Source organism: Malus domestica, chromosome 11 (genome assembly GCF_042453785.1).
Source record: "Malus domestica chromosome 11, GDT2T_hap1".
Lineage (NCBI taxonomy): Eukaryota > Viridiplantae > Streptophyta > Magnoliopsida > Rosales > Rosaceae > Malus > Malus domestica.
In genome coordinates, this window is record NC_091671.1 from 12906295 (window position 1) to 12962435 (window position 56141).

Below are 56141 nucleotides of genomic sequence, written 5' to 3' on the forward strand. Positions count from 1 at the left end.
CCCCGCTTTTCTCGCCTTAAGCACCTTCTTTTCCACTTTTGTTGCTCCATCCAGATAATCCTATATGTTATCATCCTTTATCACTGGGACATCTTGGAGCTCTTCCTCTGCTAGGATTGCTTTTTCCACCACAGACCATTGTTCCCTGAGAGGCATTCCAATAAAACGGCTCATTTTACCAGCCTTATTGGCCTTCGAGCTGCTTCCAGCTTTTATCTTTTTCCCTAGCTATTGTGACCCTAGGTGTCCCACTCTGCCATCATAATTTCTTTTTAGACCTAGACCTTCAAAGAAATTCCCAGGTTGAGTAGAATTGTTGCTCATAATAGAGGGATTATTATCCATGTTAGTTGTTCAAAAAATGTACCATTTTAAGAGTTATTTTCTTACGAATCTATAGATTATTATTTTTAAATGCAAAGAACCTTTTCGGGGTCTTGGTTGTTCATACGAATCTATAAAGGCTTTTTTCTTCTTCTTCTTCTTCTTCTTCTTCTTCTTCTTCTTTAAAAGACCCTAAACAACTGCTCCAAGACCTCGATTTTCACCTTCCTTTACCACACCGGGCACAATTTTCGCACGTAGTACACAACTGCTACTAAATCCTAAACAAAAATAAGTGAAATCAAATTAAAAAACAGTGATATATCAATTCATATATATTATTTAGAGGATCCAATACTTTAAGATCATCATTCATCCATTAAAGAATGGCTTCTTTTTCTCTATGATAGCATCTTAGGCTTTGGTTACTATAGGAGGAGGTAGATGGATTGAGGGTTTTAGCATAATACAATGTAGGAGAAAGAGGTTGCGGGATGGTAAGAGTTTAATTATTGAAAATTTTGATTTTGGTGTTAATTTCATTCAATACTTGATGGTAATTATACATTAGATCAAAACAATCAATTCACATTTAAAGTTTAGATTGGGTGTAGAATGAAATTATACAAGTTCAAAAAAAAATTTCTCATTTCTTTATACAAATAAGCTAGTCTTAAAATATATGTTCCTAGCCACTTAGTACTACGGTCTAGTGATATTCCTCTTCATTTGTAAGTAAGTGATCTTAGATTTGATTCTCGCCAAAGGTGAATTTGAACCACATTATTGTAAGTCCATTGTGAGACTTAGCTCACTCCCCCACCCCCCTTAGTGTAGATAATATTGTTTCTTAATATATATATATATATATATATATATATATTTATTTATCCGATCCTAAGACAAATTTAATCATACTTATCACAAAAAGAAAAAACTTTGCACTATATTGAGAACTACTCTAAATTAGGAATGCATGGGTTTATGAAATTATAGAACAAGTCTTTGGATCGTCGAAACCATGGAGATTGGAGACTATCTTAATTAATGCAAGTGGAATAATAATCAAGATATTTTGGATACTTCTACAGTTCTACTCAATATATAGATCATACAATACAATATGTAAATATTCTACGCATATCATCACAAAAATGAAGTTTTTGTATCTTTAAAAACATTTGTTTCTCTAATCTCTCACATAAAATAACGTGTACATATCATTACAAACATTTGCTGCTTCATAATTTTCAATAATATCAGTGTTAGAGATAGCTAGGGTGAACTCCATGGATAACATTGCGGTTGTTAATTAGTAACGATCGATCATCTTCAATCTATCAAGTTATAAACGAAACAAGTTAGCTGCAGGTAGTGTCATACTCTTCGGACTCCATTAAATATGGGGTCCCGAGTTTGCAGTTTGGGATATCCCTATTTGATTACGGTAATCGAGTGATAGAGATAGGTGAAGAGATGTGGGGATGATCTGACCCATGAGGGAGAGGTAGAGGATGGGTGTCACATGGGAAGCACACTGCTTGCAAGTGATAAAGCACAAGGAAATTGTGCGGAAGGGCCACCGGCAGACACGGCAGTGTGCTGGTACTCAACACAAAAGTCTTGGGGTACCTAACTAGGGTTTGGTCCTATAAGCACTTGCGTGACTTTTGGAACTTAAAGCTTGGTCGATGGACAGGGGCCACTAAGAAGAAAATGGTGTGGTGGCAGTGTGCCTCTTAAGTTTTGGTTTATTTAACTTTTTAGGCATATACGTATATTACTATACTAATTAGGCGACAGTGGTGTGAACCATTGGATTTTCAAAGCCATAAAGTTCCAAATGTATGTGACACTCAAACAATAAACCCCAAAATCAACAAGCATCTCACCTCCCCCACATGATATGCATGATATGATACTTCTAATTGATGGTCTTCTTGACTTTAATCCATTGCTATTTTGTTGTAGGTTTGCACCTTTGTTTTGATTGGAGTTAACTTGTATTTTTAGCATGAAATGACAAGTACGATATAAATTTTAAATATAGAATTGGTTTGAACCCAAAAGTGTTGGTGTATTTTAGCAAACAACTTTATTTTCAAATTAAATCAATTGACCAACCGTAAACAAAAACAAATTTTCCATATTTGATATGATGAGTTAGATTATATTTTCTGGCACCATTTTCATCCCAATTTTACAGTCTTATGTTTATTAGGTGTGTCAATTAATAAATTTTGCATTTTTGAAAAACAACATTGATTATTTATTTTTTAAACTGGTTTCCAATTTTTTATTTATTTTCCTTTTCATTTAACTAATAACAATTTCTTTGTTGTAATGTATTCTACTAAGGAGGTAATATTCGTATTATTCTCATCACATTTTGTTTTAAAAAGTTCTCTCGTAGTGACATACAAAATATTAGACCACCTAAGCTTCAAATAAGAGAGACATTTTTAACTATCTATTATCCATATAACAAATACAACACTACGTACGCATCAGGACAAATAAAATAGAAATTAGAGTACCGCACTACCAACCATTCAAAATTTGCCACTTGATAAGTCTTGAGTATAATTTCTTATCACATAATTATATTTAAAGTTCTCATAATTAATTTATTCCTGATTAGTGTACTACACCTAGATTCATCTCACAACCATTTTTTTTCTCTTTCCTCCTACTCTATTTCTTTTCAAATTTTCCTCTTGGTTTATGCTTTAGTTCTATTGTAACAATCCGTCCCTAATTTTACGTTTTTATTATTTTAAAATAGTGAATTGACGAAAATGCCCCTAGAGATGAGATTGTTGGCTTTCATTGACCATCATTTTGTGACGCGTAGGAGCTATTATTTTACCGTATTCTCAAAGTTCTCAACGGTATGAATCCGTAGGCGCAAGCGGAATCAAAATCGAAGTTATGATTTAGGTTTTACAGAACTATGAATCCGAAAAAAGTTTTATAAAAATTACTATTTTATATTTTATACATTTTTCATGATTATTATATTATTGTTTTAATGTTTTCTAGTAGGATATTTTAGAGTTTTAATAATTTTCTGGCCCATGGGGCCCATATCGATACAAGCTCTCATCTCCTCTCTTGCCACGTGTCACTCATCCTCAACTCTCTAGGACCACTCGATCTCCCATCTCTCTCAGCTCTCTTTCAAAGACTTTCTCTATGTACTTTATCTCGCCCCATCTCTCCACCGTGTGCACCAACACCATCATGTTGTCGGTGCTCCAGCGAACCTTACCACCACCACGCCTTGCATTTCCCCTTTTTCCTTCTAATCCTAAACTCCTAGTTTTCTTTCTCCCTCTGTGCTAGCTGCACATGAACGCCAACGAGAATCCGGTGAGTTCACAGCTTCTTCGACGTTGGTAAGTTCGGAAACCACCCAAAATCTTTGTGGATCGCGATGTGGTGTGAGTTTCTAGTAGTTTTAAGGATTTTTTGTGATGTTTGAACATAGAAACACAACGAGAATTTTTCCCTGATTTTTCCAATGGACTCGAGAGTATCGTAGGCTTTTTCCGGCCATAACAGGACCAAATGCTGGTATAATTTCATTCATTTCCTCTTAAGCTTCAATTTGGTAGGTAAAATGTGAAAAATAGTTGAAAAATCAAGCTAATCGGACCTCGTTTTGTTCTCCGGTCAAATTTTCCAAAAACCAGCTATCGGACCCGTGCCTGGGATCGGGTCGACCCTACCGAAAAAAGAGGATCTAACTCAAATTCGACCCGACCAATTTTATTTGGAATTTGTTATATTCCAGGAATTTTCTTGGAATATTCATGTGTTGACTTTTACGAAATTTTCTCAAAAACCCTTATAAGCTAATTTCGAGGTCCCAAGTCCATTTTTGGCATCCATTTAGTGAAATTCCAAAGTTTTAACATAGTTGACCATCGAGGCGGTTTGGTTGACTTTTTAGGATTGACCGTTGACTTTTTACGAAAAATGCCTGGGACATTTCTTAGTGTATTTCGACATCCCGATTCCAAATCCCCAATCTTTTTTTTTCTTTCCAAATTTTATCGTTTTAGCTAAGTTTTACTAATGGGTCCCAATATTATGCTTAGGTGCAATTACTATCAGAGACTTCGGCTTCCCCAGCTCGAACGGATTTGATTTCACAAGTATCTGTGAATGGGTCTTTACTTTTAAATATTATATATTTATTTAAACCCATGTAACCTCTTTTTACACCCAACTTAAATTTTAAATGTTAATTGTCTATTTTACCCTATTGCATAATTACTATTAAGTACAAAATGAAATTAATAATAAGACTCAAATTTATCAATAAACCCAAATAGCTCTCATAGCTCTCATAGAGAATGTAGCCACTAATGATATTGTGGATCTTGAAGATGATTAAAATATCGAAGCATTTCTCGACACCCATGGACCTCAATTTGTGTATCAATGCACGAAACTTACCACTTAAAACCCCTCGAGAATGATTCTCGAGTGGAAGACAAAAATAAGCTCCAAGTCTTTAATATGTACATTCTTAAAATTTCATGTACTAAATTAGTATTTACGATTTAAAAGGTTGAGGGGTTGTGTAAATTTGTAGCTAAATTAAAAGGTTGAATTGGACATGTAGGTGGGGCTATAGCTCATTTAATCACCTGATGTAGTATTTTTTTAGGAAGAAATATAAAAACAAAACAAGCCTTGTTTTTCCATAACGTTTTCTCTCATCAGTGTGGGTATTCTGATTCTTCTGTGAATATATAGTCTTCTCCCTTCTTGCTCAAGCTCTTCAGGCCATGGTCACAGATGTAAGTAAACATTTTGCCCGAAGGACTTATAATTCTTCTGAATTTTGAAATGTGTATTTGTTTGTTAATTGCGTTTATGAGTGTAAAAATAAATCCACATATTGAATTGGGTTTATGGGGGTATATTAGGTAGTAAATTAGGGTTTAAAGAGATATTAATAGTTTAGTAAAAAATCAAATGGGTGCAAAGAGTTGAAAACAATATGTAGCTACATGACCATTTTTGTTGCAGATTTGACTAGTAGGAATCTCATTTGGATGATCAGATTTATCTCAAAGGATAAATTCGTAAGTACGAATAAATAATAACTCATTCAACCTTAAAATAACAAATTGAATAAACATTTATTATAATTTGAGTTTTTCCTAAAATACAGTGAGTTTTTTTTTTCTTTTAACAAACAATATTATCTACAATAATGGGGTGGATTAAGTCTCACAATGAGCTAGCAATAATATGGTTCAAATTTGAATGTGGTTCAAATTTGCTTTTGGTGAGAATCGAACCTAATGCCTTTCGCTTACAAGTGAAGAAGAATATCATTATACCATAGTATTAAGTGGCTAAAATATAGTGAGTTAACTAATTGTAAATCAAAATGTACTAATATTAAAAATCAACAAGAAGTTACATCCCCGATTTGCCAAAAAAAAAAATGAATTGAATTTGTTCGAACCACACAACCAAATTGTTCATATATTGCAAGTCACCTACATGACTGCTTGTATCAACCAAACTTTTCATGGACTCGTCGTCTAATCACTAATCAAATTGATTAATATATTTTTTTGTAGCAATTAGAAACGGTTGTTTATTGCTATATCAATATGAAGCTTAAGCTACGAGATGAAGTTGTCGAAGATGGGTTGCAAAAAATGATTCCACAGACTTTCTTGAAATTATAGGCTAACCTAATGAGGACAATGGCAATGATCCAATTCATGCATGGATTATGCCAACTCACCTGGACAATGAAGCCGCAAACTTTGATTCACAATCGTAGTCCATATTCTTGATACTAAAGGATTTAATGTTGAGAAAGTCATTTATGAAGATGTTGTGAGTGGTGATACTTCTTCTTTTGCCAAGGAAATGTGTGACACTCAAGGTGGAAGACGTGGCTTGATAGATGATGCTTTTGGTGTAAGAATTTATAGAGACAATTGGTGAAAAGGAAGGTGAAGAACATGATGACGAAAAAGATGAACAAGAATCTAATGGAGCTACATGTTTGAGCCCATTCGGTGGTGATGATACCATTACTCGTGCCACCTAATTAAGATGAAGGGGTGTAGAGAAGCTGGTATAGGTATTGGTGCGATTGATAGGTACGCTGGAAGAACTAACCAAAACAAAGGATATGGAAATCCTTCTGATGAAGATTTATTATCGGTTTTGACTCCATGAGCATATGCATTCTTCTTGGTATTACTGTAATTCAATAAGACTTGTGCTTTCAGGGTGAAAGTGTCAATGAAGTTATAATTTAGTGAACTTTAACGAAAAGCTCCCGGTACTGTTCACTTTAACGAAAAACCACATTTTTATACTAAAAAGTCAATCCTGGTACTATTCACTTTCCCTTTATTTTGTCCTTATCGTTAAAACTCAAAGTTTTCAAGCCCTTTTCATTAGTTTTCCTTATAATTTATCCTTTCTAGTTTTCATGCTCACATATCACATACTTATCTATTACATAGTATTTAATCACTAATGTTTGTCTGATACATGTGTTTGTGGACTTCCTCAATTTCCATTTTATTTTGTGGATTTTCTTTTTCAAATCTGATTGGTACATATTCCTCTTAGAGATTTTTCACTAAAGAGAACATCTCTACAAATGACAAATTTCTTTTTTCTTCAAATTGTAAGAGTCTATACCCTTTTTTTGTGAGCCATAGCCTAAAAAAATGCATCTTCACTTGACTCATCAAGTTTTTGTCTTATCTCCTAGGAGCATAAGCAAAGTAGATTAAACCAAACACTCTCAAATGGTTCTTCAATGTTTTCTGCCACTTCATGACTCAAATAGTGTCTTACCTTCCACCACCGTTGTTGAATGTCTATTTATTAAGTAGACTACAATATTTAACTCCTCAAATGGTGCAAACTTAGATGATGTATACTCCCCCTTCCGCGTCTGTCTCTTCTAAGACCAAATTGACTTTATCGTAGTTTGAAACCTCTTGAATATTGAGAAAACTTCTTATTTCTGTCTTAGAAAGTAAACCTAGGTCATTTTGGAATAATCATCCACAAACATCAATGTTGGAACCAAATTCATACGTCGTCGCGAGGATGGAGATACACAAACTCAACTACTTGTAAACTAGCAAACAATCGTAAGCAACCTTAACACTGGTAGGGTGCCGGCCAAAGGCTCTCTGATGGTAAAGTTAGTAAAAAATATTTGGAACTCAAGTAGTATGCAAAAGAATATAGTATGTGATGTTGAGCCTTGGCCCGTTCGTTAGTGCGGAAACGGGATTCAGATTACAACCTCACCAAATCACACTCAGTTGAATAGAATAAAATACAAGAAATAAAGACACCAAGAAATTTACAAGGTTCGAAAAAAACCTGCCTACGTCCCCGAAGAGATATTGCTCTTCATTATGAGAATAACAGTACAAGTACACATGAGTTAAATCGACATAACTCAATCCCAAATCCCTTGTACACTCACTCATTGAATTTTCCAAGAGCCTCACTCTACCCCAAGAGTTCTTTCACTAGAATACTTTTCACTCTATAGCTCTCTTAATTTTCTCTCAACCCATGTTCAACCTTTCCCATGGGAGAGCCGAATGCTCTCTCCACCTTGAATGCTTTTTAATGCAAGCCTTCTCCCTCGGCAAGCATACCTAATGCAAGTATTTCCTTGCATTAAATAAAGGCCAAGCCATCATCACATTTCTTGCATAATGCTCCCAAAGTCAAAAGCAAACCCACTTTTGCTTTTACTTTGCAGCACTTGTCTGCAACTTTCAATGCAGCCCATACCATGTGATATTTCCACCGAAAGCAAACACAGATCACTTCATTGTTGCCAGCTCAAAATATGAGCCAACCACAACATGTGATAATTGCTTTACTAACTATAAATGGTGTATTTATACCCATCGAGATAGAGTCCTTTTTAGGATATACAATTCGTATTAAACCGTGAGAATCACGGAGGATATCTGGGAGTAGATATTGTATCCTCTTAGGAGTGCAATTACTTGTGGTGTACGTGAAATCCCTAGATTGTAGGAATCTTCAAGAATATAGGAAACTTGGTTGATTCCATACCGAATCAGGTTTCCGTATCTTGCGGAACAGGCATGGTCAACGAAGTCGACGAACTTCACCCACTGCCCGGAACAGAATGATGTTAGCATTGCTAATTCATCTGTGCAACTCTAAGATGGGAAATGTTAAGCCCATGACTAGACCTTTGAGGTATTCTTATTTCGATCCGCCTTACTTGGTCCTAAAAAATCAATAGTCCCACAATTGTCCATAACCAAGGAAGAAAATATCGGTAATATCGGTAGTCCGAAAACACGGAAATATCGATGGAAATATCGGGATAATATCGATATCGATAAAAATTACATGGAAACCACGGAAATTGTAAGAAAAACTTGGAAATTTTTATTGAAACTTTACAGGATGTTTATTTAGTCAATTATCTATTAATTTATCATAAAAAATTGGAAGGAAATGCATTGCATGATGAATTTAACTGATTTAAGTTGATTATATAGCGAGCTGGCAAACATTGTGAGTGTAGAAAATATATAATAATTAATGAAAGAAGTTTAAACACACTATAATCGTTTATATATAATGAATTAGTACAATATTTTACACTTTATACATTGCATGGTAAGATACATGAGTGACTAAGTACCACATAGAGTTCCTATGAGGTTCAAAATTTTCACTATCTTCATCATCACTATGTGTAGAGTAAGTGTATTGTGAAGAGTAGTCAGCAACCATAGCAATGACTTTCAAGAACCGAAACCCAAAAGTCAATAGGAAACCGAATACTTCGGTATTTTTCGGGATTTCAGGATTACCAAACAAATGGGATTTGGAAACCAATCCCATATCGAAAATTTCGGTATTTTTCGGGATGGTTTTGGTTTGGGACTTTTTCGGTTTGGTTTGGGATTTTCGGGAATTTTTTCCAACCATACATGTAAGTGACCAAATAAAAAATAGAAAAATTAAAAACCACATGCCATTGACTAAGTAATTAATTGACACAATTTAAAATATAATACCACAAAAAATTTGGAATATGTGCAAATTTGTTTCTTGCAAAAAGAATTCAAAACAAAACCATATATATAAATAGTTTAGCATGTTTTCATAAAAACGTAAGTGGTATGGTGGTCAAGTCGCTGAAGGAGTTAGATGGGAGGGGTTCGAACCCCTTTATGTGCATGTTTGAGACTTTTCAGAATTTTTCAAATATTTTTAGGTTCATCTCACGATATTATATATAATATCGCGATAATATCGATATTATATATAATATCGCGATAATATCGATATTATATATAATATCGCGATAATATCGATAATATCGATATTATCGCGATATATTAACGAAAATTAAGTGAATACTCACGAAATATCGTGATATGAAAAAAACGATTATCGATTTTTAAATCTATGTCCATAACCATGTATCTTAAAGGGTTGTTCCCCTTGAGGATGGATAACTATCAAAAGACCACGCTTTTGAGTAAATCAGAATACATACCGTTTTGAATTCTTCTTGACATGTGGTAATTCAGCCTCATAATCCTTACAAAATAGTTGAGACGTTCTGGATTCAGACATGCAATCTTGAAAGTTGTGCCATAAATGTCACAATGATGTAAATATCATAGTTGTATGTGCACGGAGAACGAGGAACTGTCTTTATCTTCCTAATTAATTTTGGTCGTCAGATTTGTTGATATCGAGGTAAGATGATCTGGATTCAAGGTAAGATGATTCCAAAATATATTGCACAAATATCTTTGATTTTTTTTTGTCCTTTTCACTAGTATCCAAGCCCTAACCTTTAGCTAAGAAATTTCTCCATTGCTCTTGCCTTCTTCGTATGAAACTTCACACCTCAATTTCTTTTTCTTTTTTTAGAAAACCCACTTTGAATCGAGAAGATGTTGCTTCTTTGAGTGTTCTTCATGCCCCTGCTACTAACTATGATTCACTCTAAGACCCTCAAATGGTTAGGAAGTGACAAGTTGATACCGAGGTAAGATGATCTGGATTCAAGGTAAGATGATTCCAAAATATATTGCACAAATATCTTCAATTTTTTTTTTTGTCCTTTTCACTTTTCAAAGTATCCAAGCCCTAACCTTTAGCTAAGAAATTTCTCCATTGCTATTGCCTTCTTCGTATGAAACTTCACACCTCAATTTCTTTTTCTTTTTTTTAAGAAAACCCACTTTGAATCGAGAAGATGTTGCTTCTTTAAGTGTTCTTCATGCCCCTGCTGCTAACTATGATTCACTCTAAGACCCTCAAATGGTTAGGAAGTGGCAAAAAAGAATGAGATATTGTCGATTCCCATGGGTTGGAATCTTCTAAATGGATGCAAAGTCTGGTCAGAGGCCGACTATAATACTCTGCCAACTTTGCCTGAATCTTCATATCCTAAGCGTCCTTGTACATCCACCCCTAGTATTTGGACTTAGGTCTGAAGTTTTCTTTATTTGCTCTTATGAAGGGAATCATGACAACATTGGTCTCTGTAATCTGACTCCTGCGTCTAATCGGATCATCACTTGCCTTGAGCTACTGAATGAATGGTATGGAGTAGACTTGGGGCTTCAAAAATTTTGCATGCTCAATTCCAAGCGAAAAAGTTCAGATGGCCATTAATTCTTCCAATCAAGCTTAGCCTTATGTGGCCAACTTATATTACTGATTTTCCTCAATACGATAAGAGCTGGTACAAGGATTAGACCTGACATTCATGTCATGTTGTGTCGTGTAACACCCATTAAAGTAAACCGGTAATATGACCCGACTCGAAATCGACTTGTTAAAATTATCAAGTAATATGACCTGACCTATTACGCATTAAGGAAAATATATTTTATATCAATAAATAATGAAAATGAAAAACATAATTTGACCAAAAAACAAAAAATTGAAAAACATAATACTAAACTAGTATATTCGTACCACGTTGTCACATAAATATTACTTCAAAACATTAAAAACAAAAACAATTTGTCTTTTATATTTTTCAAACTTGTACATTAATAATTATGAATAAAATTCATTTTGAACTCCCTTAAAATACTATTTCTCAGGGTTTGTATGGTTTTAAAAATTCCAACTACAATATAGTCATCCTCAAAGCTTAGATGATGCAATCATGAGTGTTTACATATTTTATTTTACATTTTTCGCAATTGTAAATTAATTATTATAAATTTTTTAATGTGTTTGGTATTTTTAATTACTTGATATTTTTTATTTTAAATGTGTTTTATAATTTGTTTTAGTACATAAATGTGTTTTATAATTTTTTTAGTCTCACTCTTTGCCTATAGTATACTATAAAAATAAGAAAACAAATAAAACTTAATTTTAAAAAAAAAATTTATATAGAATAATATTACAATAATACATACAATATACACATATATAAGTTTTTCTTAGTAGTTTAAAAAATCAAAATCATCAAAGTAACTTTTTTCTTAACATGTCGAAACGGTAACCTGCGTATCACCCTTGTGTAAACCTGATAAGGACCCGTTATTAATGGGTCGTTGTCAGGTGACCCGATAACAACCCGATTAGTTATAGTGTTGACCTGAAACTCGTTATTTTCGTGTCGTTTATATGTCGTGTAAAAAATTGCCAAGTCTAACAAGGATGTCTTTGTCGTCTATGGAAACTAGAAGTGCGACATTACTACCATTCGTGTTAGGAACACTTATTCGATTAATCTTCAGCTAAGCAATGACATGAAGAATATTGGACTCTGGCAACCGGAGTCAATCGATCGAGCTTTCAAGGTCATCCATGCGGAGCACCGCAATTGTAGGTGGTTGATTGCTCATGATTAACTTAGAGAGCATTGCCATAATGCCATTGTAGACACTACTCCAAATTTTCAATCATTCAGCCTAGGCCTGGCATTTTGGACCCAACCCGTCAACCCGATCCGACCAAACCCGTTAATATTTGTATTTGGATGGATGTTTAATGGGTCGGGTCGCTAACGGGTGAACCCGTTAACAATCCGTTAAATAACGGGTCACTTTGGGTCAACCCGTTAGACTTGTTAACACCCGTTAGTTGAGGATATTTTAGTAATTTTAGTAAAGTCTTAATAATAAAAAATAAACTTTATGCAAAAAAAAATAATAATAATTGTTAACGGGTGACTCATTAGCTTAACGGGTCGAGTGACCCGTTAACTTAACGGATTGAGTTCGGATAACCCGTTAACTTAACGGGTCGGGTTCAACCCGACCCGTTTACAGGTCTAATTCAGCCATTATGGATAAGCCCTAATAACGTCAAGAAGAGAAAGAGGTCTGACGTTGCCGTGAAAAAGTTTGAAGTGGAGGCACTCTAAAAGAGAAAGTCTACTAAAGGAAGAGATTCTGGAATTTTGTAGAGAAAGGAAAATATCAAGAAGGTAGATTGAACTTCTATGAGCGGATGTGTGGGGGTTTATTGACCCCTATGTGAACCTGGTTTGCAAAGCTGCAGAACAGCAGAAACATCAATAAAAAGATCATCTATCTCGACAATCACCAATACAGCTACAAGAACAGTTACTACAACAACAACATGAGTCGCCTCAACATCAGCAATAACAACAACAATTTATTACATCTTCAATTCCAAATGAAATTCTTATTCCTAGACCTCATCCTGCTCTAATTCCTCTACATCGCCTGATAAGAAGCTTGGCTAGGTCATCCTCTACTTTTGTTGGAGTGAGGGGTTCTTCTTCTACAGCTGTGCTCGTTGTTGAACGATCAATCCAGCCTCCTATATTCATTAAGCCCGCTTAGGAGGATTGCATTGCACTTCTTGCTAATGCTAGTAGACTTCACAACACAAAACATGCTCAAGTGTTGCTCCGAGCAGTCGTTGTTCCGACAGACTTCAGAGAAGTTCGCTCGTCCTTCAAGGACTTTATCATGAATTACATGAGAGCCAATATGTGGTTATCCATTTCTTCATTTCTTTTTTTGTGAAACTTAGTTTTCTACATGCTTGCGTAATTCTCTTACACTTGTAACAAATAGGCTTATGTATGGACAAAATCAGATTTCCTAAGCCAACGGAGAAAATTCGCTAGCTCAAAGTGGCCTATAACTATAAGGAAGGCAAGGCCCAATTCGAGAGACAACTGCAAGAGAGGTCTGCAGAGCTGGTAAAGGTGTTTGCGAACCAGTAAACTGTAACAGAAGCCCACAAGGTGGAAATGAACAAGTTGATTGATCAGGCTACCTTTGAGGAGATTAAGGTGAATGACCTTAAGGCTACGTTGTCTATAATCATCGAGGAATTATAGCTATAGCAAGAGTTGAGGAGGAATAGGTATTGGAGAGAGACATGGCCGAGGCGGAGCGGGTGTTGTTAGTAGCAGAACAAAGTTCCTTGGATGCGGATTGCACCATTCTCCAATTAGAATTAGAGATATTACGCCGCTAGCCGGAGTTGAAGGAGAATGCGCATGCCTAAGCACTCTAGCAAACAAAGGACGAGAATGAGACGGAGCTAGTGAAGATTCATTCAACTGTCCAGGAAGAATCGAATTAAGATACTCTGAGTGCTACGATCGAGGGTATGTTACCGACTATGCATGGCAGGAGCATAAGGATGGTTGAGTTACTCGCCCTATAATGGCCGAAGTGTAGAAGGCCACATTTCCTTTCCCTACTCACCTGGAGGATGAAATCTCAGAATTGGAATTCCGATGATACTGGGTCCAGCTTCGATCTTAGGGAAGATCTAAAAGTCATGCCATCTGTTAATATCAATGCCCCAGAAGACCTAGTTGCCGCGATGAAAGGAAAAGTTGTTGTTGTGGAGATTGACTCGGATGGAGGAACGTTGTCGTAGGTTTTACTTTCAGTGTTTTTTAGACAATTTTCTACCAAGTAGGGCGCTTGTCTCTTCCTAAAAATGAACACTTTGCCCGAGTCACGAGACTTAGGTTGCTTTTGAATTTATATTTAATCTCACTAGATTCCCTACATATTATTTCTTTTGTTAAGTAGTTATACTCATATCTTTAAGCATGTTAAGGTATATTACTTAGGACTTTCCAATTTTTTACTTTCACGTTGTGGAATATAGTTCAATTAGACAATCTTTTTGAAGTAGAATAACTACGGAGTAGTAACTAACAGAGAGAAACACTAGTAAGCTTGTAGGCCGGAACAAAGCTCTAAGATGCCCTTGTTTGAAAAAAAATTTCTTCCCAAACTTTATGTTTATAAAGATTTTGATTGCAATAATCAGAGTACCACCTTACTCCGAACTTGCTTTAATGCATTGATTGAATTAAGGATAAGAAAATGCTAGGATGTACCTGGAATGGTCTTCGATTCTTAGTGTAGTTATGAACTTCTTTTCATCATGGCTTTATGCCCATTTGTTTGTTCACCTTGACCTATTTTGGGTTTATGGATTTTAATAGTTGCAATGTGCTACCAAGAAAGGGATTCCTTCTTAGTTCGAACTGTGTGTTCGTCCCTAGTGAATCTTAAACAAAAGTTCATTAGGAACTTGGCCGCTTACATGTGGGTTGGAAACACCCTTGGAATCCTTTTGTCATACCCTATGCATCGTACCTAGGCGATTTTGATCGGACTACACAAAGCTAGCTTAGTTAAGGCACTTCCAAGCTCCATTGGAATAAAATTCCTCTTGAGAATTTTCTAGTCTGGATGCCTCATTCAAAACTACATTAGACACAGGGTGCTGCATAATGCACTTGACTTAGTACGCTGGTCCGGGATAGAAGTAATTGTACTCGAGATTGAAGTTTAGAGACATCACTCGGATAATTTTCGAATCGCTCATTCAATTATTCCCTTGAATGGTATATAGCCCAAGTTTGAAAAATTCACAACCCTTACGTTGTATAATTTTTTAGAAGTCGAATGGTGTGTTGAAACTTCCGGATCATAGGGCCATGTTTCAGTGTCCATAACATGCTTGTCGTGACCGTGCTTAATACAGCTTGAGCCTCCTAAGCTGCTAATCGGAACACCACGTAATGGGCTATAGGAGACTCCTTAGACACTAACACTTTGAATTTTTGGATTTGCAATTATGAAAAGTTTCAAAGCTGTGTTATTTAGAATATAGGGATATTTCTTATATTGCAAAATAGAAAAAGGAACGAAGAAATGAACAAAAGTTGCGAAATAATCAAACTTAAATTCTTATTAATAATCAATAATTTAATTGTCAACAATCACGTTATATGGATTGTAAAATATGATTTAAATATATAGTTTTTTTAGCATTATCTTTCTTCTAAATTTTGGGGTGAAGTCCGAGGGTGCATTTTGCTCACCACCTCAATTGGTGGTAATTAAAGTTTGACATTTGTATCTATTTACTACACAAATTTTAAAATTTAAACTTTAATAATAATAAATAAGATAGTGAGAATAGCCATCGTAAGAAGTTTTGTAGTGTAATTTCTCTTTTCGTATTAAAAATAGGAGAGAAAAAACCAAGAAAAGCATGTTTCTGTTTTGTTTTGAAATTTTTGTTTTTCCTAGCGGAACCTCCTGGAAGAAAGTCCCTCGAGCTGGATTTCCTGCAGCCATTTCCTCCAACCAACAGCCCCCGCCCCGCTTTTCAAACTTTTCCACTATAAAGTTTCAATCTTTTCTCTGTTCGCCTGGTAAAGATTTTCTTGGATGCTTTCTAGTTTGCTTTTACCTCGAAATCCCATTGTGGGTCTTCTTTTATGCGACTGAATTGAACTTATTCCCAAACTGGGTTTGCTCTGCTTTAATGTTTTTTCATTTACTTTGAGGATTTAACCATGAAATTTGCAGCCTTTAGATTATTGGGTAGTTCGGTTTTGGTAAAATATCTGATGGGTTGCCTTTGATTCTGTCTGGGTTTGCCTGATTTTTTCAGATTAAGTGTTGGGCCTGCAAAAATACTTATTGTGGATTGATTGTTCTGCATATTGGTTTCAAGAGGAAAGTGGCACTGAGAAGCTATAGATTGGTGATTAAAGGTTGGAGCTTTAGTCCAATCAGGTAAGTCTCTTATTGGAAATGTAATTTTAGCATATTGATATTTGGTGTGGTCGATTAATCTTATGGATTTTCCCCCTTTGATAGTATTGAGATATAAACCCAGCAGGAGGGTTCCTCTTTCGTTTTTGCAATTCATATATAAGAAATAATGTATGACGTAGATGTTAAAATAGTTAAAACAAGAGGAAGAATAAGATTCATCTTTCAATTTGTAACAATAGATGCCGATGAATGCTAGTATGGCGGAACTAGAAAAGGAAATGCCATTATTCGATTTCGCATGCATACCCTTGAAAACGCCACGTCAAAATGGTTTCCATCCTTAGAGAAAAGCATCTATTCCTGAGGATGTTTAGGTTAGCTTTAGTTCAAGGAATTCTATTTTTGGCGGTTGTGTGTGAGTTTGTGTGTTTGTTCTGCATTCATTTCGGCTCAAAGATGTCTTTTCAATTGTAAATTGTGTTAGATGTTTGGCCTTGAAGTTTTAGGACTTTCAAAATTTTTGTATTTAGTGTGCACCAAGAATTCTAGATTGTAGTGAATACCTTGTTGTTTATGAGCTTACTGTCTGTGTGTTTTGTCATATATTTACGCTATAAAGATGATTTAAGTGGAGGGTTTGGGGTAATAGTTTAGAATAATTGCTCCATAAGTTTTGTTTTGCTTTCTTAATGTTGAGTCTTTCATCATTGGTAACTTGGTAATGAAGAGTATAATAAAATATGAAAGGGAAAATGGCAGGATATACAATGTGATGCAGTCAGCTAGAAGATTTCATATGGAAATCTGTGTAGATTTTTGTGTAGTGTATTGCTTATCAATATTATTTGGTTAAGTGTACCTGTGTGTTTGTTTGAGTATTGTGTGCGCTCTCTTTGTCAAGGTCCCTGTATAACTCTATGAACTTTCCATCATTTTTTCTGCATCCTTCATTCCTTCTATTGCGATCTACTTGTGTTAGCTTAATGCAACCACTGAATGTCTAGTCTAGTTTCTTCTGTATCTATTTTATAAAGAACTGCTTTATTGTATCTCAAAAGAAGTAGAAAAAGTAAATGCTTTTCCCTTTCTTAACTGCTTAAGAGTTTTCTAATTGAACTAAAGCTTTCTCAATGCTGAAACTAGGCCTTATATACTTATTTTTAAATGAATATGTGTTGCTAAAGTGCACGTTTGAGGCAATGCCTACTGCGCATCAATGAATTTTGTCTAAAACAACACAGAAATGCTTTGTACCTGGGCGATATAAGAAGCTAGTGAGAGATTTGTTTAAGACTTTTTATCTGACTAAGGGAAGAATGTTTTTATGATCAACTCTTACAGTTATTTGTTTATTGAAATTTTGTATGTAACATTTATAGTTGGGCTAAGCTCTTGAAAGTTGGCATCTATGCACCTTCTGTCTTTTATTGAGAATGAGACGTTTTATTGCAAACAAACGGAACAAAATTACAAAACAGAAGCAATGTTTAAGGAGACCACTACAAAAAAATAAAAAATAAAAATGATGAAAACCAACTATGAGGCTCTCCCACAACAAAACTAAGAGATAGCAGTTGCCAGTCAAGCCAAACAGCTGAAAGAGACATGCACCTTCAGTCTTTGCAGACAAAATTATGAAGTTGAATCAGCTCAGAAATAGTGGGGCCACAGCAGACTCTTCATGACTGGAATCTGATTCCAGTTCATTTCATTTTTTATCTGTATGATTTTCTGAGTTTTCATACACTGTCTTTTCAAAATTTGCGCATTCTGGAGAAGGCCTATGTGTGGTGATTTCTTTTGTAGAATATTCTATGTAGCAAGATTAAAGTTTTTCCCTTCCTCACTATTTCAGAAGCAGTGCCAGTGATGAGCGAAGTCCATCGCTGCATCCTTTGAAGACTTTTAGAGGGTGAGAAATGGATAGATTCAAGTGTTGATTTGGGTTAAGTCTGATGATGAGAAACCTTACTGAAAAGGGGATTTTACTGTTCTTTTCTTTCTTTTAACACAAAGAAACTTTTAATATGCAGTTGTTTCACTTTTCTTTTTATCTGGTATTTGCTTGGATGGGATGTCCTAGTGATCTTGGGGTTCTTTCTTCAGTTCGGATTTGTTTCCAAATTTGGTCTTTCATAAATTAGGATTTATGGCTATAGAAATTTCCACAAGTTCGAAATTGTAACTACCATTGCAAATGTGGGTGTGATTGTGTACCAATGCCAGCGGTCTGTTTTGTTTCAAAGTTTCAGAGTTCAACAAAGAAAATTCCTTCATAAGAGGTAAAGCTCCTCTGGGGGGCATAATTCCCCTCTTTCCCTGGTTTCTTGAGCCAAGTAAACCATGGGTGTGATCACCAAAGTTTTATTTATATGTCCTCTAATTTTGTTTTCATCCTTCTTTTACTAATCGGACAAGATACCTTGAGGCATTGGGTTATTCCTTTAAATCCTTTATCCTGTTCCTCAAAACTTAATTTCTAAACCCTATCTATCCATAAATCTTATATGTATTCATAATTCATGCTATTCAAATGATGGACACATGTGCCTTGCTTTATTTGTTTAATTTAGGCATTCTCCACTTCTGGATGGAAGAAATGATGCACATATTATTGTGGTTTATTATTATAGAAAAGTCTTTATTATTGTACTTTATAACTTACCTTATATTTATGTAAAGAAGTTGACAGCAGAGTTGTAGCTATGGTTCCTGATTTATACCTTCAGTTGCATTTTCGTCCTTGAACTCGAATAGTAGTTTACTCTGATCCTTCAACTTGATTCCAGTTGATGTTGGTCCGTTCCATTAGTTCTGTTAGCTTTTATGTCCTAAACTATATTTTTGAAGGGCACATTCTTTTTTATCTATGATTAAATAAAACTAAAACTTAATAAAAAAACACCAACCTAACGCTTCTCTTTTCCAGCAACGTCCCCACCCCTCAACACTCCATATCCTAGGACTGCCCCCGCCCCTCAACACTCCGTATCCTAGGACCGCCCCCACCCCCAACCCACACCTCCCCTTATCACTCTATCTCTGACTTGTTTAATCCTCATTAAGTAACTGAGGCTTCCTGGTTACATCTCTATAATTTTAGTGATTGTTTTTCTCCGAGATTTGGTTTCCAGCTTCCTATTCTTTTGCCTTGTGATAAGTTGGAATCGGAAAAGAAGTTGTATGGTAAATGACGCAGAGCAAGTCTTATTATCTTGTTATAATTTACAAAATTATCCATTAGTTTCATTTTGTTGTGGCTCCATTTAAAGTAAAATAAATTATATGGTTCAGAGATTAACACCATGTTGTATATAAAGCTGAAAGGATTTTGACTATGCAAATTGGGATTTCTAATTTTCTTTATAGCTATATCAGATTGAATTTCCTTGGTATCAGAAAGTGAAAATTGGGTAATATACATGGGTTCCATAGCCATTGTGTTGTTTGTCCTGGATTTTAACATTTTGCAGTAAACGGTAGAATTTCCTGGCTTTCTTCTTGGTGTGCAATTATACTCCTATTTGTTCATAACCTTCCTCTGTGTATCTATGATTCTCATGGAAGTAAACTACTTTCTTTCAGGTTATTAGTCTATAAACTTCCTCTGTTGATGATCTTGTGTCTGCTAGTTCCCGTTTCAAAATGAACAACTCATTTGGTGATGATTATGTAAGCCTTCGGAACCTTAATGTTTTTATTTTCTACTCAAATAAAATAGGGCAACCTTAAAACTTTATGTGCAGGATGAAGCAACTGTTGCAGGATTCGAAGTTTTAAGATCACCCGATGCAAGTTACAACAACGTGTACCCTGGGAATGAAGACGAGGCACGGGATCCACCTCTTGTCCCTCCACATCTGCAACAGACATTACTTAGCTACCCAGCAAGTGCAGACACTGCCGGAACCCTTCCAGCACCGCAAAATGTGACACTCAACCATCTTTACATTGAGAACCGGGAGACCCCGCGCTCTGTGGTCGCACTTGGGTTCACTCATCGCTTTCGTTCAAAATTTGTTTCAGTTGTGCTTTACAAACCAGTTCAAAGAAGTGGGACTACCAGCAGTTAGAAATTGAACACTAGAATACACCTACATTAGCGGTGAAAGATACTTATTTCCTCACAGAAGCGTATGAAATTAGGTTTGATTTCTTCCGATTTCTTTGTAGACTTGATGTATTCTTCAGCGTAGACTCGCTATACTGTGGAGTTTGCTGGTTAGGTTATGATCTCATGCGAGAATTGTTTATTTGAAGTGATGAGGATCATTTGATTGCATTTGTGAATACAAAATGCCTGCTTTATACAGATAAGGAAGCCTTCTCCTTGTATTTGCATATCATATGGTTGAATGATATATGCAACTCTTGCAGGAACATGCATTCAATTGTTGGTAATATATATGTATTTGACCTAAAACTAGAAGCCTTATCTCCCAAGCATATAATTCATTTGTTTTATTCTGTGCTCCAATTGTTTTGGTAATATCAGTAGTCAACTCCTACTGTCTATACTTATCCTTGCAAAATGGGGGAAGTACGAGGTTTATTGTAGCACATTCATTATGGATGGGGGAAGTAAGAGATTTGTAGCAATACCGATTAGGAGTGATTACGATTAAGGGAGCTTAGACATAATGATTCGAATTTCGAAATAAATGAACATCGATAAAGATTCGAATTTGATGAATATCGTATGTGAATCAGAAGTTAGATCTGATAATCTAAATACCGTTTGGATCCAATAGTTAAATTGTAAATGAATCCAAATATGACAAGTGCTAATCCGTTTAAGTCTATAATGCCTTGTTAATTAAATTATAAACCATCATCCACCATTATTCTCCCCTTTTTAATTATTCTACTCAATCACAAGCCCTTATTTATCTTGGATAACCTGCATCCGCTTTTCATTTCATATGTTTGAAGACATATCTATGTGTGTGTGTGTGTGTGTATATATAATGATATAAAAAAATATAAGTGGAATTATATGTTTCATTGTTTTCTTATTCAAGAAATACATATCAATTCAGATGACGTGGAATTATTGGATTTATCGATGGAAGACCAACTAACAAAGATATCGGGCAACATTCATTATCTTTCACTTGTAGGATCTGACAAATCCATGCATGGACTTATCATGCAGTTCTTATCAAAATACAAAAAAGCTCTTATAATATGCCATGGCCGCCAAAACACAACTGTTTTTTCGTATCTCTTAAACAAACAATAAAGGCCACATTTACAGATCCCTCCGACGCATGGCCAACAAATTCCAATAAAACAATACCAAATCGCGTTGTCCAAAGCCCCTTTAGGAAAATAAAAAAATAAAAAAAACAACCTCAGAGAACCCTATGAGCAATTGAAAGGTTAAGTGTTGCATAATAAATTATATTTTGTGTGTATCCATCAAACATTTCGAGCAACCGACCCGTAAATGTTTAAAAAAATCGTATAGTTTGCGATCAGAAGCGATGAAAGCTTTGACCTGTCATCTGGGAATTATAAGTAGGAGTTTTGTGGGCCATAATTGTCCAATAATTCACATTTTGATAATTGTTAGTATACATAACGAGTAAGGCAACTTAATATAAATATTACTTATGTGATGAATTGTAATGGATGTCAAAGGTCATCCATCTCATTAGCCCTTGATTGACTTGCAAATTGCAGAACATGTATGTTTTTGCTTAAAATATCTGCATTTTGGCCATCTTAAACTTGCAAGTTGCAATAGATTATTGGTACATGTCAAAATATAAGGCTCACACGGTCACACATATGTTAAACTATATACTAATCAATAAGTCATCATTGAAACAAAGAACAATTGATATTCATTTACATTAGTGAAGCAAAATGAGATGAAGCATTATCAGTGCCTAATAACTAGCATGCACGATTATATGTACCCTTCAGTGGATTAACAGTTTAGCAATATGTTATGTCAAAATGTTTGATATGAATATATTTCCCCTATATAAGTAATTTTTTCTATTATTTGACAAGTTCTGATGTCAAATTGAGAAAATTAAAATGTTTGACTTGAATATATTTCCCCTATATAAGTAATTTTTTCTATTATTTGACAAGTTCTAATGTCAAATTGAGAAAATTAAAATGTATGACATGAATATATTTCCCCTATATAAGTAATTTTTTCTATATATCTTATTAACAAATATATCACTTAAAAAAAATTAACAATTATTGACAGTGAACAATGCAACATCCAGAGTGCCATCAATCTGGATTTGAATCCTCTCTGAGCTTAAGAGGTTGAGCCTCATGCGCAAAGCATACGAGCCGTTGGATTTTGATTCAACAGCTATAAATAGAAATGTTCTCTAAAAATTATAATAATTATAATCGTTGAATCAAAATCCAATGATCCGTATGCTTTTCTCAGGAGGCTCAACCTTCTAAGCTCAAGAGAGAATCCAAATCCCTAGCAAAAAGGAGATTAATAAGATGTGATGCATCTGTCAACAATGGGCACAAAAATCGACAGGTTGGCAAAAACATTTCCAAGTGTCATCTAAGAAGAATAAACTTTGATGTATCTATCAGAGATTAATTAGCCTAACACCATGGATGAGGAAAGCACTACCTAACAAAACGGCTAAAAGAATTTAGTTGCCATATAGATCAAAAGTAAACACATTCAAAATTAACATGGATGATAATTACAAATATAAAAAAGGTAGCATTATCTACACACCTATTTTAGTTTCTCACATATTCATCTCAATTTTCGATCAATAGATCAAATGAATTGAAGAACAATGGTAAAAAATTAATAACAATGTGAGAAAAATAAAAAAGAATGTGTGTATACATTGTCACATCCTGACTCGGGCTCAACTCCATTCCACCGTAGCACGATATTGACTCACACGAGAACTTCCCAGTAGATCACCCATCATGGGATTGATTCTCGCGCGAACTCGCTTAACTTCGAAGTTAAGATGGAATCCGAAGTCAGTGAGCTCCCAAAAGGTCTCATGCTAGGTAGAGATAAGAATATACATATAAGGCTTAAAGATCCACTCCCCTGAACAATGTGAGATGTTACATACATTAAATATTACTATCCTATAAAAAAAATAGGGGTAGGCGGTGATGGATGGAAACTTACTTGGCGAGGGCTTAGTTTAATCTTTAAGAATATTTAAGGCTCGAAATTGATGAGTTAAGAATACTAGATAGACAGTACTTCTTATAGGTTCTAAAGTGTCAAAGAATGCCCTTGTTGAATTTGATTGCGTATTATGTAAGTATATGACTCTTTGTATTGATATGTATAAAGTATTACAATATATATATATATAGTGTGAGATGATTCTGCAAGGTTTTATATTTACATGATCTTTCTATGTTCTTTTAGTAAATAGGGTTACAATTAAGCTCTTCATCCAAAATTACTCTCGAGCAAACTCATAGTGTTTGCACTACAAGTTGCTGAACAGTTATATTAACAATCTCAGTGATCTTTGAAGGAGCCTTTGGAAGTAATTTGGTGCTTTTCTAGAAAGCCATAGAAAGTTGGGTAAATTACACTTGACTATCTCAGGTTTGGGGTTTATTACAATCGCATACAATATCTTCAAAACATTTCACTTTCATACCTCACTTACTATTTTATTTCAATATAGTACATCCGTTACATTTTTCATCCATTGATCCGTTAAGAGCTGACGTGGTTGCCACAGTTGTGCCACGTGGCTGCCAAATTTATGTCACGTGGTAAAAAATTTATTTTAATTCATTTAAAAATAATTAATTAAAGAAAAGTTATTAAAAAAATTACAAACCCAAAACCCATCTTCTTCCCCGACCCCTCCTCCCTGCAACCTAAACCCCCCATCCCACCCCACCCCCACCTCCCCCGCAACCCCCCCCTCCCCTGACTGCAGCAGCAACCTCCTTCGTCCAAGGTTGCACCGCTCTTCTCTCGGATTCTCCACCGTGAGCCCACCGCAGTTCTCTCTCTTTGCTCCTCTCCAATGGCAACCATAGCTCGCGTCTCCAGGAGAGCCTTAACCTCTGTCTACTGGAACGAGCCAGAACCTAAGCCCATTGAACCTGCAGCCACTGCTTTCCCACTGCCAGCACCTGTCGTGCCCTCCATTGCTGAAGCACCGGTGTTCCGCCTTGCAACGCCCTTCAAGCCCACCAAGGAACCCAGCAGTGCCAATCTACCATGCCCATCATAAAAAACGTCGGGAAGAAGATGGGTTTTGGGTGGGGTGGGTGGGGGGGGGGGGGTTGCGGGGGAGGTGGGGTGGGGTGAGATGGGGGATTTAGGTTGTAGGGAAGGGGGGTAGGGGAAGAAGATGGGTTCTGGGGCTTTTTTTTTTTTTTAACTTTTCTTTAATTAATTATTTTTATATGAATAAAAAAATTATATTTTTGCCACGTGGCACAAATTTGGCTACCACGTCAACTCTTAACGAATCAATGGATGGAAAATGTAACGGAGGTACTAAATTGAAATAAAATAGTAGGTGAGGTATGAAAGTAAAATGTTTTGAAAATATTGTATGCAATTGTAATAGACCCCGAACCTGAGATGGTAAAGTGTTATTTACCCTAGAAAGTTTTATAATTAATGCGCACTATTAATTTTGGGAATTGTTATTAGCATTCCAAAAATCTCATTTTGCACTCCAAATTTTCTATAATTAAAAAGCGATAGGAAGTTTTATAATTAATGAGCATTATTAATTTTAGAAATTGTTTTTAGCATCCCAAAAATCTCACTTTGCACTCCAAATTTTCTATAATTAGAAAGAAAAATACACTTGTTAGGAATGTAGAATGAAAATTTTAAAGTGCTAATAACAATTCTCTTAATTTTATACAAAATAGTGTTGTGTCTTTCGTTATATCTATGAAAACAGAGCCAAATGAGCCCTAATTAGATTATTAAAGCATGCGGATGATTGCTTGTACAGTTGTAGCCCATGCTACGCAGCATTTCTCAAACTGAATCTTCCCTCTTCGTTAAACATAAATGTACAGTAGCACAGGGAACGTGTTATCTGTACACGTCCTCAGAAATATTGTGTACGAGTCCCGAGCAGAGTTAATTAGGATTCATTGACTTAATTTTTTATTTTATTTTTAGGGATGTGATATCTACACATCTCATTTTACTTCTCACACATTTTTTTAATTTTCGGCCGTCGGATCGGATGAATTGAAGAAGATCAACAGACAGAAATTATCAAGGGGTATGTGAGAAGTAAAATAGGATGTGTGGATATCACATCTCTATTTTTAAAATCGATATTATTTACATTAGAGAATGAATGAGTGAGTAAAGCTTCAAAATAGACTAACGAAAATGTGGTTAAAATTAGTATGGAATTTTTCTAGTTATGTGCACCTACTTTATAATAACCAGCTAATTGCAAGGTTATGTATCCCTTGGGATATACGATGAGCCTTTGCCGTACATATCCGATGCGGCAAATGGATCAGAAAGTATTCAGAATCTAACTCTTGCCTCTTCACAACCCTTCACACGGTCAACTCAAAACCCTCTATAAATCCACACTCCCCCTTTCCTACACAACACCACAACTCCATTTAGTACTCTAAGCAGTTTCTGAGTTCCAAAACTCGAAACTATTCAAAATCCGAAGCCCAAACCTCGAATTCCGAAATCCGAAAAAATGGCAGATTCAGAAGGTGAACCCGGAAGCTCCATGCATGGAGTGACAGGCAGAGAGCAAACCTTTGCATTTTCAGTAGCATCACCAATTGTCCCAACAGACACGACAGCCAAATTCGACTTGCCAGTCGATTCAGAGCACAAGGCCAAAGTTTTCAAACTATTCTCTCTGGCCAACCCTCACATGAGGACGTTCCACTTGTCTTGGATCTCCTTCTTCACTTGCTTTATCTCAACATTTGCAGCTGCTCCTCTCGTCCCTATCATCCGAGACAACATAAACCTCACGAAGCAAGACATCGGAAATGCCGGAGTTGCCTCCGTCTCAGGCAGCATATTCTCAAGGCTTGTGATGGGTGCGGTGTGTGATTTGATAGGGCCACGCTACGGCTGTGCGTTCCTAATTATGCTCAGCGCACCCACTGTGTTTTGCATGTCGTTTGTGGCTGACGCTGGGGGTTACATAGCAGTTAGGTTTATGATTGGTTTTTCCCTTGCAACATTTGTGTCGTGCCAATATTGGATGAGCACAATGTTTAATGGTAAGATTATTGGACTGGTTAATGGGACTGCAGCCGGGTGGGGAAACATGGGCGGTGGGGCAACCCAACTCTTGATGCCATTGATGTTCGACATCATCGGTAGATGTGGAGCAACTCCTTTTACTGCCTGGAGAATTGCATTCTTCATTCCAGGGTGGTTTCATATCATTACTGGAATCATGGTGTTGACCCTTGGCCAAGACTTGCCCGATGGGAATCTTGGTGCCTTGCAGAAGAAGGGTGAAGTTGCCAAAGATCAATTCTCCAAGGTCAGTTTCTTTTTAATATTTTTTTATTCACTCACTTTCAAAGACAGAATTTTATATAAGTTGATAACTAATTATATTGATGTCTAATTGATCAATTTCATTACTATTGTTCAGGTATTGTGGTATGCTGTCACAAACTATAGAACGTGGATCTTTGTCCTTCTCTATGGCTACTCCATGGGTGTTGAGTTGTCCATTGATAATGTCATTGCTGAATACTTCTATGACCGGTTAGTTTTTCTTCTTTACTTATTTGTTTTTCATTTTTGGGTAACTATTTTTACCGTATTTAACGTTCTCTTGTCATATATATAATATGTTATGTTACCGTACTATTTCAAATAAATTTAATCAGATTGAGAGTTTGACAAGATAAACGCATCATATTGTTTGGATAAAAAATCAAGTATCATTTCTCGTTTAATATTTTATTTATCTTTTACTGAGGTAAACTGCTTACTAACTCAGTGATATCATGATCATTTTAACAAATATAAGCAGTGTTGATTTCCCACCCGTCAGTTGCATTAATTTCTCTCTTGTACTGTACCAATTACGTTTAATTTGTGTTAATCGAATCCACAGATTTGATCTAAAACTTCACTTAGCCGGCATCATTGCTGCATCATTCGGCATGGCCAACTTTGCGGCTCGTCCCTTTGGTGGGTGGGCATCTGATGTAGCAGGCAGGTACTTTGGAATGAGAGGCAGGTTGTGGACTCTCTGGATTCTCCAAACCCTAGGAGGAGTCTTCTGTATATGTCTCGGCCGAGCCAATTCACTCCCCCTTGCAGTCCTTGCCATGATCCTCTTCTCTATAGGAGCCCAGGCTGCATGTGGAGCTACCTTTGGCGTCATCCCCTTCATCTCCCGACGTTCCCTCGGCATCATATCTGGCCTCACCGGAGCAGGTGGGAACTTTGGGTCTGGGTTGACCCAACTAGTGTTCTTCTCGACCTCAGCGTTCTCAACTGCCTCAGGGTTGTCTTGGATGGGGGTAATGATTGTGTGCTGTACTCTTCCTGTGACTTTGGTGCACTTCCCACAATGGGGAGGCATGTTCCTTCCAGCGTCCAAAGATGTCGAGAAGTCGACGGAAGAGTTTTACTATGCAGCTGAGTGGAGTGAGGCGGAGAAGCAGAAGGGGCTGCACCAAGGGAGTTTAAAGTTCGCAGAGAATAGTAGGTCTGAGCGTGGTAGGCGGGTTGCCTCTGTTCCAACTCCACCAAACACCACACCTTCCCATGTTTAGTCAACAAAGAGAAATATCGACATGCAAGTGTGAAACACACAATAGCAATGAATACTTTTATTTGGACCATCATAATTAATCATATTTGTAACTCATACAAGTGAGTTTTAAAAATATGAATTTCAAGTCTATTATAAGGTCGTACAATACATAATGAGTTAAATTAGGGCATATATATATAGTTTCTTTGTACTGAAAATGGAGGCGGTGTAATAAGCTAATAGCGTGTGCTTTTATTCTATATGATGCAGACAAATGCTTTTACTTCTCATAATAAGTTTGTTAAGATCTTATAACACATCGAAATATCCTTTTTTAATGTTTTAGATGGACACAAATCAGAAGATTTTAAGGTCTGTTACTTTATTATTTCAATTTTCAATTTTAACGTCCCGTTTTATAACATTTTTGGTTTTTAGTCTTTTAGTTTCAGCAAATGTAAAATGAAAACCAAAATCTTGAACTCTAAAAAAGTAGCTTTCAATTTTCGATTTTCAAATTTTTTATTTTATTTTATTTTAAAATAAACAATCACCAAACTGTTATGACCCATTGTAGAGAATATAGGGAGAGGGGACACGGCAAAAGCGAAGGAGGGATGAAGAATAGGTTTGAGGAATTTTGCGTGCTATTCCCTAGTCCTTGTGCCTTTATTTATGGTAAACCAATGAGAATTCCTTGCCTTGCAAGTAATACAATCTTAAAGGAAAATGATCTTTTAGTATCTCAAGAGCAACTCCACCGTTGGAGTTTGCTCAGGGGACATGCAAGCATTATTAATTGCTAATGAGATAGATACGCTTTTGACAAAACTTCCAAATGAGAACTACAAACTCAGGGGGAGTACCTAAAAGTATACTCTTTTGATCCTAATGTACTATTTCCCCTACAATTGGCAGCATTTTTCCCACTAGATTTTTGTTATTTGACTAGATTTTGACGAGGCACCCATCTTGGGCTAGTCATACGCTTGTGACCTTTTCTACTTGCGTCTAGAAGACATTTAGTTTTGACTTAATGCGACTTCCCACTTTTCTTCTTACTATGGGTTTTTATCCCACCTTGGGTTTTACCATAGCAAGGTTTTGTAAGTTTTACCACCTATGCATTTTTTTTGTTTGTTTTGAAACTCGCATCTACTACTTGTGCCTACTAGACAAGACGGCTTCATCAACTTGAAGATATGATGCGCCAACTACTTGAGGATTTACACACTCAAGGGAAAGTGTAAGGAATATAATTCGAGCACATGTGTGATTGTGTAAATCATTAGTAGATTGTATTTAGAGCAACTCCACCGTTGGAGCCCTTCCCCCAGGCAATACACTATGCTATCCACCCAGTGAACAGTAACTGCCCTAATGAACAGTAATCCCACAGGCAATACACTTATGCATCTCCACCGTTGTATTTCAATAGCCCTGGCAATAGACAATAAAATATTAGTTTTTTTTCTTCTAAATAATACAAAATAATTTTATTTGTAATTTCGGATAAGATTTTTAATCGGTCTCGTTGTACCATTTTCTATTAAAAAATTATTTTTATTATTTCTTTTCATATGGTGCATCACACCATTCCAAAACCTTTTTTTTATTATTATTTTTCTTCTTTTCACATGGTGCCAACGCACCATTTTTTCTTCAAGCTCAGCAACACATCCCCCCCCCCCCACACCCAGTTTTCAACCAGTCTCCTCCCAAAACCCCTCAGCTTCTTCAGCTCCATTCTTAGCCTTTTCGTCACTGACACCATCGATTATTTCGATTATGCCCTCCTTGGCACTTCAACAAAAACCCATCTCACCTTTTTCTCTCAAGCTCCAACCTTTCAATCGTCCCTCGACAAACTTGCGCCTCGTCTTCAATCGCCTCCTTCGTCTTCAACTCCTCCTCCATTTGGAAGCAAACCCGTCTTCCTTTTCTCTCAGAGAACCTTCGAGCTTCTGAATTTCGCCGCGAGAGACACCCATCTCTGCCATTTGTCTGTGGGTGTTCATCACCTCGACGACGAACTCCGGCGACAGCCGTTGAGTTCGAAGCTGGGTTTTACAATTTTTTTTTTTTTTTAATTTTACTTTTTTTATTAATATTTTATATTTTTATTAATTTTATATTATGATTGACGTCGCCCTGACGTCAGCCCTGCGTCAGATCCACTCGGGCTCTCGAGCTGGCAATTCCTCATAGGCACTCAAGCCTCCACAGTCCCTCGGGCTCCCCCACACTGGAGTCCACAGCCCGGTCTCTAGGGCCCTTTTTCCTTGCATGTCCCCTGAGCAAACTCCAACGGTGGAGTTGCTCTTGAGATACTAAAAGATCATTTTCCTTTAAGATTGTATTACTTGCAAGGCAAGGAATTCTCATTGGTTTACCATAAATAAAGGCACAAGGACTAGGGAATAGCACGCAAAATTCCTCAAACCTATTCTTCATCCCTCCTTCGCTTTTGCCGTGTCCCCTCTCCCTATATTCTCTACAATGGGTCATAACAGTTTGGTGATTGTTTATTTTAAAATAAAATAAAATAAAAAATTTGAAAATCGAAAATTGAAAGCTACTTTTTTAGAGTTCAAGATTTTGGTTTTCATTTTACATTTGCTGAAACTAAAAGACTAAAAACCAAAAATGTTATAAAACGGGACGTTAAAATTGAAAATTGAAATAATAAAGTAACAGACCTTAAAATCTTCTGATTTGTGTCCATCTAAAACATTAAAAAAGGATATTTCGATGTGTTATAAGATCTTAACAAACTTATTATGAGAAGTAAAAGCATTTGTCTGCATCATATAGAATAAAAGCACACGCTATTAGCTTATTACACCGCCTCCATTTTCAGTACAAAGAAACTATATATATTTGCCCTAATTTAACTCATTATGTATTGTACGACCTTATAATAGACTTGAAATTCATATTTTTAAAACTCACTTGTATGAGTTACAAATATGATTAATTATGATGGTCCAAATAAAAGTATTCATTGCTATTGTGTGTTTCACACTTGCATGTCGATATTTCTCTTTGTTGACTAAACATGGGAAGGTGTGGTGTTTGGTGGAGTTGGAACAGAGGCAACCCGCCTACCACGCTCAGACCTACTATTCTCTGCGAACTTTAAACTCCCTTGGTGCAGCCCCTTCTGCTTCTCCGCCTCACTCCACTCAGCTGCATAGTAAAACTCTTCCGTCGACTTCTCGACATCTTTGGACGCTGGAAGGAACATGCCTCCCCATTGTGGGAAGTGCACCAAAGTCACAGGAAGAGTACAGCACACAATCATTACCCCCATCCAAGACAACCCTGAGGCAGTTGAGAACGCTGAGGTCGAGAAGAACACTAGTTGGGTCAACCCAGACCCAAAGTTCCCACCTGCTCCGGTGAGGCCAGATATGATGCCGAGGGAACGTCGGGAGATGAAGGGGATGACGCCAAAGGTAGCTCCACATGCAGCCTGGGCTCCTATAGAGAAGAGGATCATGGCAAGGACTGCAAGGGGGAGTGAATTGGCTCGGCCGAGACATATACAGAAGACTCCTCCTAGGGTTTGGAGAATCCAGAGAGTCCACAACCTGCCTCTCATTCCAAAGTACCTGCCTGCTACATCAGATGCCCACCCACCAAAGGGACGAGCCGCAAAGTTGGCCATGCCGAATGATGCAGCAATGATGCCGGCTAAGTGAAGTTTTAGATCAAATCTGTGGATTCGATTAACACAAATTAAACGTAATTGGTACAGTACAAGAGAGAAATTAATGCAACTGACGGGTGGGAAATCAACACTGCTTATATTTGTTAAAATGATCATGATATCACTGAGTTAGTAAGCAGTTTACCTCAGTAAAAGATAAATAAAATATTAAACGAGAAATGATACTTGATTTTTTATCCAAACAATATGATGCGTTTATCTTGTCAAACTCTCAATCTGATTAAATTTATTTGAAATAGTACGGTAACATAACATATTATATATATGACAAGAGAACGTTAAATACGGTAAAAATAGTTACCCAAAAATGAAAAACAAATAAGTAAAGAAGAAAAACTAACCGGTCATAGAAGTATTCAGCAATGACATTATCAATGGACAACTCAACACCCATGGAGTAGCCATAGAGAAGGACAAAGATCCACGTTCTATAGTTTGTGACAGCATACCACAATACCTGAACAATAGTAATGAAATTGATCAATTAGACATCAATATAATTAGTTATCAACTTATATAAAATTCTGTCTTTGAAAGTGAGTGAATAAAAAAATATTAAAAAGAAACTGACCTTGGAGAATTGATCTTTGGCAACTTCACCCTTCTTCTGCAAGGCACCAAGATTCCCATCGGGCAAGTCTTGGCCAAGGGTCAACACCATGATTCCAGTAATGATATGAAACCACCCTGGAATGAAGAATGCAATTCTCCAGGCAGTAAAAGGAGTTGCTCCACATCTACCGATGATGTCGAACATCAATGGCATCAAGAGTTGGGTTGCCCCACCGCCCATGTTTCCCCACCCGGCTGCAGTCCCATTAACCAGTCCAATAATCTTACCATTAAACATTGTGCTCATCCAATATTGGCACGACACAAATGTTGCAAGGGAAAAACCAATCATAAACCTAACTGCTATGTAACCCCCAGCGTCAGCCACAAACGACATGCAAAACACAGTGGGTGCGCTGAGCATAATTAGGAACGCACAGCCGTAGCGTGGCCCTATCAAATCACACACCGCACCCATCACAAGCCTTGAGAATATGCTGCCTGAGACGGAGGCAACTCCGGCATTTCCGATGTCTTGCTTCGTGAGGTTTATGTTGTCTCGGATGATAGGGACGAGAGGAGCAGCTGCAAATGTTGAGATAAAGCAAGTGAAGAAGGAGATCCAAGACAAGTGGAACGTCCTCATGTGAGGGTTGGCCAGAGAGAATAGTTTGAAAACTTTGGCCTTGTGCTCTGAATCGACTGGCAAGTCGAATTTGGCTGTCGTGTCTGTTGGGACAATTGGTGATGCTACTGAAAATGCAAAGGTTTGCTCTCTGCCTGTCACTCCATGCATGGAGCTTCCGGGTTCACCTTCTGAATCTGCCATTTTTGGGGCTTCGGAATTCGGGGTTTGGGGTTTGGATTTTGATGCTGATTAGAGTACTAAACGGAATTGTAGTGTTGTGTGAGGAAGGTACAAAGGGAGTGTGGGATTTATATAGGGCTTGGAGTTGACGTTGTGGAGGGTTGTGAAGGGGCAACGGGCAAGAGTAAGATTCTCCACATTTGTGTGATCCAGTTCGCCGCATACGATGATATGAATAGTAAAAGTCTCATCGAATATCCCAAGGGATCACAGTAACCCTTCAAAATTGCAATCAGCTGGTTAATTAACAACTGTCTTGCATCTTAGGGACAACCAAGTATTAACTAAGTCAATGAACTCCTAATAATTAAGTCGGCCCGGAATTTGCACACGTCAAAGGAAATTATATTTGAATATTGTTTGTTTGGAGTAATGCTTGGCTTCATAAACCTAAATTATATATATACAACTAGTAAATGATCCACTTTGATTGGTTAATAATGCAATCTGTAACATTGTACTTTGCCCACTTGTAATCGAAGAATTTGCATGAGTCTTGAAATTGCTCGTCCGAAGCGCATATTGAGGCTATGTTAGATGATATCCTAAGTCACAAAGAATTGAGTTAAAGTTAGTAAGAAATGGGCCATAAAATATAAGATTAGAAGAGATTAGTAATGACCTCTATGAGCATTAGAAATGCATGTGAGATGTATTTGAAAATGACACCTTCCAAGCAGAGATTTGCAAATCTCTCCCATATATATCTTTGTAATGCTTATGGATGGCATAACTAATCACTTTAATCTACAATTTTATGATCCATTTCTTACCAACTTGGATTTAATCCCTTCAAATTTAGAAGTTCCTGATCCAAATATAGTCTGAGTGAATTCTACAGAGGAGCTCCAAAAAGTGACTCTAGTGAATTCTCTCTAATATCGATCGGATTTATTCAAATGGACTAAACCCTTACTTACTTTTCAAAAAAAAAATAATAATAATAAATAAATAAATCTTTGGAAGTTTGGGATCTACAAAATAAATTCAAACTATGCATATCAACTGTATCACTGTATCACTGTTCAGCTGGAATCGCACTCACAAATACCTCTTCTTCCTGCTTCATTTTCTTCCAACATCAAAATATGGCTTAAATTCTCTTCCCTTTTCCCTTCAGCGAGAAATCTGACACTCATCACCCAAAAATTACATCGCCCCTCTCCTTGCCTTGCCGTTTTCCTCATCTCTCGGTGGTTCGTTCTCTCCATTGGATTCCATTTGGGTGAGGTCTTTGTTGATGCTTGCCCTTTTGATTTCCTGATTTGGTTTTTTTGGGTGTCTTTAGTCGTCGTTTTGATGAAGTTTTTCTGCGTTTTTGCTTTACGTTTGTGGTTTTTTATTTTTTTGGGGGGTTTGATGAATGAATCTGTGTGGGAGTTTTTGATGTTTTGTTAATTATGTTTTGCCAATCATCTCCCTTTAATCGCAGGAACAAGAAACACCTGTTGCATGTCCCGATTCATTACCGTTTTGACGAGGATTTTCGAAATTTACCTCAATTGTATTCTCTCTCTTTCTGCACTTTGGAAAGGTAGTATTAGGCATCCTTATGTTCGTCGTCATACCAAAAGTAGTAATTGGAATGGCATGGTTATGATTTCATATTTATGAAATTAATTTACTCACATCTTTATCAAATCGATTTACTTTTTTTTTTTTAGAATTCATCGTTTAAATTTCCAGTTAGGACAATTTTTCTTTTAAAGTTATGGGTTCTTTTGATATGATTTTATTTTATCTGAATATTATTTATTTATTTTTTAAGATCTTATTGTAGACATCGAAATTTCGGTAAATAAATGTTGACCGATAAATCAAAGTGTCAACGCTCATGTATTACATAAATTTTACATGTAGCGTGTGACTTAACGAAAATTGAAATGAGTTGGAAAAGTCATCAAATAGGACACGTGTCAACACCTGGCAGAAACGACTTATTTCATCTGGGATATTATATTCAAAATTAGGCTTTGGAAAATTCTATAAATACAAGCCTATTTCATTCATTTAATCAACCAATTCATATTACACCTTGAAGCTCTGAAGCTCTGAAACTCCGAAGCTCTCAAGCATCCAGGTTCCCGAAAAATCAAGAAAGCTCTCTTCGTTCTTCGTTCATCCTAAGATCAAGCCCCAACGGCCCTTTGGATCAACAATCATCCACCAATTCAAGATCAAGCCCCGACGGCCCTTGAAGAAAGTGTTCTTAGTTCTTCGTTCATCGCTCTTTCAAGATCAAGCCCCGACGGCCCTTTGGATCAACAACGTCGACAAATCCACACACATCCAACCGTTCTTCAAGATTAAGCCCAAAAGCCCTTGAAGATCTGTTCATCACTGTTTCTTCAAGATCAAGCCCAAAAACCCTTGAAGATCCGCTCATCACCGTTATTCAAGATCAAGCCTCAAACGGCCCTTGGAGAAACATTCATCCTCAAGATCAAGCCCCAACGGCTCCTTGAAGATCCGCTCAAATCCACCTTCAAAGATCAAGCCCACGACCCTTTGAAGAAACTTCCAACAGTTCATCCAAGATCAAGCCCCGACGGCCCTTGGATCAACGAAACATCCACAAATACACACCTTACGGGGATCGAATCAGAGGACCAAATTTGAGAGAGATTGTAACCCAAAATCATCAAAAATACAAATATTTGTTTGTGCACGTTGTTCTTGTCTCTTTCGTTTCAGGAATTTTCCGTGTTCACACTTATATCAAATCTCTAGATTGACTCATACTCTTTAGGCTTGAAATAGATTCTGTAAATCAGTGTTGCTGGAGGAGTTGTTCCGCAGCCTCAGGAAGAACATAGCAATGTGTTTGAAATAAGGTCTGACCAAAACTTTTCTATAAAATTTCGCAATTTTTGAGTTTTAAGCCATTCAAATTGGTTTGTTAAATAGGAATAAAATACTAATTAATTAAAGATTAGTAATTTGCCCAGGAACTAATTACTAACCAACTTTTGGTAGGGTTCAAACTCTTAGAAGTTTCATTCTCTTAGTTTTTTGCAGTTGCATTATGACACTATACAACTTGAGTAGACGAAGAGTATAGCTCATCGTGAACAGCTGAATGCGAACTTTCTATGCAAGCATAATTGTAAAGGTTACTTTAAGTGATGACTGTTGATATGGTATATGGGTAATGCCTAAAAATTTAACACTTAAATCAATTTAGCTTCAAATTATTTTATTTTCTGTCATAAAAAAATAGCCTAAAGATTTAACATCCTATAATATAGTTTCAATTGTAAAAGACAGTAAATTGAGGTTCTTTGAATCGTTATTGATATTGGTTTCTGCATTCGGTGTTAGAATGTGACTGTTATGTGTTTTGCTTCATTTTAGTTTACTTATTGTTAACAAGGAAAAGAGGATTTGAGTGTCTGGTAACCATGTATGTAAGGGTATGATCGGTGATTTGACACCTCAATTGCTTTGCTCGATAATCTTTTACAAAATTTTACAGAATTTAGAAATTGTATCTTTAATTTACAGTATGAATACATTCCTTTACGGATCATCTCATCGCTCATCATGTCAGTTGATAATGTGTGAGATAAAGAGAGTTCATATATCTCCATGACGGGGCAATGGTCCGCCACCCATTATGTGGTGCTATTTTACAACTTAGTTTAATGAGAAAATATCAATTAATTAGTTTCTAATCAAATTGTACCTAAATTGCAGTCCAGTAATGACATTTCTATTAGGTATAAGAAAAAATGGGATTTTTTTCTTGACACTAAATATATAGGCATTCTTATCACTTTTTTCCATACCTCTTCATTTTTATTCTTCCCTACTATATTAATTAAGTGTAGGTTAATTTAGATTTGATAAAAGATATTGCTCAGGAAGTACATATTTGTAGTCTCCAGTAAAAGGTATTATTCATTTAATTTATGAGATATGTTATCACATCACCAGGTTGACTCATAATCTTTAGGCATCAAACAGATTCTGTAAATCAGTGTTGGTGGAGGAGTTGTTCCGCAGCCGCAGTAAGAACAGAGCAACGTGTTTGAAATAAGGTATGACAAAAAAATTTCTATAAAATTTTGCAATTTTTGAGTTTGAAGCCATTCAAATTGGTTTGTTCAGTAGGAATAAAAATAGCAATTAATCAAATTGTTTGGGTCCTATTTGTATGGCTAACGTCTCATTGGCCGTCGGCCTCTTGAACACTAAGAAATATGTCCACTGGTCATTTACTTTGATAGCAAAGTGAATTGAGTTAAAGCTTGCAGCTTCTGGGACCTGAAAAAGGACTAAAAAAGAATTAGACTGTATAATGTGTATTTGCTTGGTAGTACTCTATGGTGCAATGAATACTGAGATGAATAATTAAAATGAAGGGTAAACATAGGCGTACAACTTGAGTAGACAAAGAATATGAGTCATCATCAACAGTTGAATAGGAACTTTATTGCAAGCGTTTTTGCATTCGGTGTTGGTTTTCAAATGTGACTTATGTGTTTTGCTTCATTTTAGTTTACTTATTGTTAAGTATTTAATAATTGACAACTTTTTTTTTATTATTTTTTTTTTTAGATTTCTCAGTGAATTATCTATTGCTTGGAGTTTGAATTTTTTTATGCCATGTTAAGAGGGTGTAGAACTAGCAAACGCAATCAAATAATACAAGAATGCCATATTGTTGGTTCTTCCGGTGGCATACAAGTTTGTGATAAACCAAGCTTTGAACATCAGGACAAAAGACAAAAAATTGTTGACAAACAGTATAAACACAGTCCAAACAAGTGCCAATGTCGTTACATTTGATAATTCAAATCAAATTAGTAAAGGTCAAGCCAATTTTCAAAAAAACAAACAAGGTAATTGTCTCTATTGAACTTACAATTTATTTTGAGTCGATTATGCATTTATTACTCTGTCACTAATAAGTTGCATTTTTGTCTTCTTTTTCTTCCTTTCCCACATGTATTTTTATTAAATAGGCAATATTGTGGAATATGTGGATATGGGAGACAAGAACTACATGTGCATTTATTGCGGTGTACTGTTTTTTTGGCTAAAAGAGTCTCTTAAGAAAAAATCTCAGAATTGAAGAGGCTGTTAGTATGTCATCCTCAACTTCTTGCATGTAATATATGAATGTAAATAGAACTCTGGCTATGGCATACGACCATCCCAATTTTTGTCATGTAATATAAGAATGTAATATATGTATACAACCCTACTCTTTGGCACATATTTTCTCATGTATATAAGCTCTACTTTTTACACGTTTAAGATCATTTTGAAACCCGTAGCATCGAGCGGGCCTCAATTGCTAGTTAGTTTCTAACACCAGTTCTCTCAAATTTGTGCTGCTATTGACGCATAATGTATTGATATATTTTTTGGAGCGTATTAAAGCTACTCACATCAAATTAAAACGTTGGATGATTACAGATAACGTTAAAATTCATTTTAATGGAAGTGTCACAAATAATGTCAAATGCATTACAAATTTACAATGCAAGTTTTTAATTAATAATTGTGATATCCACACACCCCTTTTTATTTCTCAAACAACCCTTATTAATTTCAATTCATTTGATCTTCTTCAATTCATTTGATCCGACGACCGGAAATAAATTTTTCGATGGTGTGAATTGTCTAAAGTACCCTTGGACGTTGAGATGTGTTATGTGTGATATGTTTGTGGTTGTGGTCCAATTCCTAATTTTTTTCTAGGCTTTTGGAACTATTTAAGATTTAGGTTTTAGGTTTTATTTTCTTTTGTTTTTGGTTGGCTGCAAACTGGACCACACACACACTCACACACCCATACCCATCCCGTTGACTCTCTCTCTCTTTCCTTCTCTCGGCTTCCATCCATTGTCCGTACAAGTTGTACGGTCACCCTTGAACTCAACTCTCAAACCACAGATCGACGTCGAGGAGGTTGCTTTTGTGTTCCTTGTGAGCTCAGGAACACATCCATACCTTTAGTTAGACGTGAGAACTCGTAAAACCCGAGAACCCAGAATCTCATATTTTGAGTACTGTTCATGCACTCGTAATCGTGAAGTTTTCAAGGAGTTTTAAGGTTATAGGGAGCCTTAAAACATCTTCACGAAGCTCGGGGAGTGATTTTGAAGTGATTTGGACTTCGGGAAGCCCAGGTTTAGTGAGTTGCAGGTTTGGCAGGAATATCGAAGGTTTTTCAAGCGACTTTCTGTTGGTTTTAGGTCCCCAAAGTGGTATGAATATGTTCTTCTCATCTTAAGCTTCATTTTGGTACAAAATTCGTGAATTTTGGTTGAGAATCGAAGAAGATATGAAGGTTTGATTATTTTTCCAGTTCAGGCGATCGTAGCGGTGACCGGCGTCGGACTCCGGCGAACCAAGGAAAAGTTGACGGAATATTCTGACGCCGTCAGGTAAACATAACGGCATATTCTGATTTTTAACAGAATATTCCCTAACGCCGTTAGGGAATCTGTTTGGTATGCTAGGCACGTGCCTGCGCGTGGGCTGTGCGTCTGGCCGTGCCTTGGCCAGCGCGTGAGGGCGCGTGTGGTCATGAAATTTTTTCTAAAAATTTGGGGATGTTCCTCAGGTTGAGTAGGTCATGGTGGTATATTCAAATACCCCATTTGAGCATTGTATGAGAAGTTATTTTCTAGTTTTGTATATATGCTTTGAATAACGTTTATTTAGTTATTTCGCATATAGGTGAGACCTATCCTGAGGACGAGCGCCATCAATCGAGGCTCGCGGGCTACGACCTTTCGACATATTAGTGAGTGGGCTTTTGGTTTTCCTCATATACCTATATACTTGAGCTTTTTCCCAGAAAATGAATTTGAATGATTATACGATTTGAAATGCCATGCAAAGTATCTGCCTATTTTATTTATGCATTAGTGGTTGCATATATTTATAATTGGTGCTGCGGACGCACAGGTAAGTGCCAGGTAAGTTCATAAATTAAAGATATGAGATTGCTTCAGTTATACGAGATATGATGTGATGTATTGAGAGCTCATAAACCTGCACCCCGGTGTTAGTGCTCCTGCCCAGAGTTAGGGCACAGTCCTTCACGTGATGTTCACCTCCCGCACCATATGCTCACCTTGGATCCAAATTAGTGCACATGCTTGTCGTACAGACCACCCAAGTTAGTTCACAAGCTTGTCGTACATACCATTTTAGTTGGTTCCGACTCGTAGGTGACCCGCGATTATTCTCACAGTCTTCACGTGATCGTAGCACTAGAGCATTTTTATTTTACACCTAGTCTTGTCGTACATACCACTTTAGGTGGTTCCGACTCATGTGCATGATTTGATTTGATATGATTGAGATTAGTTATGAGCTATATACTCAGCCACGCAGGTGACGTTAGGTGAATCTGACTGACATGATATCTAGTATTGATATATTTAAATTAGATTACTTATAGCATTTCATTGAGATACTTTGGCATGATATATTTCTATGGTTTTCATCCTGATTTCTGTTATAGTATGTACATATTTTCTGGGAAATTATACAAGTTTTACGGCGAAGGGTTAGAACTTTTGAGAAATGAAATGATTTTGAAAAGTTTTGTTTACCCACTCACACTTTCTGTTTTGCGCCCCTCCAGGTTTTAGGTAGAAGTGCTTTGTTGGCTCACAGGGATTTTGACGGTGGTTCTGACAGAACATCATAAATGTAAGATCACCCTTGGGTGTTGTATAATTAGTACTTGTCCTGCTTGACTGCACTTAGGCTATTTATGCTCTGGTTGTGTATTTCACACTTAACCTATCACTTGCACCTTATCTTAGCTAGTACCTTTAGTAGCTTGGTTTTTATTTATTCATATTCTTTGTATCTCAATTGCTTCAACACTGTGCACATGGCTACATCACCCTCACGTGACGGCCTGATGTGATGAAAGTTAAGCACTCAAATTAAACCCTCTTGTTGTCAAATTGTAGTATAAATGCAAGTAGGGATCGTTTTAAACCGGGGATTAGGAGGGCTTGCTAAAACCTCTAAACTAACTCAAAAACATAAAAACAAAGTTAAAAACGTTTGAATAGACTTGAAGGACTCAAAACAGGTTCACAAGACTCAAAACAACTTAAAAACACTCAAAACTGCCTAAAACACTTACTGGGCAGATTTGACTCTAACACAACTTTGGATGAATTTAGTGTTTTGGTTTGACTCAAAACACTCTAAAACACAAACAAAACAGATTTTAAACACTTTGAAACAAGAAAGTAAAAGGGGGATTTTAGTTTTGATGAATTTGAAACAAACAAACAAGTTATAAAACTAGGCAGATTGTAAAACGAATTTAAGAAAATAAGATGATGGATGGATTAGTTAGAGGTCCGTACTTCACACATGACACATTTGTACATGAATCGATTTCCAATTGCTTTTCAATAAACTATGATACTCAACACCCCAGATTAACCGTGATGCACAAATTAACCCTCAGATTTTCCTTTACTCATTGAATTGGATGAATGCATGCGACAACCCAAATCATTCTCTAAAAGTCCTCTATATGAATGCATAATAGAGATACAATCAGAGATCATTACGCTTAGTTAAAATCATAAGTGTTGACGAGGCAATTGTAACTATGAATGCATGATACGTTTGCCAAGAATTCAATTAACGCGATTGTGACAAGCAACCTTCACTACTCATGAATATAAACTTGTAACGATTAGGCGAAACTCATTTATATTCTAGCATCTAATTCATGCATGAAAACTAAGTATGCATCCTTAATAAACATACAAGAATCAGTTATGAAGAAAATAGATAATTGAATTGCAGTCACAACTTATCAAATCACAATTGGAAGAAATCAATTCATATCTTAAGCATGTTCATGGCTTCAAACTTCCCCCTAACTAAATACGGGTTTAGCCACTCATAATTGCAACAAAATTAGAAAATAACAAAGTAGACATTGAAAACAAAAGAATGAAAACACCTAAAAACGCTCCAACAATCCAACTTGAATGGCAAGCACGTCCAAGGGTCCTTCTTCTTCTCTTTGTTGCAGCACAAGGTGTGGTTTGATGAATGGATGGTCTATTGTGGTGGTGGATGGATATATGGAGTTGTAGGTCAACACACTTGCACAAACACATGCTGATTTCTAGCCTTCAAATCTTCAAAAACGTCCATCCTCATGTCTTCATGCTTGCACTATCCAATCTTGGCTCAAAAATGCTCTAAAATGCTCCAAAATGCACTTTCTTGCCAACTTTGTTATTATGACCTACAAACACACGAAAATAGCTTAAAATACATAATTAACTAAAAAATAACAACACAAATGCACAAGAACAAGCTAATTAAGTCGCGTAAATATGCTCCTATCACGGCCAGCATGCCTCGATCTAGGTCAGGGTGTGTTAGTGTGTGGATAGTACACACCATTCCAAATTATATGGTTAATCATGTTTTTATTTTAGTACATCTATCTTTTTACACTAAAGGGAAGGGGATTTACGCTAAGTCACACAATGGGCAACTTAATTTGGTATCGAATTCGCCATCCATGAGATTCGAACCTAAGACCTCTCACTTTTAAGTGACAAAAAATACCACCAGACGGTAGTACTGAATGACAATGGTTAATCATATTTTATCTGAGAAGCTAACAAGACAACTAATGGTAGGACAGTAACATAATCAGTTTTGTATTTAAAAAAAATAATAATGATATTATCTACATTTGTATCAGCTAACAAGACAACTAATGGTAGGACAGTAACATAATCAGTTTTGTATTTAAAAATAATAATAATAATAATGATATTATCTACATTGGTATTTAAAAAAATAAATAAATAATGATATTATCTATACTAAAAGCGTGGGGAGTGGACTAAGCCCCTCACAATTAGTTTTGTATTTAAGAAATAATAATGATATTATCTACATTTGTATCAGCTAACAAGACAACTAATGGTAGGACAGTAACATAATCAGTTTTGTATTTAAAAAAATAATAATGATATTATCTACATTTGTATCAGCTAACAAGACAACTAATGGTAGAACAGTAACATAATCAGTTTTGTATTTAAAAATAATAATAATAATGATATTATCTACATTTGTATTTAAAAAAATAAATAAATAATGATATTATCTATACTAAAAGCGTGGGGAGTGGACTAAGCCCCTCACAATTAGTTTTGTATTTAAAAAATAATAATGATATTATCTACTATTGTATCAGCTAACAAGACAACTAATGGTAGGACAGTAACATAATCAGTTTTGTATTTAAAAATAATAATAATAATGATATTATCTACATTTGTATTTAAAAAATAAATAAATAATGATATTATCTACACTAAAAGCGTGGGGAGTGGACTAAGCCCCTCATAATAGGCTAGTAGGAATGTGGTTCAAATTTACATTTGGCGAGAATCGAACCGAAGACCTCTCACTTAGAAATTGAAGATAAATACCACTAGACAGTAGTACTAAGTAACAATCAAATTTGTATTTAGTTTACTAAATTTCCTCATATGATAGTTCTTGGCTAGGTTGAACTTTAATACCTTAGGTAATAGGATCTGCGAGGATCCATGTTGTAACGTTTTTTTCTCCTAAAAACTCACTATAAATACAAAATCTAAATTTATGTATGATATTACAAATATAAAGGGTAATTACAAAAGGGAGAAAGTAGGTTCTAATCCTTCATTTTGTTACTCCATTGATTAAAATCCTATTTTTCTTTTCAATTTTTTATCAAAGTTCTTGGGTATTAATAACATCATTAATTATTTCAATAATAAAATATTTTTTTATACCAAACGATAGTACTGAGTGGCTATGGTTAATCATATTTGTTGATGCACAAAATCGGAGGTCTTGGAACAACGTAAATTCGACCGTGAATCTGCAAGAAAATGAAGAACACAAGATATATCGTGGTTCACCCCAATGTTTGGGCTACGTCCACACTGATATTGTATTTCTTTGAGATGTTGAAGAGGGAGAGAGAGAGCCTCTGTAATGAGAGCTCTTCTTAATCTGAGGGGCTTGAGGGGGTGAGGAGGCTTAAGAATTGGCCTCTCCTCTGGGGAGGGTGAGAGTCCCTTTTATAGAATAAGGGATCCTTACTTATTACATTTTTACCCCTTCCTTTATCACATAATTACATTTGAGTCCCCTGAGTATTTATATGAGATCTAATTACGGAGGCCCTAAGTATGGTACAAACAGTAGTCCCCAAGTCTTCAGTCAAGAGAGTCTTTTGGCTGGAGACTTGAAATTCAGTTCATGTGTAGGCCGAAGTAACTAGATGTCGTCTTGAACTAATACTTGATATGAGGCGGGGCTTAAAGTGAAATGATGCTCAACCAGAAGTAGCACATGTTGCGAGGCTGCTCTGCTTGTGGCTTATGTTGCCTTGGTTGGCTCGGCTTGTGGCGTTTGAAGGTGAGGGAGTCCCTTTTATAGAATAAGGGCTCGTTCCTCAATACAAAAATGATGGGTTAGAGTTGGTGTTCGCGGCGAGGCGGTTGCTCAACAGGCGGCGATGCTCTCTAATGATGGTGAGGGAGTCCCTTTTATAGAATAAGGGCTCGCTCCTTAATACATAAGTGATGGGTTAAGAGTGATGCTCGCGGCAAGGCGGTTGCTCAGCTGACGGCAATGCTCTCTAATGAATGTGAGGGGGTCTCTTTTACAAAATAAGGGCTTGCTCATCAGTACATGAATAATGAGTGCCCTCTAATGAAAGTGAGGGAGTCCCTTTTATAGAATAAGGGTTCGCTCCTCAATACATAAATAATGGGCTAAGTCCCCCAAGTATTTTTTTTAGGCCCAATATATGGTACATAGTGTAGTCCCCCAAGTCTTTCGTCAATAAAGGTTGTTAGCTGGAGACTTCAAATTCAATCCATGTATGGGCCGAAATGGCGGTTGTTTGGAGGCGGTATTTGTATACCCTGCACTGAAGCTTTGTAGGTGAAGCTTTGCAAGTGAAGCTTTTAAAGCTGGAGCTTTGTAAATCAAGATTTTGAAGTTGGAGCTCTCGTAAATGAAGCTTTTGAAGCTAGAGCTCTGTAAAGAAAGCTTTTGAAGTTTGAGCTCTCGTAAATGAAGCTTTTGAAGCTAGAGCTCTGTAAATGAAACTTTTGAAGCTAGAGCTCTGTAAATGAAGCTTTCGAAGCTAGAGCTTTGTAAATGAAGCTTTTGAAGCTAGATTGACATGAGTGATGCTCATGAATGTTTATGTTGATTGACATGAGTGATGCTCATGGATGTTGACATGAGTGATGCTCATGAATGTTAACATGAGTGATGCTCATGAATGTTGACATGAATGATGGTCATGAATGTTTATGTATGATTATCATGAGTGATGCTCATGAATGTTTATGTATAAATGACATGAGTGATGCTCATGTATAATTTTGGAGTACTGGACGTACTTTTGATCACCTAGTAGGTGATAATAGCGGTAGGCTGCCGAATAATTTTGGAGTACTGGGCGTACTTTTGATTACCTGGTTGGTGATAATAGCGGCAGGTTGCCAAATAATTTTGGAGTACTGGGCGTACTTTTGATCATCTGGTTGGTGATAATAGCGGCAGGTTGCCAAATAATTTTGGAGTACTGGACGTACTTTTGATCACCTAGTTGATGATAATAGAGGGTCTGGCTCTTTTGGGCATATGGGTATTCGCCCTCCATATAACATTTCAGCCCATTATTTTGGGTTTGCCATTTTTTTAAAATTTTTTATTACCCTCTGATGGGCTTTATACAGATGTCTCCGAAAGATAAGAAAAATAAATTACACCATTATAAAAAATTGATGCAGAAGGTGGGTATGGCAGATGGTTGGATAGTGGGATAGCATGTGCTTGCGGGGGGCATGACCTGCTCAATGGGTCACACCGATAATTATGCCATCACCCCGTCTGCTTTTTCTTTATCTTCTTCCCTTTTCTTTTTTCTGTTGCATTTTTTAGACGGAATAGGTAGCCATGCTTTCTACTTTTCTTTCCCACTCCATTTCCAGACATCATTTTGCTTTATCTTTTCTTTTTCCATTGCGCCTCTGTCTCTGTCTCTGTCTCTGCGCTGCTGTCCATTTGTAGAAAGCATCTTTGGAGGTCATCACTCATGAGCTCCGCAACCACTTCTTTGGAGGTCATCAACCCACCTGTGCTTGCATGCACCTGATCCAAACCCATTTCGTCCTCAACGGATGACAATGATGACGAAGACAAAAGTTTACCCGACGAAGCAGGCCGAGTTGGTACCCTAGTGGGAGAAGCCATTGTCTGGAAAGATAATGATAATGGGACATCATCATTAAACCTTTTCGATTGAGATTGAACGAATATTTGCTTCTGCTCTAGACACATGGCTTGTTGATGAAGGCAAACCGGGATCCTGCAACCGCCTCAACCGGCTATTAGTTTCCTACTAAAACCTCGCTGACACAGCAATGCCACGAGGTAAGGTTCGACCCTTTTTGGCACCACCAGCATCCTGCACACCTGAGGTGCTACCAAAAGAAACACTGTCTGTATCAGAATCAGTGAGATCAGATGGCACAGAAGATTCATGGGCCGAATTAGCATCTGGGTTTTGCCTAGCATCCTTCAAAAACTCAGCATTCCCCAAATCCAAGCTCAATCTACCATCAAAAGAAGCTATTCTGCTCTCATCAATCATGGATTGCTGCAATGTTCGACCCACAATCCCAGATCCAATCCCACTGAGCTTCCTGTTGTCCGAGCTTCAGTCCATGCTCCTTGGAACGAAACTGACAATCTCCGAGTGGAAGTGACCAAAAACTGAGTGGCGGCAGAGACTTCAGAACCGGCATTGCTCAGCCTCGCCTTGGGAAGGCCGCCGGAGGTCTGAGGTGTAATGGGTTGCCGCCGATCCACCGATTGAGCCTTTTTCCGAGCCGGAAGCAGGGTCGAGTTCGAAACGGAGTTTATGGACCTTGAGAGCAATGGATATGGGCATCTTCTGGAAGACGCAAATGACGAGACCGTAGAAGTTGAAGTCGAGGTTGAAGAAGAAGAAGGAGAATAAGACATGTATTTTGACGAGACTTGCCGGCCTCTGGGTCGCTTCTGAACCAAACCATTGTCTTTCTCGGAAGGCAAAAGATGAGGCCTCGATGGGTTTTGGAGATGGGGCCGTGAGTGGTGGTCCGATGAGGCTTTGGGGTTGAGCGGTGGGCCGGTCGGAGTTGCTTCATAAACGGCAGCCACCATGATAGGGGCAATTCAAATCCTCTTCACATTGCGTCTTAGGGACTGAATTTTTTGGGAACCCGCCATGTAAATTCCCAAAATATAGCAATGTAGATTTATGAAATTGCAGGAGAATCTGAGAGAGGGAAAAACAACAAGCTTTGCTATATTTGAGATTGTGGGTTTCTTGGGTTTTGCAGATATCACGGTGGACAGTGGTCGTTGTTTCACGGTGGTGAGATGAAAAAATGAAAGAGAACCGACATAGCTTTTCGTGTCAGTTCCCACAGACGGCGCCAAATGTTGATGCACAAAACGGGAGGTTTTGGAACAATGTAAATCCGACCGTGAATCTGCAAGAAAATAAAGAACACAAGATGTATCGTGGTTCACCCCAATGTTTGGGCTACGTCCATACTGATATTGTATTTCTCTAAGATGTTGAAGAGGGAGAGAGCGCCTCTGTAATGAGAGCTCTTTTCAATCTGAGAGGCTTGAGGGGGTGAGGAGGCTTAAGAATTGGCCTCTCCTCTGGGGAGGGTGAGGAGTCCCTTTTATAGAATAAGGGTTCCTCACTTATTACATATTTACCCCTTCCTTTATCACATAATTACATTTGAGTCCCCCGAGTATTTATACGAGATCTAAATACAGAGGCCCTAAGTATGGTACAAACAATATTTTATCTAAGAAGCTAACAAGACAACTAATGGTAGGACAGTAACATTATCAGTTTTGTATTTAAAAATAAATAAATAATGATATTATCTACACTAAAGGCGTGGGGAGTAGACTAAGCCCCTCACAATAGGCTAGCAGTAATGTGGTTCAAATTTGCATTTGGCGAGAATCGAATCTAAGGCCTCTCACTTACAAAATAAAGATAAATACCACTAGACAGTAGTACTAAGCAACAATCAAATTTGTATTTAGTTTAATTTTCCTCATATGATAGTTCTTTGCTAGGTTGAACTTTAATACCTTAGGTAATAGGATCTGCGAGGATCCATGTTGTAATGTTTTTTTCTCCTAAAAAATCTCACTATAAATACAAAAACTAAATTTATGTATTTCAATCTCTCTTTTTTTTGTCGAAAGTATTTCAATCAAATTATAAGGATACGAACGAATCACCTAATCTGAGACTGAGCTCAGGCCCACCACCACTGAAATTCGAGGATTGGTGGGGTGTTTGTATGATATTACCAATATAAACGGTAATTACAAAAGGGAGAAATTAGGTTTTCATCATTTCTTTTGCTACTTCATTGATTAAATTTTTTTTTTCAATTTTTGATAAAGTCTTTGGGTATTAATAGCATCATTAATTATTTCAATAATATTTTTTTTTATTTCTAAATATATTCATTTAATGTTAAAAATGTTACAATTAGTATATTTATATTTATGACTAAATTTTTTATCATATATTTTTAGTTTTAGTTTGTACCTATTTTTAATTTGTAATTCTTTTTTAATTTGTACCAATTTTCTTTTCAGTTTTAACTTGTACCCATATATTAATTTCTTTTTGTGCCCATATTTTTTAAAGTTTATTGTATTTGTACCCATATATTTTTTTTATTTGTACTTTTTATTTTGCTAAATGTACCCATGATAATTATATGTACCCATTCATGTAAAACTTTTTAATCTTAAAAAATACTCATTCTTAAATATAGCAATTTGTTATATGTAAAATGTACCCTTTTTTTTATATAAAATCTATTCAATTTTTTTGTAATCTATTTTTAAACTTATATGGGTACATTCTTTTTTCTTTGATTTTACAATGTATCCATGTCAAGTTTAATCGAAGAAATTTACTAATGTTATTAAGCCTAATATCCTTTTTTTTTTTTGTGATTTTGAAGAATGTACCCATGTTTTGTTACAATAAATTTTTTGGTTAATTTTAATGAATGTACCCATGTTTATATATATACACACACACAATAGTATATTTATATTTTAATATTTTTAATCCCACAAATTATGGTTTTTTTATTTAAAATTTCATTTATATAAACAACTAAAATTTGTAATTTTTAATTTAAAAAATATAGTAACGTACATAGAAATAAATTATCATATTAATTTCAGGGACCTCGATCAAAAATTAAAACCAATAAGGTTTCAATAAAAAAATATTCATAAATAAAAACCGCATCCAAAATCTCCCTTACAAAAAACTATATACATCACCCATCACTTGATATACAAGGCATTCAGCAATTGAAGAATACAAAACAAAGAAAACACTTAAATCTTCCAAAGTACAAGCCTACAAGCCGAATTTTCTTTTACATATGCGTCAAGTACGCAGTCTCCTCTATTCAAGGCACAAATATGGTTAGAGCAAAACTATCTTTCCACGGCCATTGCAGGCAAGGCATGATCGCGCAGAAGAGCACTTTGTGCAGTAGCTCCATTTCTTTGGAAGCCTGATACCATTTAGGAAGAACTTACGCATGAATCAAATTAGGACGAGAGAGAAAAGAAGGGCAATGGAGAAGGAATGTGAGAGAAACACAAAAGAAAGTGTACCCTGCTGTGTATCGAGTGGCCATATTCTTAGAAGCCAATCTTGCCCTCTCAGCACTTTCGTCTGAGAGTTTCTTGAGTACAAAGCCTTCACCTTTGCATTCAGGACATATCCCAGACCCACGACAGGCTTCGCATATTTTCATAGGAACCTGCACTTCTGAAAAGGAGTTCATATGGATAGATAGCTCAAGCACATGAAAATAGACGTGGCACGGTCATAATTACCCTATTAGAACTTTTGTCCGCACACAGTTGAATTATTACATGTTCTATCAATGCCGTTCTTTAAAGAAAATAAATTTGTCTTTGTAAATTATTAGTTAGCTGGAAGTAATGCTCTGATTATTGTTTTATAATTATGTACATACCTCTGCTTCCTCAGAAGCTTTGGTTCTCTTCGCAAGAATCGTAGCTGCTGTACCAACAACTGCAGCAGCAATTGCTATTGAAGCCACTGTTTCAGGTAGAGCAGAAGATACCAAGGATGATGGTCTTCTTTGCTCTTGCGGCTTTACGTTGACTGAAGAACAAAAGTCACGATCCAATCAATAAAGTACACTATATCAGAAGAAAAATCATTGTACTTAAATCTGTTAGTAAAGGAAAATCCTAATCAAACACTAAGTACCAAATTAAGTGGCATGCATTGCAACTTGAATTGTACAAAGAGAACGTTAAGGTGTTAGATTAAGGAATAAAACTTATACTTCGCCTGATAGAAACAAAGGGAAGAAGGAAATTGAAACATGAACCCAAATATTTTCAGGCGTATTGCTGTTGTTTATTGGGAAGCAGAGCACAAAGTTTAAGTTTGAAACAATGAAACGAAAGAGATGGAAGCACATCAAGCTCAATGAAAATATGGAAGAACATGAATTCTCAACATGACCAAGCAATGTTGAAGAAATCAAGATACTAACTTCGTCTCAAAATCAAGATACTAACTTGCTATAAGCTTTATCATCATACGATTCTCGCTTAGACCAAGTAAACAAACCAAATGTTGAAGAAATCTCATTATGGTTGAAACCGTACGATAAAGAAAGGCACAAATTCAAGGATTCCCAACCATACAGGAGTATTTAAGGGATTTTTAGAGCAAAGTTGTAGTCCACGAAACCTTTGAAGGACTAGTGCCCTGTTCTTTTTTAGCCAAAAGAAAAATGGACTAGTGATCAGAAACTAGAATCTTGATCCTTAATAATATGACAAAGAACAAACAGATGGAAATGTCATATGTTACTATTTGCAAAGTTTCAGTTACACTTACAGAAGCTCCGATTGTGCAGATTTCGTGTTTTAAAATATAGCTTACCAGCATCAAATCCAGACATAAGAAGATAATGCTGTAAAATTAGTGATAATCCATTGTTTACCATCCCTAACTTTAAATTAACAGATTATATCAGTTGTTCCAAAACCCAATAGAACTGGAAAGGAAGATTACTCAAAACTGTAGGAACCAGCACACAATTACGTAATAAAAATCTTCAACATGGCACATTGCTAGACAACAATGTACAGAATTCTCCGTTGGTTTCCGCATAAGATTTTTCAGTGTCAGTTGTGTCATGAGTGGACGGAAGGAACTATTGTGGCTTATGGTCTGACGCGGTTTGGTCCTCACATTGTTGGATGCTCCCCCTCCCAGCGGTGAGCAACTGATTATTGAGGATTTATTAGGTGTTGCTAATCCTCGCTTAGTGTCAATTTAAGTTCTTCATTTTGGACCTTTGATCACCATATGTAGCAAAAAAAGAAAATGAACACTAGACACAATCAGATCCACCCAATACTAATACAGGGAACTCCCACGATACAAGTGAGTGCTTCAGTGTAAAGAGAAATCAACCAAACATCGAATGAAAAACCAAGTTCTTACACAAATGATAGAACCTAATTATGGACTGCTTTCACATGTTTCAAGCTCCACCTTGCTTCCTACCAGCCACACTAAAATTCACCTAAATTCTAATCTCACCAGCTTGCTACCCCAACCCCATCTTACATTTTGCACTCCTGGTCTACTTAAAGACCGCGTTTCTCAATAGAATCCCTAAACTCATATCAGTACAGGAAGCAAATACTTCACCCATCAAAAGCAAGTTACTGAGAAGAAGCACTTATCAGCACTTATGCTCTCAGAGAAGAAGCTGCTCAACTTAATTTCACCCCCCCCCCCCCTCCCCCACCAAACCAACCAAGAAGCACCACCCAGAAAGATCAATTAACTCAGTTTCTTTAACCAACATTAGTTCTAAGTGTCCCCATTTATTGGCATCCCCTCAACAATAAAAAATTCAGTAGAAAAAAGGACCATCTTTTATGTTGGTTTTAATTAGGAAAACCCCTTACAACAGCAACCAGCTTCCTCCATAAAGATTATAAATGGAATGGGTATTGGTGGAATAACCAAATCATTGGAACCCACTTTCCTAATCACTCACAAATGCAGAAAAAATCCCACAGTAATGTCAATCTTTTGTGGGCGCTCTCCATTCATGGCTTGCCTCATTTTTATTATTTCTCGACGTTTACTTACCAACCTTTTCTTTTTCAACAAAGCAGTATCTAAACTACTTTAATCTATATAAGAGCGAGCACACTGTTCTAATCAACTGATATAACCTATGTCTGCCGGTTGCTTACCAACCGTCAGTGCCTAAGGTTAAAATTGTAAAGCAAATCAATAATCAACAACTGCACTTTCTATATAATTAACACATGCATAAATTGGGAAGATATGCAGGTGCACAATAAATACATATATAAAGCTTAGAAATTTGAAGGTTTGATGCTTGAGATTAATAAAATTTGGGATATCTTACTCTTAGGAAGGGAAGAAAATGATATTTTGCGCACAGCCAGCTCCATCATTTACTGTGTTTCCGATCGAGTGAGGCAAAATATGATTGTCGTTCCGTTATCTTAACTACCTTATTTTGGCTGCTGGGTCTGGTCTTTATTTGGCCTTGGTTATGAACACAATTTCAGAAATGCCATTTTCATTTTGGGGCTCAAAATGTGCATTTATTTATGGTAGGAAATTGGTGAAAATGGGACATTTGTTACTTAGGCCTAATTTGGTGTTGTCATTTTCAAATAAATTACTTCTGTTTTGCTCTGACAATAAATAACTGTAAAATAAATTTATTGAGTGTTTAGTAAACTTTTGTATAATACTGTTGTGAATATATTAAATGACTACAAATGATATAGTATTGAATGTGATATAATAATTGTTAAAGAGAATAATGTAAGGGTAAAGATTGTAATTCTGTAAAATATGCAGGGGTATACTTATCATTTAAAATTTCATTAAATGGGCACTGTTCATTGTGCTTTGAAAAAAAAAAACATTTATTTTTACCATACTTCTGCTTTTCTATACTTTTATGCTATCATTACTAGCAGTTTTTAAAAAACACTTTTTTTTGTTTTACCAAACACATTTCATGTTTCCGATTTTTTAATAAGCTGCTTCTTTTAGCAGCACCACAATCCCAAATCAGCTCTTAATCATAAGGAGTCGTTTGATAATCATTTCAATGTTTAAATTTAAATTTTAAGTTTCTACATTTGAGTTTTGATTTTAACAAAAATGGTAACTATTTCAGTTTTTGTTTATGTAGAACTTCGTATATGGTTTGAGGTCATAATAAAAGGGCATGTGACAAAGAGTATGTAGCATTTTTCAGAGTTAGGATGAGCGTGTGATAAAAATTATGTCTGATAGTGTAGTCCCAAGGTCATGAATCATGATGAAGGTTATGGGGCCTAAAACGTGTTTGCATTCAATAAGAGTCAAGCCATGATAACTCTCTCTCTCTCTCTCTCTCTCTCTCTCTCTCTCTCTCTCTCTCTCTCCATTGCATTATGATTTCAGGATTATCTGTTTCAAGTTCTCGGCATCTCATGGCAAGTGGATTTGGGTTGGGTTGATGCCCTGGGGGGGTTGCGGTGATCAGGGAAGGACTGGCACTGGACAAGGGCGCTGGGCAGCAGAGGATGGATTTCCTCTAGTAATACGAAGGGTAGTGTTGGAGTTTTCAAAATAAGGTGAGGGTATAATTGGTTGAAGATTCTCATTCCGGATTCCCCATAACACCTGGAATTGGATTACCACTTGCATCTAAGGAATCCAATTCCTCCAATATAAGGAATTGAATTCCAAAATTTATGTGGGCCCCACTACTTTTTTTATTCCTCAATGTTTAGTAAATCCCGAAGTATTCCGCAATCAAAATTCAATTCTACATTTTCATTCCGATTACAGATACGTAAACACGCTCTAAATAGTTTCGACCACAAAACAAAAACAAAAAGAACGTCATACATTTTTAGATTTCAAAAAATGTCTCTACTTCTGGAACATGGAATACTCCACATGCACACGGTGTGATTGCATGCATGCATACGTAACCTCATCTGTTTTATGGGTTGTCAAAGTTTAAACTCTGGAAGTTCGAGTTTAGAGCTCATTTCATACCCGGTATTTTATCGTCCAAACTCTTGTTGTAGTTGCGGGTAAGAAAAGATGTCTGTAATACTATTAAAATAATGTTACCCTAGCTTTATTGAGTATAATATGTCCTACTGCATTGATAGCATTAATTAAGAGGTTTAATTTTTATGTGAAATGTAGTTGCTGATATCTGCTATTTTCAAACCAACTAATTTTGTAATCGACAGCAAAACCAAACCCACCCAACTCTTCCGGGGAATGGCATTTTGCTATGATAGTCGAATTAAACGTTGTTACACATGATTGCAGCATGCACATTCATTCTTTCTTTCATAACTTACATTAGTGTCTTAACTGATAAAATACATAATTTCTTCCCACTTGTTTCATAAATCTGATATGAATTTTAGGCATTAGCATTTTTTTGTTTGGGAGGCAATTTTAATATGGTGGTGGATAAAAATCCTAATTATCTTCACCAAGAAAGTAGTTGGCCTATTTTCTGTCTTAATTATTGTTTTATTTAATAGTTGATTGCTTATGGGTAGATGAGCTTTTGGGTAGATGATGTTAATGAGATCCTTTAGAAGAGTGAGTAATTTGCTCATTGCTGCCTTTCTACTTGCATCCATCTCATGGAGAGATTTTTCAACGTGTCCAGAATACGGGGCAGGACACTACATATTATTATACAATTAGAGGAATACCTGAAAAAAGAAAAAGAAATTTCCTCTAATTGTATAAAAACATATGGTGTACTGCCCTATGTTTCGAGCACACTGAAAAATCTTTTCATCCCATGGGTGTACCACCGTATCCACAAAATTTGGAATTAACGAAGCCATTCGTTTCCTTAATCATCATGAGAAGTTAAACTCTTGATATACACAATATTAACAGAGGGAGATTTGAATTCGAAACCTCGGATTCAAGAAAGGATGTTCTTAATCAACTAAGCTATCAACGACTTGCAAACTCTCAACTCATTTTAATGTATTTGAATCAAGCCTCAAACTCACTGGCATATGTTTACTATATGCAATGATAATTTGAATTAGTGACACGCCTTTTAATTTGTTTGAGTCATGATTACAGAATAACAAAAGGTAAGTGCACAGCCAAATACTTCTTAAATCCTGAAGTTATTGGGCTTCTATGAAGTTTCCCCTTCACCAAAAAGAAGTGGTCACTTAGCACCTCCAGCTCTCGATCAAAATTTTCAATTTTTAATTTTTTTGGTGGGAAACATTAGGTTAGTTTGGAGAAAAAATAATGAAAGATATTAAGAAACCGAGTGCAAACCGTGCTATGACAGAAAACTCACGGACATCCCCCTTCCTGCAGTCTAAAGAATCATGTACCAACCACAACCCCAACACTAATATTTCAAAGACAATAAGCTGTGCAACCTCCTCCATTGTTCAGCTACTCACGAGCTTATTTAAGACCCCTTTCCAATTCCCCCATCCTTATATAAACCTCTCAAAACTTCCATATACTTCAAACCCTCACAAACCAAAAAATAAAAAATAAAAACTCAAAACATATTCCAGATATGTCTACCTATCTTCTCTCCGTTGCACTCTTATGTTCCTTACTCTTGTTGTCTTGTTTT

At 36.4% G+C, this 56141-nt stretch overlaps 4 protein-coding genes and 2 long non-coding RNA genes across 20 annotated transcripts; 3 read left to right on the forward strand and 3 right to left on the reverse strand.

Moving 5' to 3' along the window:
• Window positions 1-15818: 15818 nt before the first annotated feature.
• Window positions 15819-20714, forward strand: LOC114819530 (SNF1-related protein kinase regulatory subunit beta-3-like). Of its 6 annotated transcripts, none has more exons than XM_070808033.1 (5): window positions 15857-16146; window positions 16291-16415; window positions 18253-18309; window positions 19983-20069; window positions 20144-20714. In XM_070808033.1, exons 1-4 carry the CDS (start codon window positions 15886-15888, stop codon window positions 20044-20046), a joined length of 507 nt encoding a protein of 168 aa, XP_070664134.1. In that variant the 5' UTR covers window positions 15857-15885; the 3' UTR covers window positions 20047-20069; window positions 20144-20714. The 6 variants fall into 6 exon arrangements, with proteins under 6 accessions (XP_070664133.1, XP_070664134.1, XP_028944402.1 ...); XM_029088570.2 differs by having other exon boundaries at window positions 15886-16048; XM_070808032.1 differs by lacking the exons at window positions 19983-20069; window positions 20144-20714 and adding an exon at window positions 18542-18875 and having other exon boundaries at window positions 15819-16146.
• A 5271-nt stretch (window positions 20715-25985) lies between these two features.
• Window positions 25986-28392, forward strand: LOC103413242 (high affinity nitrate transporter 2.4-like). The gene is made up of 3 exons (XM_008351722.3): window positions 25986-26899; window positions 27014-27129; window positions 27485-28392. The coding sequence occupies exons 1-3, from the start codon at window positions 26090-26092 to the stop codon at window positions 28149-28151; spliced, it is 1593 nt and encodes a 530-aa protein (XP_008349944.1). The 5' UTR covers window positions 25986-26089; the 3' UTR covers window positions 28152-28392.
• A 2466-nt stretch (window positions 28393-30858) lies between these two features.
• LOC114819531 (high affinity nitrate transporter 2.4-like) lies at window positions 30859-33333 on the reverse strand. Its single transcript, XM_070808804.1, has 3 exons — window positions 32437-33333; window positions 32207-32322; window positions 30859-31851 (listed from the first exon to the last, which is right to left on the reverse strand). Exons 1-3 carry the CDS (start codon window positions 33244-33246, stop codon window positions 31185-31187), a joined length of 1593 nt encoding a protein of 530 aa, XP_070664905.1. The 5' UTR covers window positions 33247-33333; the 3' UTR covers window positions 30859-31184.
• Window positions 33334-34244: 911 nt separating this feature from the next.
• LOC114819532 (uncharacterized) lies at window positions 34245-38547 on the forward strand. Of its 10 annotated transcripts, XR_003766783.2 has the most exons (5): window positions 34245-34510; window positions 34718-34819; window positions 36035-36119; window positions 37222-38129; window positions 38253-38547. It is a non-coding gene; the product is annotated as an uncharacterized lncRNA (long non-coding RNA). The 10 variants fall into 10 exon arrangements; XR_003766781.2 differs by having other exon boundaries at window positions 36016-36119; window positions 37222-38547; XR_011573549.1 differs by having other exon boundaries at window positions 36016-36119; window positions 37252-38547.
• An 11101-nt stretch (window positions 38548-49648) lies between these two features.
• LOC103413064 (uncharacterized) lies at window positions 49649-53025 on the reverse strand. The gene is made up of 4 exons (XM_029088572.2): window positions 52890-53025; window positions 50430-50581; window positions 50062-50210; window positions 49649-49958 (listed from the first exon to the last, which is right to left on the reverse strand). Exons 1-4 carry the CDS (start codon window positions 52936-52938, stop codon window positions 49868-49870), a joined length of 441 nt encoding a protein of 146 aa, XP_028944405.1. The 5' UTR covers window positions 52939-53025; the 3' UTR covers window positions 49649-49867.
• Window positions 51762-52056, reverse strand: LOC139189653 (uncharacterized). The gene is made up of 2 exons (XR_011573482.1): window positions 51944-52056; window positions 51762-51792 (listed from the first exon to the last, which is right to left on the reverse strand). It is a non-coding gene; the product is annotated as an uncharacterized lncRNA (long non-coding RNA).
• Window positions 53026-56141: the final 3116 nt, after the last annotated feature.

Excerpts from the sequence above, each read along its gene's own strand:
- LOC114819530 (XM_070808032.1), top strand. The coding sequence starts at position 15,886 with ATGTTTCTGTTTTGTTTTGAAATTTTTGTTTTTCCTAGCGGAACCTCC. Across the intron at positions 16,416-18,252 it reads TGGAGCTTTAGTCCAATCAG|AAGCAGTGCCAGTGATGAGC; the intron begins GTAAGTCTCTTA and ends TCACTATTTCAG. Across the intron at positions 18,310-18,541 it reads CCTTTGAAGACTTTTAGAGG|GATTTATGGCTATAGAAATT; the intron begins GTGAGAAATGGA and ends TTCATAAATTAG.
- LOC103413242 (XM_008351722.3), top strand. The coding sequence starts at position 26,090 with ATGGCAGATTCAGAAGGTGAACCCGGAAGCTCCATGCATGGAGTGACA. Across the intron at positions 26,900-27,013 it reads CCAAAGATCAATTCTCCAAG|GTATTGTGGTATGCTGTCAC; the intron begins GTCAGTTTCTTT and ends ACTATTGTTCAG. Across the intron at positions 27,130-27,484 it reads GCTGAATACTTCTATGACCG|ATTTGATCTAAAACTTCACT; the intron begins GTTAGTTTTTCT and ends TCGAATCCACAG.
- LOC114819531 (XM_070808804.1), bottom strand. The coding sequence starts at position 33,246 with ATGGCAGATTCAGAAGGTGAACCCGGAAGCTCCATGCATGGAGTGACA. Across the intron at positions 32,323-32,436 it reads CCAAAGATCAATTCTCCAAG|GTATTGTGGTATGCTGTCAC; the intron begins GTCAGTTTCTTT and ends ACTATTGTTCAG. Across the intron at positions 31,852-32,206 it reads GCTGAATACTTCTATGACCG|ATTTGATCTAAAACTTCACT; the intron begins GTTAGTTTTTCT and ends TCGAATCCACAG.
- LOC103413064 (XM_029088572.2), bottom strand. The coding sequence starts at position 52,938 with ATGATGGAGCTGGCTGTGCGCAAAATATCATTTTCTTCCCTTCCTAAG. Across the intron at positions 50,211-50,429 it reads AAGCTTCTGAGGAAGCAGAG|GTTCCTATGAAAATATGCGA; the intron begins GTATGTACATAA and ends TCAGAAGTGCAG. Across the intron at positions 49,959-50,061 it reads GCCACTCGATACACAGCAGG|GCTTCCAAAGAAATGGAGCT; the intron begins GTACACTTTCTT and ends AAATGGTATCAG.